The sequence below is a fragment of the Mugil cephalus genome, chromosome 1 (genome assembly GCF_022458985.1).
Source record: "Mugil cephalus isolate CIBA_MC_2020 chromosome 1, CIBA_Mcephalus_1.1, whole genome shotgun sequence".
Taxonomy (NCBI): domain Eukaryota; kingdom Metazoa; phylum Chordata; class Actinopteri; order Mugiliformes; family Mugilidae; genus Mugil; species Mugil cephalus.
The window spans coordinates 4738035-4810123 of NC_061770.1; the positions used below are offsets into that span (position 1 = coordinate 4738035).

At 40.5% G+C, this 72089-nt stretch overlaps 3 protein-coding genes across 4 annotated transcripts; 1 reads left to right on the forward strand and 2 right to left on the reverse strand.

Annotated features, from left to right (window-relative positions):
• Nucleotides 1-8006: 8006 nt before the first annotated feature.
• Nucleotides 8007-37987, reverse strand: LOC125023153 (cryptochrome-1-like). Of its 2 annotated transcripts, XM_047610218.1 has the most exons (16): nucleotides 37809-37987; nucleotides 36595-36676; nucleotides 34078-34241; nucleotides 24564-24672; nucleotides 24207-24349; nucleotides 22926-23110; nucleotides 20805-20893; nucleotides 20276-20416; nucleotides 18369-18680; nucleotides 18062-18213; nucleotides 14535-14737; nucleotides 14178-14285; nucleotides 13874-14044; nucleotides 12913-12993; nucleotides 12443-12567; nucleotides 8007-11445 (listed from the first exon to the last, which is right to left on the reverse strand). In XM_047610218.1, the coding sequence occupies exons 3-16, from the start codon at nucleotides 34233-34235 to the stop codon at nucleotides 11437-11439; spliced, it is 1986 nt and encodes a 661-aa protein (XP_047466174.1). In that variant the 5' UTR covers nucleotides 34236-34241; nucleotides 36595-36676; nucleotides 37809-37987; the 3' UTR covers nucleotides 8007-11436. The 2 variants fall into 2 exon arrangements, with proteins under 2 accessions (XP_047466174.1, XP_047466165.1); XM_047610209.1 differs by lacking the exon at nucleotides 36595-36676.
• Nucleotides 37988-45948: 7961 nt separating this feature from the next.
• LOC125018762 (ras-related protein Rab-7L1-like) lies at nucleotides 45949-50410 on the reverse strand. The gene is made up of 5 exons (XM_047603030.1): nucleotides 50285-50410; nucleotides 49900-49971; nucleotides 49626-49807; nucleotides 49194-49315; nucleotides 45949-47175 (listed from the first exon to the last, which is right to left on the reverse strand). Exons 1-5 carry the CDS (start codon nucleotides 50400-50402, stop codon nucleotides 47055-47057), a joined length of 615 nt encoding a protein of 204 aa, XP_047458986.1. The 5' UTR covers nucleotides 50403-50410; the 3' UTR covers nucleotides 45949-47054.
• Nucleotides 50411-52429: 2019 nt separating this feature from the next.
• On the forward strand, nucleotides 52430-56961 carry tmem81 (transmembrane protein 81). The gene is made up of 6 exons (XM_047603015.1): nucleotides 52430-52503; nucleotides 52799-53040; nucleotides 53145-53290; nucleotides 55963-56078; nucleotides 56408-56592; nucleotides 56775-56961. Exons 2-6 carry the CDS (start codon nucleotides 52819-52821, stop codon nucleotides 56862-56864), a joined length of 759 nt encoding a protein of 252 aa, XP_047458971.1. The 5' UTR covers nucleotides 52430-52503; nucleotides 52799-52818; the 3' UTR covers nucleotides 56865-56961.
• The last annotated feature ends 15128 nt before the right edge of the window (nucleotides 56962-72089 follow it).

Sequence of the window (72089 nt, forward strand, 5' to 3'; positions counted from 1 at the left end):
AATAACCTGATCGTTCAGTATGTTCAGGTAGTCAGCTTGGGCATAACGTGTCTGAACTGCACCAACCCCAGATCATAGCACTGCCCACAGCACAGGCTGGTACAGTAGGATCATGATGGGTGCATTACTTCATCGGCCTCTCTTCTTACCCTGATGCCCCACCACTCTGGACCGGGGTAAATCTGGACTCATCAGACCACATGACCTTCTTCCTTTGCTCCAGAGTCCAATCTTTATGCTCCCTAGTAAATTGAAGCCTTTTTTCCCCGGTTAGCCTAACTGATTAGTGGTTTTCTTAATGCTACACAGCTGTTCAGTTCCAATCCCTTGACTTCCTTCCACACTGCAGATGTGGAACTGTTCTTACTTTCATTATTAAACATAGCCCTAAGGTTCTTTGTTTTGATTTTGTTTAACTGTTCGCAAATCACGCTCAGTCAGGAAACTTTAAGTACTCTCTTTTCAGACAATGCTAAAGATCTGTTCTCAAAGTGAATTTGTGATTTGAATTATAATTTAACATAACCATTCATGGCAAATGTTCACAAAAAATGTGTTAGCTTAAAATATATTGTTTAAGGTGCAGAAATTAGACTGAAAGTTGCAAACTGTCAAAATGGTTGAAACATTGAAAAATATCATTGCATTTATCTAACTGCTTTTGCACTTACATTTCAGTGAGGCACTTGGGCTTTTACATCACAATCTTTGTCAACCTTGGTGGCAGGGAGGCAATGCTGTGATCAACATCTTCTCCAGGGACAGTCTGGTTCTTTAGTTGATTTTGATCACAGTCATTGCAGAGAAGGAGGCCTCACGTAAATATGTGGATGCAAAGGGTAGTAGCTGCTCCAAAGCATTCTGGCCCAGGTCAGGGTGCTGCTGCCTCAATCACAAGAAACTGTGTGAAAGTAGAGGTAGCAAACGTCATCTGAAGGCCATTGTCATGGCTGTGTGTGTAATGTGAGTTACAGTTCAAAGCTTTGTTTAGTCAACACCAGCATGGCAGGACAGTGCACAGGTGATTTTATTACATCGATACCTGTGCACTGAGAGAACTTCTCATTCTAAATCATCCGACCATAAACTGGTAAGAACTGAAAATTACTCAATAAGGGTGCGATCAGATAACAATACATATAAATAAAGTACAGGAGTGGGTAAAGAAATATTTGTGAAATAAACTTAATCCTTAAAAGTCCTAAAAATAACATTGAGCTATATACGCAACAGAAATTATTATGATAAAAATATATCCTTAAAAGAATCCAAAGCTAATGTGTGCAATAACTAAGGTTGTACTCTTCCTTTGCTACAAGTAGATATGTCCTCATTTCAAGAAACCATTAGAGCAAATAGTACAACACATATCACCCATTCAGTAAGGACAACACAAACAATTACTGAAGCACAATATTGTGCAGAAATGATGCATCAGTAACACAAGGAGAAGTCCTAATGGCAAAGATTACCTCAATACATATAGGAAAGCATATAAACACTATAAGAGAAACTCACAAGAAAGAAACACAAGATATGAGAGGCCGTTAAAGTCCTACAATCACAGTCCATCATGACCACTGCAAAAAGGAGAAGACCCAACAGAAGAGGGTAAAGACTGTCTTCTGAATCTAACATGCACATGTGGAGGAGCGGGAGGCCAAAAAGGCAAGGCTCCCGACAAGGGGCTGGTGAAATTGAGGTGCCTCCTGCAGGCAACACTGAGGTTGCTTGGGTGTCCCCAGGGACATCTGGCAAAGTCCTTTGAATGCTGTTGCCTATTATGGTATACAGTCCATGTGCATCCTTTCCGTGGAGCGTTCATCTCATAGGTGATGCCAGCGTGGTTGCCACTGCTAATTATTTGCAGGACCACAAAAGGCCCTTACACTTAGTAGCTATCTTATTCTACCTCTGCACAGGGTAATCCAGGGGAACAAGGTCTCATGCATGATGAGGGTGGAACACAACTTTCTTATCATACTGAGCCTTTTGGTGGTGTTTGTTTGCAGCCAAATTATGGGCTATGTCCCTAAAAGCATGTGACAGGTGTGTAGTAAGGTGACTAGCATAAGCTGCTGGTGTACCTGGGACAGGACTACAGTTCAACATGACATCAAGTGGAAACTCTGGTTCCCTGCCATGTACAAGGAAGAAAGGGGAAAATCTTGTTTAAATTAACACTAGATTTGTAGGCAAGCTCAGCTTGTGGCAAGTACTGGTCCCATTTGCCACTACTTTGTGCGATGTACTTGGCAAGTTGATCCTTTATTCTTGGATTGAATCTTTCTGGTGACATGCGATGACGTGTGTTTTGTTGATGCCAAGTTAGCTGAAAAGATGCTAGATGAGTATGTCTGTGAAGGTTCTCAGTCATCCAGGTCATGGTAATCCACAAAAGCGTTGAATAAGGTCAGTTGGACTTGTAGAATTTCTTGAAGACGTTTCGCCACTCATCCGAGTAGCTTCTCATCAGAACTGAAGAAGCTACTCGGATGAGTGGCGAAACGTCTTCAAGAAATTCTACAAGTCCAACTGACCTTATTCAACGCTTTTTTGGATGCTAGATGAGGTCTCTCAGGGAAACAGGTTGACATAGCATGTGAAATAGTCCATTATCACCAGAACATACCTGTTGCCTCAAGTAGCCACAGGTAGCTCAGTGATGTCTATAGCAATCTTCTGTGTGGATTGGTTGTAGTGGGACTCTTTCATGTGGAGTCGGGGAGCCTTGTTTTGACAAGGCAAGCATTCAGCACAAAACTTGCAAATGTCAAGAGTCAAATATGGCCAATAACAGATGCGTCTGGCTCTTTGGGGTGTACGCTGTGTACTTGGGTGAACACTTAACTGATTCCTATACAAGAGCAAGGGTGTGTACTACTACCAAGCCTTGAAAACTAGATGGACCTGGCTCCCAAGATACCTGTGTAGTCAGCTTCAAGATCCGGCATGCCATTAGTGGGCTGAACTTTAGGGTTGAACCTTATCTGGCAAAGTCTTCTGTGACATGGAACTCTACGCTGTGACAAGACCCAACCTAAGATCACTAGTTGAGTAATGCTTCTATGGTTCTACGATAATAGGAGGTGTTCCTAGGTTGTCAAAATAGTCACCAGTCGTTGACCTGACAGGGAAAAGCTGAGGACATTGCATGGGTTTAAGTTTTAGAGATGGTATAGACTTTCTGAAGGCCTCACTAGTCATTAATATGTCTTACTCTGTGTTGAGGTAGACTGTGGGAGTAATGTTCTCAATAACAGCAACTACATTACATGCAGGAGTTTTACATGAAGGTGATAGCACCTGTTGGTGGGCCTCATCAGTAGCAGCAGACTGCCTGTCAGCTGTATTTCCTATAGATATCCGGACTGTAGGCAGAAGTATGGTCAAGGCGGTGATGTGGAGATGATGGAGGAGTAGGTGAGTATGTGTGCAATAACTAAGGTTTCGATCCAATTGAAACATATTCCTTTGGCTTTGTCGTCTTTAGCACTTGTGCCTGTGTGTTTTCAACAGCATTGCTGCTATGCTTTAACCATGACTCCACTGTTTTCTTTCTCGAGGCAGAGGTGATGGCAGGTGATGACCATTGGCCATGTAGCACATAGCACAAACCACCATATGTATTAATAGTGGATAGAGGACAGAGGCTGGCTAGAGAAAGGCCTCCTGTTCTATAGAGGCTCAAAGATCCACATTTTTGCAGATCACAGTGCCGAGGTGGCTAGGACACCAGTCAAGATCCAGCTGAGAGCAGCGGGTTACCAGTTCGATCTGTATTGTCCTGCTAAACTGAGTTCAGCACCCCAGGTGAAGCTGTTTCTTTTTTGCAGCAAGGGTTAAAGAAGAAAAATTTTATTTTTACATGTGCCCAGTGATTCAATTTGAACGTTTTTGGGACCACACTTTAATTTGCGTGTTCCCTATTGCTCTAGTTAATTTTTTTGGGCTAAATTTGTAAAAAATTTTATTTTGTTCAAATAATAATAATCTTGTACCCTGGATCGATCGTCTGTCAACCTTCAAACTCTTTAAAGTTAGACTAGAATTCTGAGCGATTTTATGTATCAATGTGGCATTTCAGTTGCTTGGATGTTCCAGCTCCCCCATGGTAAATGTTACTCATTTTTCTCAAGAGTGCACCATACCTACACCTGCACAGATTGCTTTTTACTGCAGGTTAAGTTAAGTTTTTTTAAGTTAAGTTTTTACTGCAGGTTAAGCTTTTTTTTTTTACTAAGGTTAAGTCCCGCTTGTATGTCACTATTGTCATAGTGAACTACAGTGCCATCCTTTTTGGACTTGAACCTTCCAAATCGCCCCCCTCCAAACAGAATCTGGAAACTCAACCCTCTTTTATTATCAGATGAGAAATTTGTAAAATTTATTTCATCCCAAATTGATATTTCTTAGAAACAAACGTCCTGAGACGTTTGATTCTTTTCAAATGGAAACATCTTCCTCCTTCCTTTTGTCATTTGGTGAAAAATTTTATGTATTTCTTGAAGCTAGAAAAGATCAAATAAACTCTCAAGGCATCCTCCAATTCCCTTTTCAAGATATTTTGATTTCTATGAGTCCTCAGAGGAACCCCTTGGTAATAAATGAGATTGAAAAGGATACAAGAACCGGGCTAAAAGCCTGATAGCGTAATATGCACATAATGTGGCCTGGCTTGCCTAGGGCAGCAGATTCAGGCTGCTACATGCTTTGTATTTGGTGACTCATTTGTGGTGTGTATTAGATTTAGGAATGGGAGAGTGATGGTTATGGTGTAAGTAAAGATTCTCAGTAGTCAATAGGCAAAAAGTTTCTGTGCTTCTCAGTTTTACGTTGCGAAAGTGAGTTTTGCTTGAATGAGACATGCGTCACATCACTTGTGGTGGGCTGAAATATGAGGGTGACAAAAGAGACAGAACAAGTGCTGTGGTTACCAAATCTTTGCTGATCAAAACAGTCCCACTGATAAATAATAAATATGAAACTACTGAATTTTTGTATTTTCATTTATGGTTGTGTTAACATACATTCACTACACGTACACTAGGCTTATGGGAATCATGGTCAGGTGTATCTTGTTTGGTTTAATAACCATTGAGATGTAGGCTACCTAATGGCTGAGTGAGCGCCTGCCACATGGGTGCTTATGCATATGCCACATTTCTTCCCTTCCTGTCTTTCTCTATGTCTCAGTCAAAGAAATGCCAAAATGCTGCTAGCAAACATTAATAAGAAGCCACTGAGTCCCAGAAACTTTTTGTACACCTCAGTGATAAAACTGCATCAAGGCACAGATTAAAACAAGTATAAAATCACATCTAAAGTTCTGAGGCCTCAATAATTTGATCTGGGAGAGTCTAAAAGCACCAGAGCTCTTCATAGTGCTGATAATCTTGCAAAACTGAGTAACCAAGGAAGCAGGGGTAGAAACCCTACAATCAATCTTAGAAACAAACACCTCCCCAGATAATGTCCAAGCCACATTATGGGAAATTCTTAAAGTATATATTTGACGACATATTATAGCTTACAACTCTCCGTTAAAAAAAGAAAAGCATCTGAAGTTACATAAGATCTCTCAACAAATATGGCTATGCGCCAAGAGAGTGTGATTTCAGTTTCACCTGATCATACAGGATTTTTTTTAGGGCCAACACTCCTACTGAAATCTAAGAAAGCTACCTAACATTGTCCCCTCCAAGACCTCCAAGTAATAACACCTGTTGAACAGAAGTCACTAATATGATTATACTGTATATGTACCTTCAGTAAAGCATGCTGGTGGCAGCATCATGCAATGGAGCTGAATACAGAGAGGCCTTTGAGGGAAAAAAAATCACTTCAGACACCTGTGACAATAGTGTTTTCACCCCACAATGGCCAAACAGCCAACAGGACAAGTCTCTGGCGGTCCTCGAATAGCACAACAGTGTAGACTTAAATTTGAGAGAACACATGAAGATGGAAGTTTATAGAAACTTCTGTTTAATCCGACAGATCCTGTTACAATCTGTACAACCTGCAGAGAGACTGAGATAACACACTGAAATCCATTTGTGCTTAGCCTGTAGAGATTTGCTCAGCATGCTCACGTAACCATTTTCCAGGGCATGTTATGTCTAAAAAACAGCTAAAACATAGGCAAAACAGGCTCATTTTAGACACATCACTCATTCCACTGAAGTAGCTTATTCAGTTCTAAGTCAATTAGTTGTTCTTAAGTTTAAATGATTTTTCATAACTCACCCCTAAAAACAAAACAAAACAAAAAACATCAACAACTAAGTATAGACTGAAGGGCAAATATTTAAACTATGTCAATGTAAAATACTATCTACACCCCAAACACCAAACGTAGTTTCTAAAGTAACTCCTTCCACCCACGCTTAATCTGACAGATCCTGTTACAATCTGTACAACCTGCAGAGAGACTGAGATAACACACTGAAATCCATTTGTGCATAGCCTGTAGAGATTTGCTCAGCATGCTCACGTAACCATTTTCCAGGGCATGTTATGTCTAAAAAACAGCTAAAACATAGGCAAAACAGGCTCATTTTAGACACATCACTCATTCCACTGAAGTAGCTTATTCAGTTCTAAGTCAATTAGTTGTTCTTAAGTTTAAATGATTTTTCATAACTCACCCCTAAAAACAAAACAAAACAAAAAACATCGACAACTAAGTATAGACTGAAGGGCAAATATTTAAACTATGTCAATGTAAAATACTATCTACGCCCCAAACACCAAACGTAGTTTCTAAAGTAACTCCTTCCACCCACGCTTAATAGGAGAGAACCCTGTGTGTAGGCTGCGCTCTGGGTTTCACCCAGGTTTCCCTACAAGTTGAAACATGTAAAAAAAAAAAAAAAAAAAAAAGAACAATAACAAACAAACAAGTTTTGCTTACTTGAAACTGCACGTCAGAACATTTCACTGCTATCTAAATTGGAGAGTGAAACTAGAATGCGTATTTCTCTACTCTCTACGCATCTCGTTGGTGTTATCATATTTGGTTGATCAGTTTTGCCCTCAAAGATATTTCAGGGTAAGGAGGCCAACTTCCCTGTCCATATGTGTTTGTGGCAGGAGAAACTGATCTTGTAGAAAGGTCAACTCTAGCAAAAATTAACTTTAGACTGACAGGTTTTGGCCTGTGGCCTTGCTCAGGGTCACCAAGAAACGCACTGCAAAAAAACAGATCTTGACCCGCTCTGTAGTGAAGTGACCATCTTTGCTTTGGCAAAGATCTGCTGGGCTACTGAAGTTGTTTGGGTGGGCTTTATGCACTGATGGACAGAGGAGTAACACCGACATCCACATCATCTGAGGGTCATGGAGTTGAATAACGTGGCTCTGATTGGTTGGAGGACTATCCAGTTGTGGTATGAACTACTTTCTTCCCCCCATGTAAGCCTCATAATGAAACTGTATCCCAAATGAGCATTGTTTAATATATCACAAAGTTCTTGGAAGGGCTGGGTGATACTGGGAGTTGCGGTATCAATTCGATACCAGTTAAATGCTGGGCTAGTATTGCCGAGGATCCTTCATGCTTCGTAGTTTTGCCTTTAGTTAGTTGATTATAATTATGATAAAATACAGGACAAACATTTAGGCAAATAAACCGGGTTTTCTTAACTAATTACAGTATAAAACAATTTAACAGTATAAAATTTAAATAATCCTCTTTTACTACATACCACATACCATTGTTTTAGGAAAGAAGTCATTAGTGCAAAATAAGAAAAGAAAAAAACAATGTAACAAAATATTAATATGACAATGTCAACACAGCAATGGAAAATACAATTTTCGAGAAAGAAAGAAAAGCAACAATGTAATAATAATCGGATCGATATAATCAACATTTAGATTGATATGCCCAGCCCTAGGTTCTTAGGTCTTAAACATCCATAATGTGTGTGGGGAGTGTGGCATAAAGGAGTTGATTGTCACATTTCTGGGGTCAGTTCTACTGAAGGAGGACCAATGAAAGATTTGAAGTTGTAACAATTTTAATTTCCTGTCATGAACTTGATCAAGCACAAGAAAAGCCTTTCACAACACAAGGAGAGACAGAGAAAGAGCATAATATTACAGAGATGACAGATGGCATCTGTTTTCACCTTCGTGTCACAGAAGGGAGAACAAAACAAAAAAAAGCAAGAATAAAAACTTGGTTCAACTTGTTTTTCCATAGTGAATAAAAGCAACAAAAGAAACTAAGAACGTTCGAATCCTCTTGAGAACATACAGAAGTATAATACAGAAACACTACAATACTTTTTAATGTAATCTCCCACTCCCTCCCCTTTACATACGCCCTCCCCCCCCTTCTACATTACTCCTGAACCCGGGGCCAGCACGATCACTGATGAACAAATATCAGGTACTGTACACACACACACACACACACACACACACACTTGAATCATCACACCTCCACTGAAACCAAAGCCTTCTCAGGAGAGCACAGGCAAACCGCCCTCTAGCATTTATAGCCCCAACCTGCATGACGTTTTTAACATGTTGAGCACATATAGGACTAGAAGTTATTTAAGCGTCAGTTGTTAATAACTATTGGTTTGTCAGTCAAGTCTGTGAATAGAAAGATAACTCATTTCATGATTGTTAGTTTGCCAGAGTGGATGACAGCCAACCAATAGTATAGTTTAGAGATATTCCAATCTGGCTGCGCCAATAATAGATGGCAGACTGGGGCTTTAAACAGGCTACACTCAACTCTCTCCTGTCCAACCATTACAAAGGACATGCTTGTGTTTCAGTTATTAATCATCTCATGTGAGCCGGTATCTGCATTTAAGCGATTTAAGTGAAGTGAGTGTGCATTTCGGTATGCATGTCTCTGTGTGGAAAAGGCGTGCTTATTCATGATGTGTGTTTGTATATCCATGTCACTGACATAACTTGCACAAACTCACCTCCTCCTCTGACCAGGTTTCACATGAAGAGTTTTAATTGTGAAACAGCCAGCACGGGGAGTTTAATGCCGCTTGTTGCAACAACTAAATGTGTCATTATTAACACACTAAATGTGTCAGAATTTACAGGTACTACATGTGTCAGAATTTACAGGTGCTAATTTGTATGAGTGTGTAGTGTGTGTGTAGGACTTTTAGTGTAAGGGCGTATTACGATGAGCAAGAGAGGCTGCTGGGCATATCTTAGAGGGGCAATCATACATTCTCTGGTTCAATTCGACTGCATTCTTCTCAACAGGAGTAACGGTGATAGTGGAGGGTGGACGGACCCTAAATGAGACGCCAGCTTCATCTCCTCCAATGCTGTTACACAGTCCTCCCATAGACACTTTGGGCCATTTTGCGACCCTTATCGGTTGTTTCATATCAATATCATAACTGTTGTGGCAGTTATTTTATTTATTTGCCATTTTGCGTCTCTGTTTCTTTAAATTTCAAAACCATCCGGGTCGCGAAATGTCACAAGTAAGCAGCATACATATATATAGATATATATATATATATATAGTTGAACTCCTTGCACAGTAGTAGAAATCCTTCATCAGGAGGGTATATGTATTTCTGAGGAATGTTGGTTTCTGTTTTGCTGACAGATTTAGTCTCATTTGGATCAGATGCCGTCGTCTGTCTTTTAGTGTGTCTCAACCTAATGGTTTTCTTCTTTTCCTTTTTGTTTTGTTTGAGTTTTTGTTTGTTTTTTTTTATAAGAAATCTTAGAAAAATGTGACACCTTTGAGAGGAGATCGCAACCAACTGCCTGTGTTCTCTGCCTTCAGGTTACCTCTAACCACATCTTGTCGCGTTCCTTTTTTCTTTACCTTTGGTTGTTGAACTTGTTGCACAGCAAAAAAATTTTCCAACACCACAGAATGCCTCAGAGATACTCAGAGGCCATTTTTCGACAGGCATGATAGATGGAGATCGGAGGGGGCGGAAACAGAGAGGTGAAAACGTGATCGACTCTGGAAGGGTGAAGTCAAACCAAAAACACAGCAGTCCACCAGCCGACAGTTTAAAAAATATATATATATCCTACAACAAATAGCCGTGAAACCATAGACACAATCTACATGTGATCAATAACATGGGGTAACAATGCCAGGATAGCAGGAAAATAAAAATAAATTAAATTAAATACGAAGACGGTCATATGAGAATAACGAGGAGGAAATCCTCTGTTCATGTTTAAAACCACGTGTATTAAAAGATCAAATGACGAGAAAATTTTTTACCCGGTTACATTTGCACCTCTAATGAGCTCACAGATGTCACGCCATGACACAAAGAATTACAAAGAAAGCTACAAGAACTCTTATACCCATAATGCCACGGTCGTTTTTTAGTTTGTTAGTTAGTTTTTAAATCTAAAGTGACCCCAGAAAAGGCCTCCTAACTAATCTACAGTAACACACTGTAAACATGTTTCCAAGACCAAGAGATGAAACCGGTCTGATGGTTTGCTAATCACATTTAAATACAACCCCAAAACAAACCAACTGTGCATCGCTGTTTTTAGCTGCCTATACAAATCAAGTGATGGCAGGCACATGTTCCCGTGAAATCAAGTGTGAGTAATTGCATTTAATGTTTGGAGGGAGGTCACCGAGACCTGAGGAGCTGGACTTTTACACGCAAATGAGACCCTGAAGTGACCTGCCAGGCTGTGACTGTGAGCATGTATGTAAGTTTAGTTATTTTACAGCAGCTACACCAGCGTAAAGATTCTCGGATAATTAAGCCTATTTACAAGCGTTTCATTTTGAAAACACAATAAAAAAAAAAATTAACATATAATATCACTATGAACAGTTGTATTTGTGTGAGTGACACTGACTGGTCGGCTTGAGCGGTCAGCTGTATGGGATGCAGCACATGGGGACAAACACGCTACAAGGCTGTAGTAAAGGTAGAAAAGAATCCTCTGTAAACCCTGACCTGATTAACTTGGTTTTACTTTGGGGTATTTCAAGGGCAGTTTTCTGGAGCTTCACTTGGAGGTTTTAAAAACGCTAAAATATTCCATCATTTACACTTATAGCTGCGTCAGAGATCGTACTGGCTGGTGGCAGCACTTTTAAGACAATACATGTTTTGGGTTCTTTTTTTTTCTTTTTTTTTTCTTTTTGAGGCATTTTGTTTGTTTGCACAATCGTCTTGAGGTTGTCACACATGTCTGTACACACCTGAAAGAGGCCTTTGGACTCTGATAAGAAACCCCTCCTAGAGTCAAAAATCACATTTTCACCTTTGTGTTTACACCCTGAGGGATCAGTTAGTAAAGAGACAGACAGCCGGTTTAGATGCACTATGTCCGGAGAGGAGGACAGGTGAGGTTGGAGGGCAGGTGATGATGCTGGGGTATCCTCTCTCTGCTGGCCAGGTGGTGACTCTGATGAGGATTCAGACAGTCTGGTCTCCGCCTGCTCTAGGTAGTCTGCAAGGAAGTTGGCAAAAGACAGGGGATGTTGAGACTCAGTAACACGGCACTGAAATACACCTTGCTTTCTAAATCTGCAGGAGCGTCACAGCTTTGGAACTTTAAAGTAGCGCTTCCCTTCACAAATTCCATGCTTTTGTGAACAACCGTTTTGCATAGTTGCTCTCCTGGACACAAACATGTTTATTCAGAGCAATATGATGACAGGCGGAAATTTACATAGGTGAGTCCCTCTGTTGGTAACAACGATGAAAATATTTACTTTGTAGCGGCAGAGTTATGATGACCCACAAAGCTTCCATCTATTGCCTCAAAGGCCATGAGAAGGGCAGACAAATGTTGTTAACTATCAACATCTTTGGCGAGCTTGTTTACTCCCACTGTGACATTTATAATTCATTAAGCCTATGTGTAGCGTATGCCAGTGGCAGCAAAGCATTCATGGGCGGATGGTTTTCTATGTGCACATAGAGGCACACAGGCATTAATCCATGTCATGGTAAAATGCGACGCTGTCATACATATTGATATGCTCCATGATAGTTTATATTCCCACATCATCACAGTACGGATGTAGAACACTATATACAGTATAGTGATGGACAACAATGCATGCGTATATGCGTAACACACGGTCTGGTATGCTTTATTCCTTAGTGGAAACATAGAACAACTCAAAATATATATATTTTTTTTATTTGTATGTGAATAGTTAAATATTGAAAATTCTTTTTAATTAAACAGTTACGGGACTAAATTCGGCATCCTGCCCGTACGAAAAAGGGCAGTACACTCATTAGCAAACAATAAATTAAACTGAAGAATGAATGTGTGTGTACAACAGCAGTCCATCAAATCTGAGCCATAACAGTCACTGTTTAGGCTTTTTTTTTTTTTTTTTATAGTTCCACAATTTCTGAAATGCTCATCCCACAGGTCATTCAGGGATTTTTAATGCCAACAGTATTTTAGAAGAAGATGAGAAGACTCTGACCTCGGCACTCTGCCTCTGCATCTTGTGCACGGAGCAGGACGCCTGGTCTTCTTCCCCCGACCCCTCACGTTCCGACTCGTGTTCCCGCTTCCCTGTGATGCTGCCTCTGGTGTGCACGAGGAGTCCTGAGCATCCCAGTATGCAAGGAGAAGGATTTAGTCATTACCAGAAACAATTTAAGGCTGGGTTCTGACAGGAGTGAGCTAACGTCTGGTTTCATGACTATTGGCCAGTTTCACTCTGTCAACTGAAATGAATCTGACACAGTGTAACATTATCGCCCTCTTGTGGCAGTACAGAAAACTAGTTCTCAATCAGATGCTGCATAATTAGGAGTGAGACTTATACGCAGTTCCCAAATCTGTGCAGCTCATTTTAGAGGTATCTGAAAACATCTGCTTTACAGACAAGTTTTTGGGAGAACCAAGACTAGCGACACATGCCTGCCTCAGATCCTTCCTGCTCCTTACCTGGGTGTTGAGGCACAGCAAACTCATGGTAGAGTCGGCTGCTGGTGATGGTCTGGCTGGCGTCTGGCACTGAGTGGTATCCTGGAGAAAACGCACCAAACAGACGATTTGAATGTTAACCTTTGCAAGAGGGTTCCATAGTTAATGATCAAAATAATAGTTAACAATAATAGTAATAATAATTTTCCCCATGGCAATTTAAGATAATGCACTTTGTGGAGTTGGTTGTTTACCTGTACATCAGTGTGTTCATATTGTTCCAGTCACACACACAGTATATATTACAAAAGTAAAACTATGAGCCAAAGTCATGTTGACTACTACTAGTACTTGCTCAAAAATCGTATAGGCCTGACTTTCAGAGATCAATGGCAAATGTTACAATGTTTAAAAACGCACATTCCACTTGTGGAACAATGATGTTGTACTGAGGGTAGTAGCAACATATGTGACTCCTACACATGAGGTAGTAGAACCTTTAGCTCTACGCTGTCCACAGGTTTTGAAAAATGTTTGCACGCAACTACAGCAACATGCCCACGTCAGACTGAATCATGAAAAACCTTGGAACGGGAATCACTATTTTTAGACGACTAAAACAACAGAAACCATGGAGGATGTTCAAGCCGTGTCATTATTCAGTGTGGTTTTAGAGTTTTGCAAATGGACGAAGTGAGTCAATGCTGGAACAGAGGCGTGCATAGGTGGGAAAGCAGATTCAAAACACCTGATAAGCCAAACTTCAGTTAATTTTAAACACAGCTACGGAGTTTTCAAACTAGTGACTGACCAGCTCCACCAATCAGAAATTTCTTAACTGCCAACTATGGAAGGATATTTTGTGGGAAATTTAATTCCATGGAACTTAGTTTTGTCACTGTTAAATGTGAATCTAAGCACAGAACACACACTAAATGGAAAACCTGAGGATATTTAATATCCATGTCAGGTGTTGTTTTACCATGCTGCTGCTGCTGTTGTTGTTGTTGTTGTTGTTGTTGTGGCAGTGGTTGCAGTCGTTGGTGCTTTTGCCCAACACTGCTTGGCCCAGTCTCTTCTTCACTGTCAAAGTTAAGTAGGATGCTCCCGCTGCCATTACCAGTCGCAACGGAGCTCCCCGACACTCCAGGCACTGAAAGAAGAAGACGAAGAAGAAGAAAAACACAGATGGTGTGATTGACTGAAGGGCATAACGCAAAGTTTTATTTGATGGTACCAACTGTACCTGTGAAAATATGTGTTTAATTGGTTCAAGGGTGACTTACTGTGCGAGTTGTTGTTGTTGTTGGTCCCTGGCTGCTGCTCTCCAGGAGAGTAGGCCATCATTCCTCCGTTCCCATTCCCATTAGTGGACGGCACTGATGCCAGCAGGCCTGAAAGACGCAAACACAGATTGCAGATTGAACCGTTTCAATCTCAAAATAAAAAAATAAAAATAAATGAATTGAAAAAAAGGAGTTACGAGTCAACTGTAAAGCTGTGTAAAGGTCAGATGTCCCAAAGTTAAATGAAAATACTCTTTTTTGTCTTTTTTAGAAACAACTTTTCTTTGTGATGATGGAACTATAACCTGAATTGGGAACTTAAATTCTCCAAAGTCGTGTAATAAACCGATCTCCTACCCAGTCCCCTGTATCGGCTCAGCTGCTGGTAGATCTGCTTCATCCTCTCGATGTTGAGCCGGCTCGCCTCCGCGTGGTGCACCATGGGCTTCGGGTAATGGACGCCGATAATGCACTTGGCGGCCGCCTGCACGGACTCCGGAGCGTTCCACGGGTCGTAGATGTACTTAGCAGGAAAACCTCGGAGGACAGGTAAGTATCGTCTGGAAGCACAGGGAGACATTAGATATGCTGGCTTGTGTCAACAGCACATGGAAGGTTAGAAAGTGAATTGGGGGAAGGAGTGATGCAGGGTCGCAAACGGTTAATAGGAATGAAATTCTCAAATATCTTGCAGTACTGAAAACTGAAAAAACATCTAAAAAAAAAAAGAAAAAAGAAGAAGAAAAATCCATAATAGCTACAATTACATTTCAACTACTTCAACTACTAGTGTGAAAATGGGTTTGTGATGCATTTGAAAATCAGTATTTCTTTCGTAATCTCTTCAAATCATACTACTTTTCAGGTTTCTTCCTGAGAAATTTTGAATTACATTTGAATTTTTCAGCCCATGTATGTAACTGTAACTGATGAGAGCATGCTGGTCTTCAGCACTTCATGCTTACAAGTATCATGAAAAATACCTGCTACAAAATGAAAGCTACAAACAACCACAACACTGCACAGTATGGCTACAGTACATGAGAGTATGAGTACAAGATCGCTGCTCTTCAAGCCTGAAAGTCTTGATTGAACTTTTGGAGATTCTGGCACTGAAGTGAGTTACCACGGCAGTGCGCAGTGAGGACTATGGTTCCAAACGTGGTAGAAAACGAAGGGCTGTGGTCCCGAACAACAGTTACTGTAAGTTGGTGTGATAGCAGCCACACCGCAGACAAAAAGTGTGATCCTCCGAGAGATGAAGCCAATAAAAGCCTGACTGCAACAAGGTAGAGAATTCAGCGTCTCACAGTACAATTCCAACCTGGTGAAGTTTGTTCTGTTTGGTTTCTTTTTTCCTTTGGGCTGTCGTGGATTTGCTCCATGTGACAAAGAGAGGCCACCTACCTACTGCACTTGGTCCGACCTTACCGAGTCCGAGGAGGGGAGACAGACAGGACAGAGGAGGGGGGCGAGTGGAACTGTGGGAAGCGTCACAGTGCATCGCTGAGAGGCAGAGAGACAGAGGGGTGGGGGTGGGTGTGGTGCGGCCTTGTGGACCGACGCGCACACACGCGACGGACGGCGCTCCGGTTGCTACGGAGATCGCCCCATCGCCCCCATGATGATGCTAGGAGACGTCTACTGTAACACGCGGTTAGAAAGCAGAGTGTGTTGACCCCTACCTACCCGCAGCCCTCCCGCCTTCCCTCCCCACCCCACCCCTCCCTGACCAGAGCAGGCGTATGGTGGAAAAGTTCTGCCATCGAGAAATCTGTTCTGTTTCCTTCACGCTGCTAGAGCAAAAAAAAAAAGAAAAGAAAAGAAAAGAAAAGAAAGATTTACTTTAAAACTTTCTCGCCTGAGGTCAGCTGTGGCTAAAAACAATAATATCTCTGTATCTAAATGTAGGCAAGTTAAATATTTCTTAAAGCTCAGCATGTCCTCAATACAGTCGGGAGAAAAAAATTAAACGTGTGCAGAAAATGATTATGAAAGTCCCTTGTCGATGACAGAAGTCTTCCATTATACCTCACAGCTCCAGCCCCACCCCACCCCACCCCCCCTCCCTCCCCACGATCAGACAGCGGTGGACTGAGAAAAGAGCTCATGCCTGCTCCCCCTGTCCCTCAGACTGTGGTGGTTGTCTTTTAAGTTGTCAGCGGGCCCAAAACCCCCCTACTGACTGTCTCCTCCCACAACCACAGCGCCACACTCTGGGCTGGCCCACTAGGGAGCCCCCTCATTTCACCAAAAGGGACCACAACCCTTTTGCCAGGAAGTTCCGCGACCTGCCAGTAGCAAGAAGTCCCACAGAGGACAGCGGGTGGTGTGTCGGGTCTATGGTGAGTGTATGTCATGAGGAGAAGGTGAAACCAGAGTTGGTCTCAGTCATCTTGTGATACAATGACAAGCTAATTTTTTTATGTAGCCCTCTTTTTGCTACTACTGTCTTGTCTGTGTATACACACATTTTACTCATTCTAACAAAATATATTTGGACAAATGGCCTTATATATGGTGACTGTGTGTGAACACTACTTGGTGCTGGACAAATAAAATGTATGGGGTGTTATATGCATGTGTGTGGCTACACAAGCCAGCCACTGCTCCAGGTCCACCTGGACCGGCAGGGCTGCATTCACATAAGCAGAGCACCACTGAACATTTCACAAAGGGCTGGATGAGGGGCTTTGCCCAGCGGCTGGACAGTGGACCGGCTCGCGTGGCACAGCACAGGTAACAAGTACCGGCGCCAACCGTGCATCACTGCGATGGCAGAGCTAGAGCTGGTCCAACGCCTCTCCTCACTACCCTCCGAGGAATGCTTCATAGTCCTCTACCTAACGAATGCAGTCAAGGCGTTTGCATTTCCCTACCAAGCGGTCAAAATCCCTTTTGACGAAATGAGACGCTACCGAGTTACAAACCTGCCCAGAAGGTGCTGCTGGGGCGCGAGCCAAGTAGTGTCCCTCAGGGTTGCACAGATAAATAAAAACAAACGGCCACCGGTTTCTAAACTCGATGCCTGACTTCCATCCAAGGCAGCCCTGGCTGGAAGCCCGGCTGCACCTGGGTGGAGGGGCTTGAGAGCGGCCAATCATCTTAAAAGAAATCAGCTACAATCTACAAAGGGGAGAGGGATAGCTGAACTTTTCCCCCAATCCCCCCAAAAAACAAATGAGCCAAAACACAAACACAGAGTCACATCTAGAGAGAGAAGAATTAATCGACGCCTCTGCAGTAAAAAAAGAAAAAAAAAAAGAAGGGATCATCTACCGGCAACAGTTATATGTATCTAATGAATCGCACGTGTACACAATCACCAGACATTCACAAACAATAAAAAAAGGAACGCAAAGAAGTACACTGTGAACACTGAAGTTAGAACAAAACGCATGCCTGATTTCGAGAACTAAAGTGCTGAAGTTTTAACAGAAAAGAAAAAAAGAAAGGACTGCTGGGCAAAAAAAAAAAGTTAAAAATAGAGAGGAGGGAAGGATGTTTGTTGTGTTTCATTCACTTACCCAGGGATCTGGAGGTCCCCCTTTATCCCTCCATCTCTCACTCTCTCCCTGCTCTTGCCTGTCAACTAGAGCTGTTTCTGAGTGTGTGTATTGTCTATTTGAGGCTCTTTTATGGGAGTTATAACTTCCAACTCTTAAACCTACTCAGATGTGTCCCCTTAAGTTAGTATTGGACATTTCTAAATCTCCGTTGACAAGCTGACCCTGCATACATGTATGCGTCTCTGGTCCTGTGTCTGCCCTCCTGCTGTCTTTGTGTGTACGTGTAGCCTAGAGAGACAGAGGGAAGAAGGGTCCCATCCAGGTGAGGGGGGTCAGCTGTTGGCACCAAGGGCCGATGCCAGGAAAGGTACCCACCTGATGAAGTCCCCGTTGGGGTCGGTGCGCCGGCCGAAGCCCACGGGGCAGTAGCAGTGGAAAAACTGCTGGAAAAATGAACTGCAGGACAGCCACATCCAGCTGCCTGCGTTCACGCTCCAGTCGGCGTCAAGGAGCAACTCCTCAAAGACCTGCAGCAGCACACACGACATTATTGACGAAGATTAGGATGCTGAGGTTCACCTCTTTCACAAAAACTGACTGGCCAAGAAACGTAGATGCAATTGTCATAATGGCTTTAATAGAATGGTTTGCGTGAGAGTTTGTAGCTTTCTAAATCCCTCACCTTCATTCCTTCCTCCCAGCTAATCCACAAGTCCCCTCTGGTGAGGAAGCAGGCCACTGCATGCCTGGCTAGGTGATGGATCCAGCCCTCCTGTCTCAGCTGAGTCATGATGGCATCTATCCAGGGAAAGCCCGTCTTGGCTTCGGCCCACTTTGCAAGTGCTTCAGGATTTTTGTCCCAGGGGATGCGGACGCAGATGGGGTTCCCTTCCATCTTATCGAAGCGCGGGTTGTTGGTCGCTGCAGTGTAGAAGAACTCGCGCCACAGTAACTGGCCGTACAAGGAAAGGGGAGGAGAGCTGTTCTTTTTCACCTGGATGTAAAAAGACATCGGTTTTAGAGGAAATCAAAGGATAATGAATGAATAACAATCTGGTCATTTTTTACTGTATAGCTTCTTCATTGAGCCACTCTACAAATCTATGTTAACTGCAGACTTGTCTCCCACTTTTTAAGGGACCAAACGTAATGGGACAATTGGCTGCTCAGCTGTTCCATGGCCAGGTGTGTGTTATTCCCTTATTATCCCATTTACAAGGAGCAGATAAAAGGTCTACAGTTCATTTCAAGTGTGCTATTTGGAATCTGTCAACTGTCAATATGCGATCCAAAGAGCGGTCGCTATCAGTGAAGCAAGCCATCATTAGGCTGAGAAATCAAAACAAACCCATCAGAGAGATAGCAAAAACATTAGGTGCGGCCAAATCAACTGTTTGGAACATTCTTAAAAAGAAAGAGTGCACTGGTGAGCTCAGCAACACCAAAAGACCCAGAAGACCAAGGAAAACAACTGTGGTGGTTGACAGAAGAATTCTTTCCCTGGTAAAAAAAAAAAAAAAAAAAAACTTCACAACAGTTGGCCAGATCAAGAACATTCTCCAGGAGTTTGTCAAAGTCAACAATCAAGAGAAGACTTCACCAGAGTGAATACAGAGGGTTAACTACAAGATGTAAACCATTGGTGAGCCTCAAAGACAGGAAGGCCAGATTAGAGTTTCCTAAAAAACATCTAAAAAAGCCTTCACAGTTCTGGAACAACATCCTATGGACAGATGAGACAAAGATCAACTTGTACCAGAGTAATGGGAAGAGAAGAGTGTGGAGAAGGAAAGGAACTGCTCATGATACAAAGGATACCACCTCATCAGTGAAGCATGGTGGTGGTAGTGTCATGGCGTGGGCATGTATGGCTGCCAGTGGAACTGGTTCCCTTGTATTTATTGATGATATGACTGCTGACAAAAGCAGCAGGATGAATTCTGAAGTGTTTCAGGCAATATTATCTGCTCATATTCAGTCAAATGTTTCAGAACTCATTAGACGGTGCTTCACAGTGCAGATGGACAATGACCCGAAGCATACTGTGAAAGCAACCAAAGAGTTTTTTAAGGCAAAGAAGTGGAATGTCATGCAATGGCCAAGTCAATCACCTGACCTGAATCAGATTCAGCATGCAATTTATTTGCTTAAGACAAAACTGAAGGGAAAATGCCCCAAGAATAAGCAGGAACTGAAGACATTTGCAGTAGAGGCCTGGCAGAGCATCACCAGGGATGAAACCCAGCATCTGGTGATGTCTATGTGTTCCAGACTTCAGGCTGTAACTGACTGCAAAGGATTTACAACCAACTATTAAAAAGGGAAAGTTTGATTTATGATATTTTAAATTGTCCCATTACTTTTGGTCCCTTAAAAAGTGGGAGGCACATATACAAACTGTTGTAATTCCTACACCGCTCACCTGATTTGAATGTAAATACCCTCAAATTAAAGCTGAAAGTGTAGTGCAGTTAAAGCACATCTTGTTTGTTTCATTTCAAATCCAGTGTGGTAGTGTATAGAGCCAAAAAGATTAGAATTGTGTCGATATCCCAATATTTATGGACCTGACTGTAACTACAAGCTTACCTTGCGGTAGAGGTCAGTGAGCTTGAAGTAGAAAAGACGGCAGGAGAGGCACCCGAAGCGCAGGTAAGGGCTGAGTCCTGTTGGGCTGGCCAGCAGTGAGTTGGCATTCATCCTCGGACGTTCAAAATTAGCCACCCATGCCTGGAAAAACAGAGAGATGGAGAGACCCACAGGAAAAGAGGGAGGTATCATTGGAGAACAAAAGTTGAGGTGAAGTCACTACAAAAACCTGCAGTTCCCTTTCTAATTAAAGTGATTAAGTATTGACATAATGTCACAGTAGAGATGGGACATCACCCAATGAAATGCGTGCATTTGCTTGTAAAAGCAATTGTGGCATTACTTTAAGTTGAGTCTATAACAAACTAGAAGCTCATGTCACTCACAAAAGGTTGGTTTGGTTGGTTCATACCACAGTATAGATTTTCGTGTAAAGTGTCTAAGTTGTCCGTCTGAGTATTTTACACCACAAGACAGCTTAAAGCAGGCTACAGACAGGGACTTTAAAAACAGCAGGTGCAGTACGGACCTTTCTCTCCAGATGGCGCTCTATCCGGGTCAGAGCCTCGGTCTCTCCTCCAGGCCACACAGCCGTTGGCAGGCCCTCTATGTCAAAGCCTGGAAACATTCATTTGAGTCACTCAGCTGTTTTATATGCCTATTCTCTATAATCAATCAATCAATCATTCAACTTTATTTATACAGCACATTTAAAAACCACAGGGGAAGCCAAAGTGCTTTATACTGGGACATAAAATAGGTTTAAGATTAACATGTACACTGGACGTCTACAGTCACAAACAATACACTCAGATATCCTCACCTGCTTTTAAATCCTCTACTACTAATTGGCTGCTTTGTTAACTGTATTGGTAACTAAGGTAACTTAAACTAAACAGTTGGCTTGCTGCTTTCACTTTACTTGCATGAACTTTCAAAGCAATGTTTTTTTTTTGTACTTTATTTTTACAGTGACAGTGACTGAGTACTTGAAGCTATTCAAGCTCCCCTCTGGCACAAAGACACATCTCAGCTCCCCAGTGTGTGGTTTTTAGTGCTATATAAACCTGCTTTCTTGTTTTAAATGAAAAATGATTAAAGACTACGATAGATGGTGGGCTGTAACTGCTCCAGCCTGGAAGGGCATTTTTTATGTTTTGCTACAAAATCCAAATCCAAAATCACAAGACATCAGTGAGAAAAAGGTAATAGTAATACTTAATTAATTAGCATCTTGACAGGTCATTTAGGGAGTTGTTTTAACTAAGGTGACCTAAATAGTCCATGAGGACAGTAAAGACAGGTGTGAGTAGCAGATTGTGACTGCACTTTCAACACTGAATGAGCAGTGGCCTTCTGTGAATGGAAACAAGACATCTGGCCTGAGTGAGGATAAGATGGTTACCATGTTGCCCCATTTATTTAGGGAACAAGCAACAGCTTGTGTGGACTTAACGTGTAAAGAAAGAACCAAGACATCTGCAATGACTCAATGACTTAAATATCTTTGTATTAGTGAAAGAGGTGCTCAGGTGGAATTGGCAGATGGCTACAGTGCAGGTGTGAATAGTCTATAACCGTCCATAAATGGAAACTGGACGACTGGACGGAAACCAGTCATCTGATTAATCCAATAGTGAGGGATTAGAGCATGGTGTCAAATTCCTTTTAGTTCAGAGGCCGCATACAGACACGGGCAGGCCAGATCAGTAACAAAATAGCATAAATAACCTATAAATAACAAGAACTTTGCTTATGTGCAAAGAAGTAAAGGTACATTATGTAAATGTTCACATTTTATGAATCACCTGAAATTTCCCAAGGAAAAAAAGGTGTAATTTCAGCAGATTGTTTAGCTCTGAGTCAGTCTCAGTATATTTCTGTCCACGAGAGTGTGACACCTTTACATGTTGATGCCGTGGACGATTGGACCAGATTGGACTAGATTGGACCAGATTGGACTTTCTGGTGGGCTGGTTTGGGCCGTGTGTTTGACACTTCTGGTTTAAAGAGAGTTAATCCATATGGCCTCAATAATGTTAAGGATTAATTTTATTTTCATTCTTAAACAATCTTTTTATTTAGCCAGGTAATCACACAAGTCATCACACAATTACTTGTAGTCGCTTGCAGCCTTTACTGTTGCTGGGTTAAGGGTGTCTTCTTCTTTTTTAGAGCTTGTGAAGCCTACAAGTGTATTGTTTATGAAATCCAGCTTAACCTATTGAGGCCTGTGGCGGTTGGCCCTAAAGGAAGGTAGGGTGCTGCCAAGAAGGACTCCAACTTCCAGATACAATGTAATCCAAAGTGCCTCCTGATGTCTGCCATGGAGAGACAGTCTGAGTACCTAATTATCTGTTTGCTTTTCAAAAAGTTGACCTTTTTCAACTTGATAAATTTACAGTTCACAACAAACACACCAACAAATAAACAGAGTATATGTGTGGATGAACCATGTTGCGCTTTATTGGAAGTGATTAATTTTCCCACTGTGTGTCGAGGGTTTCTATTCATATATTTGTTGTTACTGGGTTTGTTTGAAGCCACAACTGTTCTGCTTCTGCTTAAACAGCAGTGTTCTTTTCACTAAATGCTTGTACCATCTCCCTGAGCGTACACTCAGTGAGATGTTGTGAATTCGTTTTCTCACCCAGCTCCTCCAGGGATGGGACCCCGTACTTGTCTCCGTGGTCCTCAGAAATGGGGGTGACACAGCGTCCCATCAGTGTGTCCGACAGTATCTCCACGGGCATCTCAGGAGGATCCAGTCGACTGATGAGAGTCTGGAAACGTTTGTAGGTGAGAGGAGGCTGACCGCCATTCAGCTCTATGATCCTAGAGAGGAGGAGAGGTAGGGACCGGTCACACTTGAATTTATAGTCAGACTTCCTATCTGTAAATTATCTGACGGTGATGAAGCAGCAGGAACACAAGCAAACACAGTATCACTTCATCTGTCTCTCTTCTTTCCCTGATGCCCCATCACTGTGGAACAGAGTCAATCTGGACTCAACAGACCACATGACCTTCTTCCTTTGCTACAGAGTCCAATCCTTATGCTCCTTAGCAAATTAAAGCCTTTTTACTGGTTAGTCTCACTGATTAGTGATTTTCTTAAGGCTACACAGCCGTTCATTTCCAGTCCCTTGAGTTCCCTCCACATTGTATGTGTGGAAATACTCTTATTTTCTCTATTAAACATGGTTCTACTGTTGTTTTTCTTCAATTTGATTTCATCAAACGTTTAAGTGATCGCCAATCACTTGTAATGTTTGACCACATTTCTTCCTCAAAGTCGATTGTTCCCCACTATCCTTGCAAGTTTTAATAATGTGTTGGACACTTCTTAACTCAATTTTAGTAGTTTCTGCTTCAATGTCCTTTGATGTTTTCTCTGCTTGGTGCATGTCAATGATTTGACCCGTCTCAAACAGACTAATATCTTTTCCACGGCCACAGGATGTGTCTTTCCACATGGTTGTTTAAGAAATGAGAAGCTCCTCATTGAATCAGTTGGGCTTAAATAACTTACTGCCAGCTGAAAGATAATCACCCATGCAGTTATTATCCAATAGGAGGCTTGTATCTATTTGCTTTGTTAAATCCAAGTGGCAACGACTTTTTTTTTTTAAACACTTGACACTTGATCAGATCTCTTCTCTCTGGTGGGAATAAATACTATTTTCTGGGCATGTTTAACCCCAGTGGAAGTTGGTGATATTTGGATATGCAAAATAGAATTAAAATCTTCTGATAAAAATATTTGTTTTGGTATTGGTTGATGACATGTACAGAAAACAACACTCATTCGTAGAGATAAAATCAACCGTCACATGGCTACATGACAATTTACTCATTAAAACAATCCCTAATTGGAGGTTGTTTAACAGCTGTGTTCTTGTGCATCTGTGTGTGTTGTGTGGTTTCTTACTTGTCCAGGTCATAGAGGGTGTGTGATATTTTGACAATGACCTCCACGCCTGCCTCCATGGCCAGCTTCTTGATGGCAGCATCTCTCTCCTTCCCAAATGGCTCTGAGTCATACTCAAAGGTCAGTCGAGAGATCTTCCACTCCTGAGACAAAGCATGAGAGACATAAAAAAATGTCAGACCTGTAGTGACGACTTCAAATGTTTACTTGACCGTCAGGCCAAATCTATTCAATTCAAAACACTGAAGAATGGCAAAAATCAGCTAATAATAAAGATTTATGGCACGTAAAGAGCAATAATTTGGGATTTGTGTCTTTAAATAAGGCCATCAGAATTATTATTAATTCTCTGCTGACCTTAAAGAGCCGGGGGAACACGTTGGCTGGTTGGCCCCTGATGACAAAAAGGCGTGAGTTCAGCTTCCGAAGGCTGGCGTCCAGATCCTCCAAACACTGGAGGAGAAACCTGAGATGCAGCAACAACAGAAAAAAAAAAGTATTATTGACCATCTGATTAAACATTTAGGTTGCCACTTTTACTCTGAACTCTTTCCAATTGGAGCCTGTTGCATATGTTAAGTTTCGTTTCTGGGAAGGAACCAGCATGAAATTACTTTACATTATCTGCCCCTTAACTGGCGGTCACATTCTTTTCTGTCATAAAAGCTGGTGAGAGTGCGTCACTCATATTGCACACTAACTATGTGCTGAGGGTGTGACACAAAGCTGGCAGGCAAATCAACCACCTACACATAGGTGGGGAAGCGTATATTGTTGTAGTAGTTGAAGCTCTCATGTTTGGGCAGAACAGTTTTATTTGTAGAAATTAATCTCTCAACTGACAAGATACCATCAACAGCCATTGAGTAACCACAGAAAAAAGTGACAAATTTCAGATCAGGAGGGTTTGTGTCAGCTTGGTCCTAATTTCTGACACTGTCTGAATTTTGTGTTTGTGTGCTAAAACTTCAACATTAAGGATGTACCACACGAAGTTTCCCACTACGTTGCCAATTTGTTGCCAACTGATTTTCTTTAGTTTTCCCCCCTTTGTATGAACTACCAGTGACTGCTTCCCTGAAGCAAGTAACCTCTGCTGACAGCTGGGTGAGTGCTCCCACTCCCTCAGCAAAACACAAAACACAAAGAAAAACAAAACACCTACTCATGATCTTTTCTGCACTGTATGCAATGCAAATACAGCGTGCCATATTGTCCTACACCTAAGCTGCCTGTCACTATGGATTCTGTCAATGACTCATCATCGAGATTAGATCATTCTGCATTCTGAAGTTCCGGCCATACACTAATAATTTCATTTCCTGTTAAGCAATATTTAATATAACTACGGCTAGTGGGAAACACTCCTCAGACGTCTGACTGCCTGACATTACACTGAAGTGTCACGCTCAGTCCATTGGGTGTGTGAGCAACTGTTTTTGTGGAAACTTCACACTCCTGGAATAAGTATTAAAGGGCAATAAAAATAACCATAAAAATATAGTACATGAAGTACACATGCTGTAAGATATACCACAAAATCACATAAGAGAGGCCAGAGAATGCCTTTATTGTCCATGCATGGGGTACAACGAGTGCTTTATCAAACAAGCCTAAAATCAGCAAACAAATAATGAAAAGTGTTCAAGTGACTGATTCTAAAATGTTCGATTCCAAACCCTGAGAGTCTGCAGCAGGTGTGAAAGAATCTTTATCTGAGGACTGATCCACTGATCTCGTCACGCAGAGTACATGAAGTACACACGCTACAACAGCGTATATGTGGGTATATGTGGGTATATGTGGGTGGGGCAAACGTCACACTGTACAGCCACACTACATTACATAAAAACTAATCGCACGCAACATGACTGCATTGGCTTCCTGTTTTTGCCTTCACAATCTCATCAGTTGTTTCTGAATACTTTTCTTTATGCAATTGCAATGACACGGAGAGAAACTAGAAGCAATGTGTGGACTAGAGACGGAAGTTTAATCCAGCGTCAATTGGAGAACATTTGACGACGTGAAGTGGATGGGCATCAAGCTGAACTAATGGCAATGAGCGACAGGTTACTTCACTTCCGCTTTATTAGCAGAGGTCTAAACTGTTCAGACTGTGCTTCAGTTGTCGTGTCTGACCTGCAGTGCTTGTCATGAGTAAAATTAGGTTGGGATCACACACAATCAGAGAGTTGTCGATGCGAGCAGGCGACCAGACTGCCACTTAACGTTCTGCTCAGTCCTGCCCCCTACTGTCTGACCCCGTTGGCCTGATCATAAAACCAGGGGAGGGCTCGTTCACAGGCAAAGCTCCATTTGCTCCCAATCCGCACACAGACAGGCAGAGCTGGGCGGCAAAGTCGCACACACTCGAGGCACGTGCCTGCCCGTGCATAAGCTAGACACAGTTAGGAATCCTATTCAGGAGCTTTCATAACTGACCGTCTGGGTCGCTCTTTCTGTTGATCAGTCCAGGCTGCAGCTCCACTCAGGATTTCCTTGAACATTTGCGCATCAAATTTAAATGTAGGCCTCTGAGATCCACAAAATTAGAAGGATATCAATGGAATTATGGTCAGGATTATTAAGATCTTTTGTTTCAAGAGAGGCCAGATGACAAACATGAACGTTGCCTTTACTGGCCTTGCACGAGGTATGAGTATATAATCCAACACGCACAAAATCAGCCAACAAAACAACATGAAGGGGGCCAAAACAAAAACAAAACAGTAAAATAAATAAAAAGTGTTAAAAGACTCATGTACTCAAATGTCTTTATCTTTATCTGAGGACTGATCTACTGATCTCACACCAACACACTGAAGAGTTCATTTGCCGACACAGGTTCAAATGTGAATGGCTGACCTTGTTTCCTGCTTGTTTCCTGCTGAATTAAATGGTTGAGAAAAATACACAGAAAATCTCCTGAAGCTTTTTAGGACAGGATGTCTCTAATTCGTGTCACGTCATCCACAGAGACGTCCATCTCTTACAGTGTGATGAAATGAGTTTTGTTTTTGCGCATGCCCAACACAAAATGCCAATAAGTACTTTGACTAGAGGCTTCGACAGATGAGGCTTCCCAATATTTTAGCTGCTGTTTCAAAGCCTTTAATGCATTTCTAGGGCATTTTTAGCACATAATACAATAATATATAATGCACTCTTCTTCTCTTTGCAATCCCCAAATTAACTATATTTATTATATATTTCATTAGGGGGTGATCTCTGTTTCACTAATGGACCTATGCAACACCAAGAAAGGATTTTGCATTAATGTGGAAGGAAGACTCTTCCTAAACAACATGGGAACAGTATTTCTCAAACGTAGTAGTATTGTGTGTTTTTTTGGATTTAGTTATCATCTGTTTGCCCTGAACCCTGTTTTTCTCATGCTCTTTTAACTGCCCTCCTTCTGTCTCAGTGGACAAAACCTGTCAAAATAAAATCAGCTCAGATTGCTGTGGTTCACACTATCAGCTGTTTTCCACTCGTGTGTGAGCGCGTGCGAGCGTGCACATGAGCTTACACGTGCACATTCACGTTCCCGCGTGCACTCATCTAAGTCTTTATGTGAGAGTGCATGTGTGTCTGTGCGCACAAGGTTATACACAAGCACGCATGTGCATGCAGTGCACACCGGTTATACATGCGCAAGTGTTTGTGTGCATGCACGTATATAAGCATCAGTGCGTGCTTCCCTATCTGAGAGACTGTGTTTCTGTCTTTGCGCTCCTAACCACTTCCTCCTGATGTTCCTGGCCATATTACTGTTTATATATGTGAGTATGTGTATGTGCGCAGTTTGCTTTGTCATACACCAGTCCTTATATAACTGTACTGGCCTACATCTGTCAGTGCAGACACACTCAGCTCTGAACGCACAACAACACAATCCCTTAGCCTAGAAACCTCATTCCTGGCCACATGCACACGCACACGCACACACACACACACACACACACACACACACACACAAATGCGCGCGCACACACACACAAAAGACTGAGAAGGACACTCTCCTGTGCTCTCCATCTTGCGGTTGGAGGAGACTGGAAAAAATGTTCAAATGGCCGAGGCACTGAGTGTGAATGCCAATTTGTAAACTCTTGGAAAAGCAAAATATGCTCTCTGACGTCAATGTGTGAGAACCCACTAAAGTCATCTTTGTTGTTGCTTCTCATTTTTCAATGGAAACGTTTGACTATACTTAAGTCCAACACTGCGTCAAGGATTTATGTATGATTCATGTTTTGCTAAGTTTGTGTGACAGCTTAAACAACGCTCACATCCTCTGACTACTACTTCAAAAGTGAGTAACATAAAACAGGAAAGGTCGGATCCTTAGCAACTGTTGTTGTCAAGAAGCCAAGGCTTTAGCAAGTTAATGGCTGGCTAACTCAATGTAGGACATGCAGAGGACTGATGAAAGAAGAGGGCATTGGGAATACCAACATGGAAGAAAACTCAGTATGATTACATTAGTATATATTAACTTGCCATCTTCGTCCACAGGTTCTGAAAAGATCTGCAAACGCATCACAACTACTGAATATGGAGCTTGTAAAAACTGTATTTAAGAGATCATAAATAGCCTACAAGAGTTTATATGGGCCTTAGCTGATGGCAGCAAAATGATTTACGTCATACTTAACTGGAACACCTGTTCAGACCTCGCATTAATATCCACCCTGGGTGATCTATTAAGATAAAAGACAGGTGTGAACAACTCCAGAACGCTTTGAGATTGTATTTTAAAGATCTCTGACCACATTTAGGAGCGGTCTGTGTGGCGTGTGTCCGCATTGCATCCTGAGTCACATTAAAGACCTCCTATACTCGACAGGGGCGCTCCTGAGTTTTGTTATGACACACACATTAAACAGCGCTGTTTGTGTTTCTGTTACAGCTGTAGAGATCCATTTGAGACAGTAGCGATTACGATATTCTACTACCCAGATAATGTTGGGGTTTATTTACATACAAAGCACGAAACTGAGATCGGATCTGGAGATGCATTTAGAAAAACGTGTTCATTTCAGGTCTGAACAACACGTACCTAAAGCTGGTCACCTGTGATCGGATCGTCCAGATCGGGTCTCAATGCAAGGTCTGAAGGAGCCTTTTGATTGCATTATTGACTTAATAAAAGCAATTTGGGAGACTACAGGAATGGGTGATAACTTATCGTACATGATTTATCGCTGAAAACAATTGCGATAAATGTGATGAACGGAAGTTGATGATGTAGGCACTACGGCGTACTCAGCGTACTTGCAGACGCAGCTCACCGTTGGCTAAACAAGGCTGAATAACATGGAACTGGTCCGGATATCATGAGTCGTATGTGGAGCAAACTTGCAAACTCTGCAACCTGAAATACTGAACCACAAGCCAAGGTTTAATTCTTTCTCCTTCTTTTTTTAATCTCCAAGATGTCAATGTGTCTGGTCACCAAAAACTGCAGATGCATTCAGTCCATTCATTCCATATGAGGAGCTCAGCAAACCAAGGAAACATAGAACCAAAGGGATTGCAATTTGCCTGGAAGAAGACATGTTGCTCTTTTCACATTTCAGACTTGTTTGATTAGTCACTACAGTTTTCTGCACAACTTACTACTTAAACCTGTAGTTAAACACCTTATTTGACTGTTGAATGTAGTGACAGACAAAGTCACAACCATGGATTGGAATTACAACATATTTTTAGCAGGATTTTTATTGTCATGGGCAGAACGGCAATTTTCTAGCCCAGTTCGCCCTTCACTAGAGGACTATGAAAATTACCCCATTACTTTAACATGGCAAGCTGTGGAATGGAAAGTGGCAAAGTTTCTGCATGATTACAAAGGCAAAGAAGGCAAAAAAGTCAACAAAAAAGTGTCAGCAATCATTGCTCTACACTTGTCACAATTCAAATGGAACAACTTCCATGATACAATATATTAATTATACATTTTTTTTTTAGGAATTACAACGTCATTATCTTATAAGATGATGCAAAATACTTATAATGCACAACAGAGTCACCGAAGAGCTCTAGTTGTATGATTCTCACTGCAAAGTAATTATAATAACCAAGTGGACAAAAGATGAGATGTTCTGTTAACAAGGAAAGGATGACACAGATCTGTTTGCCTGTAATCTTGTGTATTTTATCAGATAATGAATGTGGCTTGTTTTGCTTTAAAGCTTACAAACTGTATTGTATTGTATTCATCTATCTTCGTCTGCATCTCCCAGTGTCTTGTGGCGGTGTGTATCCATTGGCTAAAAGGCCATGTGGGAGAGCATCCTCAGAAGTAGGTCATGATCATATAACTGCTCACAAGTTTCACGCACTGGCACACTAACCTACATCTCCAGCAGAGAGTATGCTCACATTTTCCTCTTAAATGGAAAAACAATTGATTATTCTCACTTGTTGCTCTGACTCCTCGTCTCCCAGTCTCTATACCAAGCACTTACTTGTGATTTTTCACCAGGGTGAGAAGACTTCCATCTGTTGCCTGCTGACAGTCTTGACTGTGCCTCTTTAGTCATTTAAGCTATCCAAGACCAGAAAATTATTTCTCACTGTGTCACTACGTCACTGTTGAACTGGGACTTGTTTGTGGAGCACATCGGTGTGGGTTATCAATAAAGAGTAGCCCTAGTTATCCAGTCATCTTGGAGAACAGTCTCTAATTTCCGAATATGGTTGTGTACAAAACAGAGATGCAAAGAATAAATGAGTACCACGACTTATTACAAAGGACTAGCTGCAGTTTCCTGTCCACCTGCTAAAGCTTGCTCTGTCAAAACACCGAAGCCCAAGTTGCCCCTGATCACAGACGGCTTTCATTGCACCTCTGCTGCCATTGTTGTGAGAATGTGTGAGCGACAGCAATTTTATGAACTACATAAATCCAGTCCATTTAGCTTGTCTAAGTGAATGATTACAGACAACCAACATCTGCACCAATTGTGGCAGTAGCTCAGGAGGTAGAGCGGTCCCTCGTCTATCCGTTGTGTCCTTGGGCAACCTTGCTCCCAGTGTGAACTGTACGATTGTGAGTGAGTGATGTTCTGTGGCGGTTGGAGAGGCCGTAGTTGCAGATTGGCAGCTGTGACTGCTGAGGTAGTTTACCACCACTGGGGAATGACTGTGTGAGCAGATGAATAATGTATCCAATGTAAAGTGTCTCTGATAAAGTGCTATATAAAACGGATGCATTATTATTAAATTAAAGAACAGCAATACAGAGGCTTGTCAAGTGTTTATAATGTTTAGTGTATTGCATTAAATGTGTCACTGAATGTGTCTAGTCATTATGTGTGCCAGCAGATGGCGCTGCAAGTGCTCCAGTGGTGGCTTTGGTGTTGAGCTGGCCATTCAGCTGTATTGCTTTCTGATTTGCAAAAACAAACGTTGGCCCGAGATTCATATCACAACATGTGTGTCATTAAGGAGGCATCAAAACATAGCTCGATATGCCAGTTAGTTTTGTGTTTTGTGTTTCTTGGGGTTCCTTTGGATCTTCTGGATGCCAAAAGGACACGGAGGGTCATCTCACTGACTTTACTCGCTTACTTCCCCATTCATAAGTCGCAGCATTTAATCTTTGCGCAACAGACCTACAAGACAATGTAATTCCCAGTTTAAGGTAAAAATAACAGTGCTAATGGGATCATGGTCTGTTATACACAGACCAGCAGGTGTCACGGCAGCTGTGCAGGTTTTTTTAGCGCTGCTGCCTGAGCCTTTGATTGGTACAAATGCTGAAGAAATCTGTTTGGTCTAATTCAAATGATCTGTGTGATTCAAATGTGAACAATTTATACGAACTATATAAACATTTATTTGATAAATGCTTCGGTCTAGAACAGTCAACGTAACAAGAGATACATACAAAAATTCTAAGCACAACCTTGTTATTCTTGAAGTTAGTTGGGACAGACTTCCACCTTACAATGTTCAGCTCACGTACACTAAATAATCCTGTGAGTTAAAACAGGAATTATTTGGGGTAATTCAGATCTATTTTATTTTTTCTTTTCTTTTCTTTTTTTTTGTGTTAGAACAGAATGATACGGGTCATCGCAGAAAATATGGGCCTAAAATATTGTGTTATGAAGCCTTCTATATGTGCACATCCTGTTCGATAGTTACAATCTTTCCCATCAAACCTAACATTGTCAGCTCCAGGAGGTCTTCATGTCATGGTGATAAAAATAAAAAAACGTGCTTCACCGGTGACCTACAAATTATGTTTTGGAATCTGAGAGTGGTTTTGCGTCGTTAATGGTTACGTCCGGCTTGGACGCGGCCACCGCTGTCGACCTGTTTACATTTTTAGTATCACAGTCAGCAGGATATCACTGGGTCACTGCCTTCTGTATTGATTGTTTCTGTGCGGGGACCACAAATAGTGCTTTAAAGCCAAATCAGGCCAGAGAGCAATGAATTTTGGAGTACTCTACTCTCCCCTGCAGAGTTTGGTTTGGTTTACTAACAGACTCACGTGAACTCACATGCAGTCCTTCAACACGGCACCAGGCTTTATCCAACAAGACACACGCCTCCAGCCCACAGTCACACGCACATTCAGCCTATTTACACATCATTTATGCCGGTTCGGACACCTATGCTACTGACCTAGTTTTAAGGCCCCCACCCGCTCACCCAAATGCTGCTTCGTTTAAGGAAGACAGTCTGCTGTAACTTATTCATCCAGCCGCTCAGCCTTAAGTCTACCTTCCTACCTGGGGATTACAAGACAGGAGGCTAAAACAAAAGCACCCTGCGGCTGTGAAGCCAGCTGAGAAGGTGATAGATGTTAATCCCTATTCACCTCATGTGTTAAATAACACTTTTTTTTTCTCATATGTGGACCATCTGAATGAGCACCAAAAACAAATGTCCTGCCAAGTGTTAACTATGGGGCAAAACACGAGACTGAAAAGCACCCAGAAGTTTGTCATACAATGGAGGCATAACATAGAGTGCCCCTCCCATAACACCACTGGAAATCTCAACACTTTGCAGACAGAACAAATAGAGCTATAAAAATAAGGAAATGCTGACATCATGTTGTATGCTGAAGCATTGCAGCTCAGTGGCTACGGGCCCACCTTCTTCTCTCAGCGCCTCCTTATTATATATGACTCACAGCTTCCAGCTGCAGTTTGACCGACTGTCATCATTGCCGAACACATAAAATAATGTATCAGCAGTTAGCAGTTCCTACTTTTATTTCAGCCCTATGAATGACCCAAGACATTACGAAATACTGAGATGGTGTGGTAACATGTGCTAACATTTGGGTAATAATCCAAATAAACTCCCTCAGTATCACCATCCCCAAGATTGATTCAACAAGGTATTTTTGAAAATTTTGCGCAACAGAAACGTTATTATACTATTACTAATTTGTAATTTAACTAAATTTCACAAGACCGTTTTTTTTTTTTTTTTTTTTTTTTTTTTTTTACAGTATATGGCCAATAGAATAAGATTATGAGTTTTGTATCAGTTCATCTTTAAATGAACTGAATACAAAACTAAATGTTGTAGATGCATAGCATTCTATGGACTGTTGACTTTCAATCTAACTTCATCACGTTTAGCTAGTTCACGTTATGTCTGGAGCAGTTTCCTTTGGGTTTTGGCCAACTTTATTTAAATAACTCTAAATCTCCATGGTCTAAAAATCAACATCACAGACATCAGGTTTTAAAAACTGTCAGTAATGCTGATCACAAACAATTTGGTAATCACAGGTTTAAAGATGAGATGAATGCTGCATACTATACTCAAACTCCCATGATACAATACCACTTTAACATACCACTATTAATTATTCCACAATAAACAGTCGCCTTACCTCCACCTGTTGACCCCAACATTGGAGGAGCCTGCAAACCATGGATCCAGGAAGTAAACACAGCGCACCGTGCCGGCCCCCCGGACCGCCTCCCGTAGTGCTGGATTGTCATGGAGACGGAGGCCCTTCCGGAACCAGTGGATGGAATTCGGGGCCATCTTATTCTGACGGGAGAAAATGACGAACGGTGAGAAGGACAAGACACGCTGCCAACAGGCGTGCTTCATAAGACTGAATGGTGCCGAAACCCTTCATTTACGAAGTGGAGTGAAGAAACAGTTTTGTGTGCGCGACACAGAATGTCCTGTCAGCTTTTTATACTCTTCACGCATGGCGAGAACAAACTGCTCGTCTCCCAGCCGGAGATAAAACTGATGCACTCAGGTTGTAACTGTTGCCAGCAGTGTGGGACACACCAAGAATAGAACAGGAGTTTGTGACTATTATCGGCGGAAACATTTTTAGCCTTAGTGAGAAGACGGCAACGGCCGTGAGACTTAATTCCCCATCTCTTGCGTCTACTGCCCTTTAAACTGTATGTCAAATGTCTATGTCTTATGTCTAAATAATAAGCAAGTATAGTACGCAAGTGGTGTGGAAGCTCAATTGGCTGAGGCATAGAAAATGATCCTGTTTCGTTGCACATCACCCACCTCATATCTGTCCTTCCCAGTGCTTCCTGTCTTTCAACTCTAATCTCTGAAGCCCAAAAGCCATAAAATCATACAAACGAAGAAAACCAGACGTGGCTATGTATAAACCACAAACATATTGTGACTGCAGAGGTGTTACTACATTTGGCCAAGCAACAAGTTGTGAAATATCTTTACATACTTGAGCTTAAATGCACGATGATTCACACGTAGAGCAGTAATATTAGGAATACAGCGCTTACATGTGTGCACAAGAATCCTTTTCAGAAACTGCCCTTTGTGCTAACGTGACGGATAGTTTGTTACACAGGAACATATGGGAATTATTGCTTCTTGGAAATGGTTTGAGAAGGGCAAGCACTTCCAAAAAAGCAAACAAAAAAACTTGGCAGGTGAATGTACGACGAGGAAGCTGAACTTGGTCGTACTTATAATTTAAGTGTCACTGCTCCAGCACTCAGTTGGACAGTTCAACATCTGGTGCCATACAAGTATTTATTCTGGATGGATTTCTGAAAATGCTTCCTTTCTGCCAATCCAGATAAACTCGTGTCCGACCAATTCTCTGCTTCGTTTCACCTGAAAAAGCCACTCACCGCACACTCACTGATGTGCATGGAGAGAACAACGACGAAGTGCGACACCAATGTGGATTTCAAGAGCCAGTAGCTAAACAGAACGGCTGACGGCAGTGGAAGAAAAACAGTGTGCCCCTGACACACGGGCTGGTGCTGACCAATTTAAGTGGCTCATTCAGGGGTGGCCAGCCGGCATCTGCCGTGTCTGTAGGTTCTTTCAGCGCATCTACTACACACCAATGTCAGAGTTTGACATTGCTCACTAGCATGCTTCATTAAAAATCGGAAAAAATAAATGAAAAAAATAAATAAAACCCTATTCACACAATTCGAAGTCAAATGAGTACACAAGCAGCGAGAGCACATGCTGTGATGCGTCATACAGTCACACTTTTTGCTCTGACCTCGGAGAAATACAATACAGCCACTTGTATTTTATTGTGCGTGTACTTTTGTGTCTTTATTTATTTATTTATTTTAAATATTCTAATTTAAGCTGAGTAACTGATCTGGCATGAAAAGCAACCAGTGAGTTCAGCAACATAATATGAGACCCCAAAACTCCATTGTACAAACAAATTCTGCTGCCATTGAGTAAAGTCATTGACATTTCATTCACAGGTCATCTTGACACAATGAAACCTCACACACAAAACTGAATTTTAAAGGGAGATAGCCCTCCCCCGAATCATTTTACACACCACAGACCCACATCCTTGGTATCTTTGGAAGCCAACATTTTAAATACAGAGTTTGGACGATGTTTTACTTTTGACTTTCCCAAACTTACTCAACACCAGTGAGAATGGAGAGCGTAATCAACCATATGTGTGTGAGTTAATGTTCACTTTATTCACTTAAACACTAAAGTTATAATGGCGGTTGATGGTTTTTGTCACAGTGAATCTGGGTCACACTTGGACTCAGCACTGGCAGGCAACTTGGAGGAGGCTAGAAAAATTGAGCATTACATGTGCATCTTCTGCCAATTTGGGCTTCAGTTCTAAACAGTAGGTTCTCAGTGATCAGTCATTAACATAGCATACGACACTGTATATACGATGGGATTAGTAACCCCTCACCTCAAAAGGCTGCTCAACCAACAATCCTGGTTTAAACAGAAAATGAAAGGGACTACAGTACTGCCTGTTAACATGATCATCATGTTACCATGTTAGCAGATGTGTAAAACAGGGTCGGTTTTAATAAAGATGCATTGTTAGCACAGATTAAGGGCCTATGAACTGATCTGGCTCCAAACCATCAACAGCTACATGTTGCATTACCTTTAATCAGCCCGGCTTATTGCAGGACATACAATCTGGGAACATACACTCACACTTGATGTGAACAATGGCAGGGGCTGAGCTGCAAAAAAAGAGCATAAATAAAAAAGCAAGGTCTCTAACTTTCACTTACAATATTTGCAGTGCAGCCTTTTCCGCAGCAGAAAGACATAATCGTTTGCGGGAATTGGAAACAGAATACATCACGTTTTCTGCCACACTGCTGATTTTTCTAAATTTGAGCTGTCAGGTTCAAGCACCCAACAGTCGGTGCCCAGATTATAGGGGAGCCTCTGTGACGTAAAAAGCATTTTTCAACAGTGTGTGGAGAATACACATTTTGTATCTGCAATTCACAAAGAAACAAGGCTGGTTAAAATGAAAATAATAATTATAATACAAAAACAAACAAACAAAAAAAAGAAGTGCACTTTAAATAGAATTTTATTTAGAGGATGCCAGTTGAGTGGGTGAAGATGGGGAATCAACCATAAATCTGCTACAAAACAATCAACTATAAAACAGTGAATGTATGTGTTTTTATATTTCAGTGTGTATTTTTTACAATTTATTTTATTTAATTTTGTTTTATTTTATGGTTTTTATGCAACAAACACAAAGGCAAATTCCTACGTATGTACAAATATACTTGGCAATAAAGTATTTTCTGATTCTCATGACAATTAAATAAATAAATAAAAACAATAAAGCATTTTCATTTCACAGTCAGTTATGTTATTGTTATATAAAAACGAAGGGAATTAGGGAATTATTTTTCTTGCGGGAAAAACAAAAATATTATAAAACAATATTAAAAAACGAAACTCTACTTATTATAGTTTTTTTTTATTAATGTTTTATATTAAACATTTATACCGGTCATTCAGTTCGCAATAACATTTAAAATGTGGAATGTCACTGTAATAGGACCTATGACTTCACCTGGAAATTAGGTCACACTGTCTATTCTGAATGGGAGACTGAGATCCCCGCATATGAACTTCGATCAAAATTAATAAGAAATCCTCGACCTGACAGAGTCCAAACTGTTCCGAAAATTATAACACACTTAATAAAGTTCAAATCTACGGCATGGAAACAGTGTCCACTTAAACCAAAACGGGGTCACCGGAGCGGTCCTTATGTAACTAGTGGCGCTGTTTATGTAGGTAACGCTCTTTTACTTTAACATAAACCCTCAGGTGCCCTCTTACCTTGTGCTGGCTCCCCGGAGGTGAATGTTTTTATGTCAAGCCCATAGAAAGAAGCATTTCTTCCCTCGGTTTGGATGCGCGAGGAAGTGCTGTATGCCTGGTAAATGTCTGTAACCACAGTCTAAGAATCCCTCTTGTCTCCCGGTAGCCGTTCGCTGTACCACTTTGTTTCATAAGAGTTTGGCACACTGCGCATGTTCACCCTTCTTATCCCAAACGCTTGCTGCATTCGCGGCGCACGGGTAAAATAAACCACAAACAGTGGTTAGTTGAAAGCGTCGGCGCTAATGACCAATAACTGCGATTATTGGTGAGCAGATACCAGTAAGAAGTTTGACATTTGTTACAGATTATGGCAGAAGACATTAATTCTATTTTCAACCATTATGTTTTACTTAAAGAAATGACGCATTCATTTTGAGTGGACATATTTTCCTGCATAAATAGTTATAGTATCATCTATCTATAAAGATTTATACTGAAGCGCTGTTGGCTGCAGTATTCTTAGCGAAAATACATAGTAATAAAATATAGACAAACATGGAAATCTGCCGTTTCCCACTATACCTGAATGTAACGGTAGACCTTGAACGTGAACAGCGACGTGGTTCCATTTGAGCATGTCCATTGGTCGGTTTACTGTCACGTGATCAACATAAGGTCACGTTTAGGAGGCATGGAAATGCGGAAGTCCATTCATACAGTCACGGTTGTCGAAAAGGGTGATAAAATAAAGTGATTAAAAGGCGACTCTTCCCTGGGCATTTTGTACTTTAATTAAATTAAATACCTTACCTTTTACAAACGATTATGTAATGTTTTGAACCCTCAGCAACTGAAATTAGCCGAAAAAACATTTGCGCTCAATGTACAGTATACGCAGACTAAAACTATATCAAGTGTAAAATAGAATAAATTGGTTTTCAGTCCTTCACACAATAATCCCCAGTTTGGCAAAGCCAAAAGAGCCACTTTGAAACGATTAACAAATGTATTACAGCTCATCAAATGAAATGTTTTCAGTATTAGTGCTTATAACTTTTTAGTGGCCATACAGTTTAATGTCTTATGCTTTGTTTTCCTCAGTTAATACTGTGTTACATGATGTAGCAGCATAGAGACTCATGGTGTTGTAATGTGCATAGCTATATGTTTGTCCTATACTCAGAGCTGTCAAAATAAAATGTTGTGAATTACATTTTGTAGCAGGTGTGTGGCAGTTTGATGCCACGGGTTGCCATTTGGCTCATGAGCAGATGAGCACATCATCGTATATACATTAGTTAACCTCTAAATGACATTTAGAGAAGACTTAGATGTATCAGAACAACAAGCGCTGCAACGAAAACATGAGATGTATGCACTATTAAAGTGTAGATGCATAAGTCCAAGTAAGACAACACCATCGTCCTTTTTGGGCAGCGCTGGTTTATTTGATTTCAGTTTATTTTCTCTCTGCTTATTGTATCCATTGTCTCAAATGCTCTAATGCATCTTAAACAGAATAGATGTATTCATGTCACTGCATTTTTAGTTCATAATATGGGTTAGCCCAGCAAGGCTACTTGGCCTCAACAATGTTTATTTCTGTCTCTTGTTCTCATTCCTCTTGTTTTTTTCTGTTTCCACATTCTGTCTGGCCCTCTGTTTCTCGCTCTCTGTGAGCAGATGGTTGAGGATCTGTTGGTTGAAGAGCCCTTACATGAACAATCGCTGAATCGAGTCTCCCTGCGTCTGCCATGCTCATTGGAGCGTCATCTAACATGACACCCAACCTGCTCATTCACGTCAAACACTGAATAATAGTCTGACTTTCTCTCATCAAAAGAGGTGTCATATATTCTTTGCCCTCAAAAACATAGATTTTTAACACTTTTTAAAATTAAAATGATTTTTAATGGAGAAAATATAGGAAATGGAATAAAACAGACAAAGCAATAAAGCACAAAGGTCTGTCTCTGGAAACTAAACAGAGCAACAGGTCACTGCAATGTTTCACTTTCAATGGGAAGATAAGCTTTAAGCCATGCAACCTTCATCAGAGTATCTGTACAATTCAGATAATGTGAATTTTCTGTCATCATTCATGTAATCCGTGATGTAAAGGTTTGTTTTGCTTGCGGGGTTTTCATTAAAGGGCAGAAAGGACACCCTCTTACCTTGAGTGACTCCTTAAAGTTGCTGCTGGTGTGCTGACGTCTCATCTCAAGGCCCCATGAAGTTCTGCTGTTACTCTTTAATTACGTATTACAATATCCTTGAATAGAAGTTCATGAACTATACTTTGTTACAAGTAGTCTAAACTGTTCTTTAACTTTTAAAACAATGCCTTGAGTGAGTTTTTCCTTGAAGTAAAACTACATGGATAGATGGATTTTCTTTCTTTTTCACTATTTCACATATTTCAGTAATTTATGTAGTATAGACTACGGAAGAGTATTAGGGCCACCCATGAGAACAAAAATAGAGGAGATCGATTTTTTTTTTCATCATGCAAAAAAATTTTGAGAAAAAAAAGTCAAAATACATTGTCATTAAGTAGACCTTTAAACCAGCAGTACTGTATGTGCATGGTACTGCCAATACTCCGCGGTAAAGTATTGGGACTTAATTAATAATTAATATCAACACTTTAAAATGAAACTCCAAGGCTCAGGAGCGTGTCCCTATCTGACCACAGAGTCTCAGAACTGGGCACAGACACACCTCAAATTTGATTAAACATCTGATGACACATAGCATAAAAAAAACAAATAAAACACGAGAAATGAACCATGGCCCCACCCGAATTTGTATTGGTTGTATTTATATTTATATTTTTATTATAAAGGTTGGTTGTATTTATATTATTAAATTAATATTCTGTTCAACTTGCATGTCACAAAATAAAAAGGCACAGTTTTTGGACAAAGTTTCTATGTTTTCCATTCTTTGGGCACCGGTTTAGGCACCTTTTAAGTTTTTTCTCCCCTCTTCTCTGTTCCCAGCCCAGTAAAAACACCTTCTTATGGCATCAGCAATAGTCAGATCAGTTATGGCCACACAGACGGGATTACATATTATAGCATCTGAAAATGACATAAATAAAAAAAAGAAATTCATCAGAAAAACTTAATCCCGTACAAGTAGCATGGCAAACAGCTTGTCATATTTATAAACTGCAATCGTGATCACTATACAGAGGTCATGAGCGTTGCCAAAAGGGCATGTGGAAGATTCAGTTCTGTTTCTGTTAATGAATGACTCCACTCAGTGACTGGAGGTCTCATAATGGCCCGGTACAGTGTGACACCCGTCATCAATTCATAATCGTTCCATAAAGTTAAATTAATAAATCATGACATACAACATGAAAATTAGCTAACATTAACCCTTTCATTAAAAAAATGCTTTACAGCCCTTCTACTGTACTTAAAACCTTTTGGGAGACAGATCTGGGAGAGGTGATTCTGGATGATATTTGGGAAGAGATTTTGCGGAGAGTACATAAGTCTTCAATATGTGCTGGTCACAGCTTTATGCAATGTCAAATCCTACATCGAGCTCACTACACTAAAGCCCGGCTTGCAAAAATCTTCGATACAGTGTCTCCACTATGTGAATGGTGCCAACAAGCCACAGCAAATTACTCTCACATGTTCTGGACCTGCTCGTCACTGACTGGATCTTGGTCTGAAATCTTTAGTACTTTATCCAAGGTGATTGAAAGGGATTTAACTCTTAATGCCTTAACTGCCCTGTTGGGTGTATGGTCTTTCCCTCTTACTCTTTCCCCAACTAAAAAGGAGTTAATAGCATTCACAACTCTGCTGGCCAGGAGGGTGATACTGCTAAAATGGGAATCCCCAGTCCCACCTACCTATACAAACAGGGTTAAGGAGGTAGGTGGTAGGTATCTGTTCTGGGGTATGTTGAATTTAGATCTGTAATTAGAACAGTTAGTTTTTCTAATATATAAAATTCAATAAACAGACAGTTAAAAAAAAGGCTTTACAGTAACGTCACTTTGTGTGCTCTGTCGTTGCCTGCTGTCATTTCAGTTCAGCATCAGCATTCACTACTTTGACTTTTTGACATGATTTTGAATTTCTAACATTGTAACTAACAACTCTGACGACTGACATTACCTAACGTTAGCATCATCATGATTAAGTGTCTGCCGGACACAAACATCACTGACTATCAGGGTCACACGGCTTTCCACCTTTGTCCACCCGTTTTATGGCCTGAAGCCATACATTCATTCGGTTCATTCGGTTCATTCGGTTTTTGTCCCTCAGATAATCTGAGAGTTTTATCTTTTAAGTTGTTTGGAGAACAATACACAACACCCCGACATGTCATTTGTTTTCACTCATAAAAATGCTAACTCTGAACTGGAACCTGGACAAAATTTGGACCCAAATGCAGCCACAGTGTTAGTTACCATTGATTTGGATCTACTTTCAGCGGCGATGCAGTGACATCGACTACATTGTGCTTGGCTTGTGGTGAAAAGCTGTGCTACGGTACTAAGCAAGCATGCCATCTCCAAATGACACACTCTTCGCTTCAGAACAAGAATGCAGACTATTTTGTTCACCTGCGTGAACACACAGAGAAACAGGCAACTTTTATGAGAAAAAAAACACAAAGGTAACTGAGAGAGCCCTTAAAGCTAGCTAGCAACTTTTCATATTTCTCAGTGTGGAACACACACAAATATTATTGCTTCTGTCAGAATAAGCACTCTGTTTCTGTATTCCTGCTAACAGAATGCTTTTGGACAGAATTAGAGTTTACAAAATAGTTTTCAGTTTTCTAGTGACTCACACAGTCACACCCTGGCGGTGGTAAACTACCTCAGTAGTCACAGCTGCCCTGGGGCAGGCTGACAGAAACGTGGCTGCCAATGTGTGCCTACGGCCTCTCCAACCACCACCAACAGCAATCATACACCAGGGGGCATACACCTGGTAGCTAGGAGGGTTAAGTGTCTTGCCCAAGGACAAGACTAACCCTAACGGACAGACTAGAGATAGGGCGGAATCGAACCGCCAACCTTTCGGTTACCGGACAACCACTCTACCTCCTGAGTGTCGCCCGACCGTAGTTACGGTCAACAGCAACTATTTCAGTTCTAACAATGAAGTCGTGTATATTAATTAACAAGAAAAAAATAATAAAAATAGCAAAATGATTCAGTCAGGACAGAGAACATACATTAAATGCATCCAGCACAGCAGGAGCTATTGCTCAGAATATTAGACTAGTGGAAAAGAAGCCAAAATGTGAGTTGTGGAGTTCCGGTGGATTGGACCAGTGTCGGTGATCACGAAACAGGAGAAAAATAGCTCTTTCTATCTCTGGTTTTTCTCACTAAAATCAAGAGAGGGCACTCAGCCTGCCCACATAACCTGGTGGGAGGCCTCCCACGCTTATGTCTCCGAGCGTCACAGTTCCTGAGGCAGGGAATAGAGATGTGCTGATGTCAGACCGCATTGTCATCATCCATTCTGTTGAAGAACTGAAGCTCGAAATAGATCTGAAATGCAGGGGAGTAATGCTAACCCCCATACAAAGTTAGTTTTGTTTCCGTGAGTGCATTTTTTGTCTTGGCAAAGTGAAAGGAATCCAGTGTTGAAGTGACTTGTTTCAGATGGAATAAAAGCAGAAACGCATTAGAGTCTCCAACACAAACCGGGGCTCGCACGCTATACACGTTGGCACCCGTAGAGAAAGAGGACAGGGACAAACAGCAACATCAACATCAACCGAGACATTTAAGACAAAGAATAAAGATGTATTGAAAGTGGAGCCATCTATGTCAAATTAGAAAAACCCTCTGATCTGGGGCACAATTTACCCTTGAATTACAATACAGTCGGGACATTAGTCCTAAGTGATGCCTTATTTGAGCTTCTTTGTGTCTATTCTACTATATTCATGGGACTTCAGAGGGGCAAGGTGACCTGAGTAATAAATCATCTGTATGGCCACCTAATTTGTGGAAAAGCACAAAAATAATTTAGCAAGTAGCAGTAAAGTGCCATTGTACCCGATGAGTGAGGCTCAAAATGACTGACTGCGAGGAATTCAACACACTGACGTTTGGTCACTGACAAAAACTCCATCTGTCCAACGTTTAGTCATTTCACTGAGGGTTTTCCACAATCACGGACATCTGAGTCACCACGCAGAGCTCCTGGCTTCCTCAACTCAATGATGAGATGCGAACATAAAATACAGAAAAATACAGCGACAGGAAAATCTGCACGGAAGTGCAAACTTAAACTTAAATTTGTCAAACTCACTGTTTGCTATTAGTCTTGACAAACAGACTCCTGGCAGAGCACTAGTCTGGCTCACCGGAGATTCACTTATAGACTAGGCTACAGCTGCTCTAAAGAATCAGTTGAACTAGTAATTGATTGAAAGGGGCCAAATCAAGGTGTCTTAATGAACCACCTGTTAATCACAGGCTTAACAAATGCAATTCCCCCAATGACCACGTGGGACTGGCTCAATCAAAACAGACCGTCAAAACAGTTCACATTTTTGAATTAGCTGATTCACTTCAGCAATGGTTCGAAGCACCTATGTGTTGAAACAAAGCTTATGGGTGACATCATAGGTGAATATAGGCTAACCACAACAATCCTTACGCTTAGAAACCTAGCGAGCAATCAGTGCACTGTATGTAGTTACGTAGGTAGCACATCAGTAGACAATTGTTTCTGTCTTGGTAAAGAATATTTGAATTTGAAATCAGCCAAGCGTGACCGGCGACATAGCTGCAGAGTAGCTAGTGAAGTGTTGCTCCAGCTCTCATTGAAGTAGTTATGTTACATACCTGGCAATCCAGCAACCACCCTCCAATCATTTAGTTAACCTTTTGAAGCCTTGTTGTAGCTATACAGTTAGAAAAGCAATCATGAATTTATCCTGTATATTCTTGTTTTAATCACATTGCCAGCCCAAATTATTTTACATGACATTTAACAATGTGTATCTATTGTGTATCTATTTATACATTCTGGTGCATATTTGATGTTTCTGAAAGAGTGACTACTTGCGGCATAGAATTTAACCAATTTCTTGCAGGATTGCCCTACATTTTGCCACAAAGCCTGCTGTTCTATATAAATTGATTTTTTTTTCTATGTAGCATTAAATATCAGTGGGAGTTGTCTAATAACAAGGATATGTTTAACTTGTCTTTATCAGACTGAACTGGACAATTGACCACATGCCATATGGGGTGATAGATATATATTGAGAGAGAAAAAACAGAACTGGTGAAAAAGGAAAACACTGATTGACCTGGTCATAAACTCTTGAAAAGAGTTTAAGCTTTTTAGATAAGCTTGCCTCTTCCAACCCCATTTCAGACCGAGGCGGTTGTCTTGTTAGGTGTTTTTGTCGTAATGTTTTAATGTTGTAATGTCCATGTTATGTCGTTGTCTGTGTGGTCTGAAATAGACTACTTGAATGAGCTACTTTCTCAACCTTTTATTTGTTGTGCATCACACCCATCATGCAACAACAAGGGTCAAGCAGTTTATATCTTTATATAACTTCCACTGAAAATGAAGCACAACTTCAGGAATGACCTAAAGTGAACCCATAGCTGCCACTAGTTCCTTACAGGAGTCCTAATTAGTCTGCTCCTCTGTGGATGAAACACAACATTGAAGCCCAGCAAGATGGATTGTTGTGTCTCATCAGGTAAATGAACTTCTCCACTCGGTTAACAGCCTTGTAGCCGAGGTTGATCTAATTGATCACTTTGGTAAAGTCTTTGTTTAATTGCTGATTAAATCATTGTCAGGAAGATAAAGTAAAGCTTCTATAACGCATCTTGTTTAGCTGGGGAAGAATACAATATAGGAGGATTTTTGGAAAAATTAGTAGTATCAATTCCAAGGATAATCCACCAAGTAAATTTTCAAATGACCACATCTGGCTCATACAGTTTCTGTTTTACATAAAGACATAAATAAATCTAATCAGTGATGCCAGTCACAATCTTCTGAGGATCTGACAAACTGACACTAATGGCATCTGGTTAAGGACTAAAGAACAGGACATTTAATCAGTATAAAAATGAACATAGGTATTACAAGACACATTCACAGAATGGGGTCAACAAAATGTGAGAAACGCTTTAATAAGGTTACAACATTTGTACATATTTACATTTTTTTTTTGTCCATTCAGGCACAAAATTTTGTATCTCCCAAGAAACAGACTCGGTTCCACTCTCCTTTCAGAGCAGCTTGACAACGTAAAAGGCTGTGATGTTTAGTTCAAATGGACAGGTGGCAGTGATGACCAAGACGTCCGGTTGTTTTCTGAAGTTCTACTCAAATTAGTTGTTTACCAGTCAAATGTGTGACAACATCCGAGCATTTACAAAAAGAAAAGAAAAAGAAAAAAACTGACAGAAAAAGTCAAATCAAAAGCAGAATCTCGGACAGCATGTGTGTGAGCCTTTGACGTCTTTAACAGTAAATTAAAAGCCACTCATGTCTGAAGCTGTCACTTTAACAGCTCCATGTCTGAAAAGAACTGGAGACACATGCATATCCACGTGCCTCCATCTAATAGACACACACATGCGAACACACGCGTGCACACATTCAACAGTACTCACCATTTGCCTTACTGGCATACACACACCCCTCGCTGCTTGCATGGGGACACCATGTGTGGGACTGACTCAGTGTGTTGGAGGAGATGACTTGGCAGCTCTACTGAGCACACTCCACACCTCGTTCTCTCACCAAGAAGCCTTCCCTTCAATAACCATACACACACCTTCCCTATGCTCCTTCTGCTTCTCTTCAAGCCTCTTTCTCCTCCTGGTTCTCACTGTCTGTCCCTCATTTTAGACATTTAATTGAAAGCTTTATACCCTTAGTCACTGATGTCTGTAACTTTCCCGAATTTCGCTAATTGTGGTTAATAGAAGTTTGAGAACTGAAACGGGGGTTACACACTGGAAAAAAAGGGATTTGGCTTTGAGGCTTCTCTGCTAACTTGTCAAAGTGTATGACTTCAGTCTTTTACTGTTAGTGTATTTTCTTCCTCAGATCCTCACAAACAAACACATGGGACACATGTGCTGGGGCAAAGAGTGTCCCAGCACAAGCAATCAGTTGTGTTGGTGGCATGGGGTGTCCTGGATGTCGTCATTTACCCAGAATTTTGAGACATTTTGTTACCCAGGGAAGACCATTTAAATAGAGTCTTTGTGATTGTGTTTCAGCAGCAGCTTGACTGTGGGGCCTTGTTGATTTCTGAGTCCAGATGAACAATGTCCTCAGGTTTGCATTGCGGCAGTTCCAGGCTGGACTGAACCGACAGAATCTCCTTTACCAACCTCCTGAAACACAACACATTTGGCATCTTCACAGGCAAATTTTTATCTTCTTGTCTCAGTGGTTTTAGGAAGCTCTGGCAAACATCTCAAGATGCACCAATACTTTACTAACTCTAACACTTACTAGGATGGAAACAGGATGCATAAATACAAAGCAGCCTTTTAGCAACCTTGGGGGGTTTCAGGTGAAATGTAATGGATATTTCCTCAATGAATAAAGTAAACATATTTCAGGTAAAACAGGATATTGTGGCTAAACAAACATTTGAAATAAACCAATGAAATGGTTTCTAATGGTTAAAAAACCCACTACCATCCATAAAGGATTGGCTTGAATTCGATTAGTGGTCAGCCTCCCCAGCAGCCTGGTTCCATCCTGTGTTTCACACTGTCGGCCCAATCAAATCACTTTGGATTCAACTGAATTTACCCATAGCCTGTCTGTGCCTGCAAGGTGTCACCTGTTAGTTAGTTCTTGAAAAAATAAATCTGTCTTGACTTTTATTGAACATCTTCTATCTGTTAAGACTTCAGACTGAGTTACAAAAAAATAAATAAATAAATAAAATAAAATAAAATAAAATAAAATAAAACACCTTTAAAAGTATCTGTTACAAACATTAAATTTAAATGTTAATTACACTGGTCGACTAGTCTGTACCACCCCTAGCCCAGTGGACCAGTTCTCAGTTCTAAGACCTAAACATTTATATTTGCAACCCAAAAAATAATTTTGCACCTATGCTCATTGTGTGAAAAATGGAATTTATTAATAACATATTAGTTTGGTAACCACAAAAGCTTAATATAAACCATAATGTGAGTGATTGCTTGAAAAGACCCGAGACAAGAGGAGGAGAAGAAGAATAGATAAAGAAGAATCTACGGTGGCCCTGAAGGTCAAAACACAATGACATTTCAGAAAACACAGTGACATTTCAGAAAACTCAACAACATTTCAGGGGAGGGACAACACTTCTTGTTTCTGATTGGACAGAATCCGTGCTAAAATATGACCTGATGTGTTCGGTTGTTTCGCTGCTGTGAATGGGTGTAGACACTGTGATGTGTGATGTATATGTATGTCCTCTTCAGTGATGCCGGTAACGTTACTCTAATCTGACCACTTTTTTCAATGACGAGTAATCCAACGGGTTATTATTTCCAAACCAGTCCTTTTGTTTGTCAGGGAGTGACGTTGTGTATGCAACAAATCACGTGTAATACCACGCAGTGGCACACACGTCAACAACAATGGAGGGAGGAGAGAGAAGTGCGTGTTCTAGCTGGAAATAATGCCACTATTTTGAGTGTGTGTCAGTTAAAGACTACAATTTCAAGGTTTGCTGTACACTCTGTGAGGGCGATAAAGTCTTATCTAGTTTTCTAGTTTCAAAAACACAACATCGAATTTAAAGAAACATTTATACATAAACTGATTGATTTATTTGGAGTCTTAGCACGGCACGGTCACGCTAACACATTGTTTTTCTAAAAAGTAGTTAAGTGAATTCACGAAAGACTGTATTTATTTTATTTTAATAAAAACATGTCTTTTTTCAGGAAAACGATTTTAAGTTAAAACTGTTAAAAAGCACTTCCAATAAAGTGAGTATTGGCAAAACTGGTTTTCACTGTTGTTTTGAGGCGGCAGGGGGAGTTGTCGGCAGCTTCTGAATGTAACTAATAAAGTAACAACAAATTACAGCAGCTTATATTTTAGCATGGGTTCTGTCCAGTCAGAAAGAAGAAGTGTTGTCCATAATCTGAAATGTTGTTGTGTTTTCTGTAATGTCATTGTGTTTTGACCTACAGGGCCACCGTATTATACAGACAAACGCACGTATGTATGGCCACAAAGAGCAGTTAGTAACTTTGTTAGTAACCACCTGAGAAGCACCTTGTCTGGTTGCCTTGCTCAAAGATATTTTAGCTGTACATCCATCCATCCACACATATGTGGCGAATATGTTAGGCAAAGAAATAAAAAAGCATCATGCACCTGGTTTTTGATCTCTTACCTCATAGCTTCTCTGATGTTCTTATTCTCTTTGACTGAAATCTCCATCCATGCGATGAAGCCGTTGTCCTTACTGAATCTGTCTATGCTGTCTGCTGTCACAATGCGCTGACTGAGGTCACACTGTACAGAGGCAGAGCGTTTCAGGGTTAGAAAGACATTTGGTTGTATTGAGTGAGTCACTGCGATCTTCTGCTCCAAACCTGTTTAATATGAATTCAAAGGTCCTTGTTTATAGTCAGTGAATTCACTGTCCCAGCATTTTGAGAAACCTTCAGTGAAGATTTCTCAAAATGCTGGGAAGCTAACCCAACATGTTCATCAAGCACTCATAAAACAAATGGTTTGCTGTCCTTTTATTACCACTGAGTAATACAAGGCGGAGGAAGGTTTTCATGGGCACTCATTCATTTAGGTAAATGCACCAATTCACCTTGTTGGCCAGCAGGATGCAGGGGATGGGGTGTCCATTGGGCAGCATAGCCTTTTTGTCAAGGTCCTGTTTCCACTGGCGACAGTTGAGGAAGCTGGACGAGCTGGTGACGTCAAACATCACAACACAGCCCAGTGCCCCTTTACAATAGAGTCTGGTCATGGATATGAAACGCTCATGGCCTGAAGGGAGGACAAAAAGGCCACTGTGACATACATTCATACATTCATTCATCCATTTGTATATGAATCCGCCTAGTAGAATTATTTTGTACCTGCAAGATCCCACAACTGCAGTTTAACCTTTTCTGTATCTGACCAGTGCAGAAGCTTCACAGAAAAATCCACTAGAGAAATATGTAAGAGACCCAGGAAGAGAAGAAGGGAAATAATTGAGACATGAAACCAAATCTCCTTTCATTTACTTCCTTTAAAGGAAAGAGCCGTGTTTCACAAACAACAGTAAAGTACCTCACCCCTACCATAACGTATTTGTAATGTTAAATGTTAAAAAATTTAAAAAAAAGTATTTTCCCCCTCAAAAAGTTGAAGCTAAGAAAAATGAAACCAAAAGGATAAAAATGGCCTTGCTCCCATTACTTCCTAGTCCCAATATCAGGATTCTGTAACGCCAATTTCTTTAAACTGAAGTAGCCATACCTCCTATTGTCATCTTGTAGATCTTGTTGAACTGTCCGCTGACATAGCGATGCAGGAATGAAGACTTCCCAACATTTCCATCACCAATAATCAGTATTTTCATCAGGTGCTCGGTCATTGCTCTCCTCTGTCTGACGCATATGAGAAGCATGAGCACGAAAACCATCCACTGGCTCAAAGTTCAAACCTCATGCCAAGGCAATTTAAAAGGCTGAGCAAAGCTCTCTGTAACACAACGAACGCTGTGCCATGCCACACCTTCATGATTACTTTTATATCAGTAATAAACTGCAAGGTGAACAGAAAAAACAGAACCTCTGCACCTAATAAATCATCTACGAGTTTTGCTTTCTAGAAGGAGCCTGCCACAGAACATAAATAGCTCAGAAACCACGGCTCCATGCAACATGAAACTGTTACTGAATCTCTGCAGACTCAAAAACACTGACAGGCCCTAGAAAGGGGTCGCCCCATGACTTATATGATAGATGAAATGTATATGATACATTTGATCCCTCCTTTCTGTAAAAATCAGATGGAGAAACATTCATTTGTTTGTTCAGTTCATTAAACCACATCCTAGGTCAACTCGTGCACTAGCACTATTTTGCACCTTTTAATTGGAATTATCAAAGGAGTTTGAAATGAAAACATTTCAAGTCATTTGACTGGGATATCAAGAGGTTGTGTGTCAGTAGGTAGAGCTGGTAGTCCATGAACCAGAAGGTTAAGGGTTTGATTCCCTCCGCATGGACAAACCACTTTACTGTATTTGTGGACTCAGGTATAAACGTGTTCAATGCATCACAATGTCAACCTTTACCTTCCACTGACCATCACATTTGTCCTTGTTATATTCCACAATGAGGGAAATGGATTTCTCCCCTTTCTCTTCCAGTTATTATGCTTCCTTTCCATCACCTCCACTCCTCCAACACTTTTTCTTATTCCCCTCCACCTCACTCCTTCTCAACTTCTGTCACATCCCACCTCCTTCCTCATCCTCCTCTACATTTCTCTTTTCATGTTACAGTTTTTGCTCAGCCTTATTCACACAGACAGTGAAGCAGGTGGTGTTGACTACACACCAGTTCCACTGGTCTGCCAATTAGGCCACTGATATTGGCTTCAGAAGATGTTTCAGTTCCCCACCGACACTGAGTCATTTTGTGTGACTCTGTTTCTGAGCGTTTTTCCTCTGCGTACTTTTGTGTTTTGGTGATTTTCCCAGAACCTGTTTCTGTCAAGATTTAAAAATAACTCTTCTTGACCAAACCATTTATTTATTTATTTTTCACTGCTAAACTGTACCATCTTCTCCAGCCCTGAAAATCAAAGGATGTCTGCTTTCCATATTATAGAAGCGAATTCAAGCAGCAAACCATCCAAAGATGGCAGAGAAAAATCAGATCAATCCAAACACACACAATCATCATAAAGTTTGTTTTGGGACTGGCAAAATTGTGGGATCTGAATGTGATCCTGACCTGACAGATATAAAAATGACTTATTTATCTCAACATGAGATGATTTATCAATGTTGGATGATTTGCAATTCAGTGTATTGCCCTTAAGCGAATAGAATGACCTAACGATTAACCTGTTTTATTCATATTATGTTCATGTCAACATCTTTGTTTCATCAAAAGAAAAGAAAAGAAGTTAGAAGCCACTACTGCCAAATTAGGAACAACTTACTTTGTTCAGTGTTTAGGCACTGAAGCCAATTGCTCATTATTATTTCTAAAGGTAGAAATGCTACTACCAATTTACGCATTTTTTCTTCGCATTTTGTGTGTTTATTTATTTATTTTTTCAGGTGACTGTATTTGAGTGATCTTCTACTCAAATGTGTATACATCGTGATTTCAAACCCGTGGATCTTCACTTCACAGCACAACAGTAAAATACAGTGTTTTTCTGACCTCTGGTGGTCACGTTATGAACTGCAGCGTCACCCACATGTATGATGAACCTGAATAAACCGCTTTATTCATCTAGTTCTGACTTTGAAACTGTAATGTAGAAAGCTAAAAGCACAGAAAAAAATAACAACAATGAAACACTGCTGGGTAATGGAATGCTTTTGTAGTTTTTTTGTCATTTTGACCATTTTTGTTGGAGGGATGTTCATTCTGGAATTCCGGTTGTCAAAACAAAATAAACTGCACAATATTAAATCTCTTCAGCCTCCAATTTAATTCAGCATTTTAAAGAGGGTGAGTACACTTTAACTTTCTTAGTAAGTCTTTGAACACTTTAAACACATTTTGTGTTACTTTAGTAGCTTCATACTATGAAGTTATATGATGTATTAGTTTGGTTCACACAAAGAAGAAAAAGCAAGTTGCAATCATGTTCTTGCTTTTCCTGGCTGTTGCATTTGTATTAGTCCATTAGTCCAGTGTGTCCGTCTCAGCCACCGTGCTCCTGATAAGTTATCGATTTAAAAACTGCCATAACATCTTGATAGTTTTGATATAAAGTTATAAACACATTGCTTCTTTTCTGCAGATTTATCATCAGACACCAGAATGAAACACGCCTCTGTTGGGCTGCACCTCCTTCTCCTCATCTTCCATCCTGTGACCTCAGCCGACCTGCAGGAGGTGGATAAAGTTCCAGTGGAGGTCATCACTGACAGCTCCCCCTGCAGCACCACCTGTGGGCTGGGGATCAAAACTCAAACCCTGTGTTTCCTAAGAGACGGTGAGACGGCAATGGAAGAAAATGTGGGACGTGAACACGAAACGAAGGTGCCAGCATCCAACACACTGAGTAATTCAAAGAAGAGAAAATGTCATCATTTTAAAATTACAATAACCACTATCATTTTTACTTGAAAATGGCTGAACCAAAGGTGTCAGAGCAGTGTCGTATTCGTAAGGTGAAGTGTCTGGAGTCCTGGCAGTGCGGACTAAGGACGATGACCGTGACCTCAGGACAGAGAGTGGAGATAGACTGTCTGGGTGAAGTGATGCAGGCCATGGGGAGGTTCTCTTGGAGGTGAGGAATAAGAGTTTGAGATTGTAGGAATAATTCATGTCATGTAGAGGGGAAAACAATGGGTAAAAAATGAAAATATATAGGCTACATATTAGAGTCTGTGGATTCATATTCCACCTCTGTAAAATTCATCTTCACTGTTCATCTTGTTTTATTTCAGTTAGTCATCACAACATCAACAACTGGTTACACACTTTGCCTTCTCGTTAATCCAGAAATCGTATTTGAAATCATTTCAGTTTTCACTTTTTTAATTTTTTTTTTAACATACAAGTGAACCCTCAGGTCATTAGTGAAAGCAGAATATGACAAACAGTAGTTGCTTATCAGTGTGACAGCACCCTCTAGTGGCGATATTAGTTAAAGAGGAAAACTTGTCCTTTTGAAAACTAGACTTAGACTAACTTTATTGTCATTTTGTATGCACAGGGTGTATACAGAACAAAATTTTGTTGCATTCAGCTCAGGACAATGCAATACAATTACAGATAAATAAGATTAAAAAAAAGTCAACAACTCTTTGGAAATGAATCTTTCATAGCCTTAACATCTGTTGGTGTTTTGAATAATTTTATGTAGAAATGTAGAAAATATTTAAAGGACACTAAATCTTTTAAGCAGCTCTGTTTATATTAATATACTCATGGAACACACTGAAGCAACCATTCCAGAATTAAACAGCTTCAGACGCTCCCTCTAAGATTAAAGCTTTGGACTGAAACACTCCTCAGAATAACAGGTCAAAGTTGAGTCTTGGTGCTCCACCCCCTCACCTGATTTACCAGAGACAAACCAGGAACCAGTTTATTAATGTGTGCGACTAAAGACAGACACAGACGATCAGATTCACCTTCAGACCAAACTAACACCTTCCAGGGTCCCATGGTATTATTTTTGTGCCACAATTCTGAGCAATTAATGGGAAGTGTTGAGCACAAGAATTATTTTTTTTTCAAGGACTGAAATTACATTTTGTGATGCTCCCTCAAAATGTTATTTCTCAGAGAGCCGGTTGACGCCTTGCGCTCACTCAATCCCTCTCTGTCTCTCGCTCAGTTTCGCACTCTCTGTATGCTTAACTCTGCCTCTTCATTCGCTCGACTTGGCACAGCGTTACAAATGTGCCACAAAGTCAACTAATCAGGAGTCGGACAGGGCAAATTCTGATTGGCTGTTCACTATCCAATAGATCGTTATGCACAATCACTTCCGCATTCCGAGTAAGCCAGCTCGTTTACTTCCACCTAGTTATTTGCCTTACTAAGTAGCAGACTCGTCGTCGTGCCATACATGTTTAGTTTAGTTTATACTGATAATAAGAAACACATACACACCTTCACACACACTTTTACTGAGAGGATGGTTCCCCCAAACAGTCGTTACTATGTAAATAAGGTCTGTCAAGCTGCCAACTTCCGATAAGCAAAATGGTGCATCGCTGTGCCTATGGCATAAGTAAATCAGACACTAGTTACCCCAAGAGTTTGCTTGGGGGAGGCGAGTTCTTCCCGAAGCTAAAAACACAACAGGAGCGGTGCCTTAAGTGGATCAAACACTGTGAAAGGCACCTCTCCCAGCTAAATCTCTTTTTGCTTTTCTGCCTGCCGGCATTGAGAATACTTGAGCTTTGTTAGTTTGTTTCGAGATGGAAGAACCAACTGAAGGGACATACTTGATCTTTTTTTGTTTACCAAGAGTTAAGTCCAGTGTTTTAAGGTGCTCTAATCACTTGTTTTGCTTTTAAGTAAGAAACACTTGGTTGTGGCCTTTTACAGCTTTTACATTCCTGTCCTTGTACTGCAGCTACAGCCGAAGGAATTGTTAGCGTCCTTTGGGCTTAACGCTTGAAATAATATAAACAATACTATTCAAACTTTTGACTGCTTTCTTTAGTAACTACATAACACAATACTTGTAGTTTTACTTTGAAAAATGTTGAATACTTTAGTACTTCTACTTAAGTGTGGTGCTTAAAGAACAGCTTCTACTCAAGTCAGTTTTTTTAAAAGAGTAGGTTACTTGCTTACTTTATACATGTCTGTTTAAGATTATGTTTGCAATGAAACCATGACAACAAAACCTAATCTCTCACTGAACTAGACCAAGTAGGTTTTGTGCCAAGTATATCTACAAACAAAGATAAAACCAAGCCTACATTTACTTCCTCAAAGGAAATTCAGCCATGGATGTGGAAGGAATTTGAACTAGTGACCTTACAGTCCCAAGGCCACTTACTTACTCTACATGTGAGTAAAATTCTAGTCACCCTAGGCAGAAACCTAATATCCATTACTGAGAGACTGACTCTGTTGCCTGTCTTAATATTCTGTGTGGGGAGCTGTGGGCTAATGTTGAGGATCAACGTTTCAAATGCTTATTTTTTTTCATCCATGGATTAAGCACACGAAACTGGTCAGACTGTGCTCGCTACTGTCTGTGCGTGCAAATGGATGGGTTAAATGCACAGGACACAGTTCCTGTGTGTTGCATATTTTGATTTGAACAAGTAAGCAAATTGTAACCCCCATCTGAGCTAATTTTTTAAGCAAGGTCCACCTCTGAAATCTACAGATTCAGTGTTAATGGCGACTCATTACAGTCACTTTTTAGGGGATTCAGAATGAAACTAGCAGAGTCCAGTGTTGATGATGAGGTTTTGTTTCATGGCTCAGGGTCTCCTGGCGTCACGCTCGAGGAATAATCAGCTCAGACGACTCTCTCTTTGCTCGCTGGGAAGCCCCCGAGTTGGGCCGAGTGATATTGGACCCAGTCAGAGAAGAGGACGCAGGTGAACACAGACTCACAGTGTTACTTCACTTTAAGATTCAAAACCCTGTATGCATGTTTGGGGCAGGAGATAGTGTTTAGCAGATAGCAATACTTCAAGAGGACCTAGTGATGATGTGATACTCCTTTTATGAGTAAGAGGCATGCAAATTAAAATGTTCCTGACGCATAATATGAAATAATCTGATGATCTTTAGTTTATAAGCTTTTAGGACACAAATAATGGATATTTCTGCAAAACAAATACACACAAATCTATATACACAAAGACTCAAAGAGTCTGTTCAAATTGCAAACTTTCACCAAACTTACTAATGAAGTGATTTTCAGGTACTTATCGCTGTGAGGTGCAGGATGCAACCTTCCACAGGGTGAAGAGGGTTTACTGGGGCATCCGAGTTTTGCCCGTCGGCATTCTCAATCTGGACTATGAGAGCTCTTTGGCCCAGTGGGACCTGGCTGGAAAGCAGCAGAACCAGACTGTGTCCGGCGACAGGACTTTTCTTCCTTACATAGTACGGTTTGGTTCAGGAAGTGAATACAGTTAATGCTTTGTCTTATAGAACAGTGAAATGTTATTGCGTAAATGCGGGCCACTGCAAATCAGTATTGAAATGCTTCCAGAGTTTATCTTGATTCAGTAGTGAAATAACGGTCCTACTTATCAGCAGTGCATTTGTTGTGTCTGAACACACAGATGGTGGTCAGTTTGACCTTTGCAGGAGGCTGTGTTGGACTGCTGGGCCTCTACAGGAGAGCGAAGAGGAGGAAGAGAGAGGAGAGTTGATGAGTGAAGTCATTTTTCCATGACTGCCGTCACAGTTTCATTTCTGCTCCACCTCAAAACCAAAGAGCACATGAATGATATCCGCAGCTATAAAGAAATGCAAAAGAAGCAAAGATGAGTTTCCTTTTTCATTGGCTACTTGAATGAGTTTTTAAAAACTGATTTATGAAAGAGAAGAATGTGCCACAAAGACTCAGATCAGGGATATTGGGATTCTTGGCTCTTGAATCCTTCAGGTCACAACTAGGAAAAACATATAAAAGTTTGACTTAAGTTAATTTGCTTGCTGGAAAGAAAAAAAAATAGGTATAGAAATCAGAGTTGGGAAGCAGATTTATTCTTATTGTCAGAACAATGGTAAGTATTTCAAATCAATCTGCTGGATTTTAGAGAAATTGCTAGTAAATTTTACTGAAAGTTAGTTGTTCTCCTGGACATCAGCTCATTAAAAAAACAATCAAACAAGTGTACGTGTACGGGGTAAAGGTGCAGCATCAGCTCACAGGCTACAAAGCTAATCAGCTTATGAACTGCAGCAGATGAAACGACAGATGGCAAGAATGCAAATGAAACTTCTGTCCAGTCGGATGCTTAACACAGATCAAGTTTGTTTAGTTTGCATGCCTGTGGTTACTCAGTAATTTACATATTCTGCAGACATTAGAAGTACAATAGTTAATTGCCTACTGTATATACTGTACCAGTCAATGAGAAGGTGACTGATAGCATACAGTGTTCTGAAAACAAAACATATTGTCTTTGCAAAAATATACCATTTAACATTATTCTTAATGCACTGAAAATATATTTAAATATGGAAAGATATTATGGTATACAGTATGGTAATGTATGGTATGCATTTATATAATGATTATAAGCATACACTTGTGTATTAAATCATATATTTAAATATATTAAATATTTCTTTAAAACTACTTTAGACTGCATGCAATAGGTACATTATAGAAATAGTATTAGTATATAGTATTATGCAATCTTTACTTTTTTATTTACTTTTAATGGTTTTTTTGGATCAACAGCTTGTTTATGTGGTCAATTTTATAAGGAAGTGAGAACTGAATATTAGTATAAACCCTTTCAACTACAATTGTCTAAGCACATGTTAGTGCTGTATTTTGGTGTGGAGAGAGGAACATTTTGAAAATAGCAGATCACTCAGCTGGGGCAAAGGGACACATAATGTGACTTCTTCAATATGTCAAGTTTGAAAAAGCCCAGGTGTGAATAATAAAACTGATAATGGCTGATTCAGGTTCTGGTTCTGTTCATGCTGTCAGTCATGACTTACTGGGAGAATTAAACAGAACAGATCCTTTCCTAATACTATTAGCAGCGCCTGTACATTTTTCCCTGTCGCAAGTGACAGTGTCTGTGAAAAAAGACCAACAAAGACAGAGGTGAGGTAGGTCAGAAGCACAGACACTTATAACATGAAGTTGTCTTAAGAGATTGTATGTGCTGCAATGTGAAGAATGCAAAACCACTAGAAGAAAGATCAGAATGAGAAACGCCACATCTGTTTAGTAATAAGCTGACAAAATGGACTCATTTATTAAGGTGCTGTCCAACTGTGTAGCAGCAGAGAGCAGTGTTGCTTCATGTAAAGGCACTGCAGCACAGTATATGGGCTGGGTTATGGTCGTATTGTAAACTTGTGATATCCGCTTTCACCACCACACTGCATGACGGGACTCAGCTGCCACAGTGGAACTAACCTGATTAAGAGGAGGAAACACAAAAGAACCGTCTCAAATACAAGATGTTACCACTCATCAACAGGAACCAGAAAACAAACCGGCTGGATGAATGAAACATGCAGATAGCTACGTTTTTATTCAGTTCTTCCTAAACATTTATTCATTCTTTTTAGATTAGATTATAGACATTATATGTTTTGATTTGGTTTGATAAAACCGGTCACAAATGGTATATTTATAAAGAGAAAAAAAAATAGAAAACTTTCTTTGTATCCCTACATGCATTATGGAACAGCACTTTAGCTAGTTTTTAAAAGTGAACGTGAATTTTTTGAAAATGCTGTGGTTGGTTCGAGGACAGAAAATGATTTAGTGAAGTTTGTTATTGACCATGTTATTGAAAACTAATTCAGCGCCCCGGTGCTCAGATGAGGTGCTGGACTATCTTGTTGTTACTCATCTGCCCGCTGAAATGATCTGATTGACCTGGCAGATCTTTGCAGGATTATTCTCAAGGCGCTCATTAATACCAAGTAAGTGGACTTCTGGTTTATGTACATGGTAGCCTGGACATTACAAGTTCAATTCTGGAGGACGGGAGAAAGGTGAGCTGTCATTCTGGAATAGAAACAGCAGTATACTTGATGAGACCCGTGAAATGCATTCTGGGAAGCCTTGCTTCACCAAGTCCACACAAGTTACTTCCTGTTGTACACTCGATAACATGGGCAAGGCAAGCATACATCCGGGAACTGGACTGAAATTGGTAAGGTGCATACTTTGAACTAGATCTGTACTTGGGCAGCACCTGATGACCTTTCACAAGTCTACAAGAACACAACTAAGGCACGAACGCATTTTGATAAAACACCTTTGATTCCCAGTAGAATGGGTCTAGACCAACTTTGCGTCACAGAAAGTATGCGGGTGGGGAAGTTGCTCTGACTTTCAGGCTAAAGGTTTAGGGAACATAACTAAGCATTGTGTCCTTTATTTCAGCATCATTAAGGTAACTTGTGTTGTCCGGGTTGACATAACAAGTTGTACAACCATTGAAGTGACAACAGAAAGAAAAATGAAAATGTGGAATTGACCCTCCACTAACACTGACCTCCTCCTTGTGTTGACATTGTTGGATCTGCAATAACCCGATTGCCTCACCACATGACAGAAGGCTTGGTAATGATATATTTCTTGCAAGACTATTTGTCACTCATCTTATCCACTTACCGTCTACAGTGCTCTACACAACAGTGGGGTCAAGGTTGACTTTGCGCAACTTTAGAGTCTTAAGGAAAACAACTGCCAGTTTCACATTGCAGAGGTCAGTGAGTGCCAGGAGAGACTTGATTATGATCTTAACAATAGTTGGGAACATATTCAGAAATTGTGAAATTGGTCAAACTTTAATTGAAAATATTTTCTCTCAGCAATGACTGCTACTATTAGAACTGAAACAAGCACCTCTCATGGTCCTTGTCTTTGTGGTGCTGAAAGATTCAGACAACACTGGCCATTTCTTATTACTGTTATCACTGATATTCATAGTACTGTCAGTAATGATCTATCCATTTTTAATACAAATGGCATAATACTTTATGAATATTTTATCAGCTGTGAAATAGCAGTTTGTTGGAAAATGATAAACTTTGGCTGAGCTTTCCAAAACTCCACCAACTGAAGACCTGAGAAGCATTTTTGAAGCTCAGTGTGATGACTTTGGATATCACCATGTTGGAACTGTCACACCGTGGTGAGGGTGTCTTGTCTTGGGGTTGTTTTGTCCTGTCATTTTCTGTTTTATTTTGAAAAGTAACTCTCCTCTTGTTTCAGGTCACTTGCCCTTCCTCATGTGTCACCAGTCTGATTGTCTTCCCTGATTCCTGATTGTGTCCACCTGTCCCCTATTTCCCTCCATGTGTTTAAGTAGTCTGTGTTCCCCTTATCTCGTGCCAGAGTGTTATCGTCGTCAACCTGTTCTCGTGCTTTGCTTCATGTCTTCAACCAAAGTAGTTTCAAGTAAGCCTGTGAATCCTCTCGAAGAGAAAGTTTTGTTTGTTTAGTCTTTCTTAGTTAAATCCTTAGTCCTGAGGTTTTCCTCCATTCGGAGTGTTTTGTGTTAATTTTTGATTTGTTTCTTTGATTTGAGTTTCCTCCTTCTGGAGAGTTTTTTGTTTTCACTGATCAGATTAGCGTCTAGGTTTTTTTGTGGCCATTTGTTTGTCCCTCTGTGAGGGATCTCTGAGGAATCCAATTAAAGCCTTTTTGTCATCTCTGCATTCTGAGTCCTGAGTCCTGCTTTGAGTCTCAGCCTGACGGGTACTTCATGACTCCACCTAAGCCCTGGCCCATTCTAAACCGGTCTAAGGGATGCAGCTGAAGCAGGTGACCTGTGAGCGTCAACCTGTAATGCAATTTAATTTGACAAGCTACATAAAGGTTTACTGTTGGTGGTCTGTGAGGATTGTATTCATTTTCATGGACATTTAAGGAGATAAGTTTTGGCATATTGTGTTATAATGATGGATCAACAATGATATCCCAAAACCCAATTTATTTATTTTTACACTCAATTACAATTGACTAAACAAAAATTTACACTAATTTCATTCTCAGTGATTTCAGATGTCGTCATAGTGAGACAGTCAGTGATGACAGAGTCTTCTCTTGTGCTTATGTGTGGATTTTGGAGGGAGCCGAGGCAAACAAGGGTCTCTGGGGAAATAACAGGAATGTAATTATGGTGATATGCTTACTGTAATTCTTTCATTTCCTCACGGAACTTTCCCTGTTAAGCCCCAAAGAACGTCATTTCCCTACATGTGCTTATTTACAGCATCAGTGTGACAGATGTAACTGTTTTCCCAGCACTCAGTGCACAGACAATTTAATTACTGCTCCGCTGTGTCACCGTAGCGTACACGGCAACGTTGCCTTTGAATCAATATGTGGTTGAAACATCCAGTAGGAGCCCCTCCAAATTAAAAGAAAACACAAAAAAACACAATTATAATGAATAGCGCAGATAATAGCAATGCTGTGGAGAGATGAGCTCAACACTGTTCCTAGCAATGAAGACTCAAAGTACATTTTAGTAGAGGGTTATCTATAATTTATTGCTCCAAAAAAAAAAAAAATAAAAAATAACAATCATTTTAGGTGCTGTGCACTTTTCTGATGCACTGATCTTTTTAGTGCTCCTGCCTCAGTCCCTCCCCAAGAGCCATCAGTCTGAAATAAATGAGTCAATAAATCTGATAGCAGAACACACAAAGCATGCTCAGGGTGTATTTATTTTATTTTATTTTTTTTTAGGAGAAGAGGTTTAAAGCCTCAAACAGTTGCATCAGTAAATGTTTTTCGTGTTTCTTGGAGAGTCTGCGCTTTCTCAGCTGCATTCTTTGAAGCCTCTCTGAACTAGAGAGAAAACAAAAAGCACCCTACACGGCACCACACCAGCATTTGCCGCAGGGGAATTTCATTTTGCTGAATATGTTCCGCATGTTTGGACGATAGATTTTTGCGTGGCTCACTGACACAAGACCACAGGGCGCCACTCTATATATCCCTCACCAGCTTGGTAGTAAGTGTGCCCGGCTGAATGTCCACGTCTTTGCCCCGAACACAGCAAACCGACACTGAACTACCAGCAACAAAGGCTGATTGTGACTCTGCATCACACTTTACTGACTCTTCCCAGGTGTGGCTGGTTAAGGTGATTAAGCACGGGCCGAACACACCTGTACAGCCAGTGGAAATGCAGAGGGGCGTAACAGTCACAAATTCAAAACAGTGTATGGGGGGGGGGGGGTTCCGGCATGCTCCAATTGCTCGCTTGGGCAGTCTGGAGGCTCGCCATCGACACGGCCCTCCACACAAGGGAGAGGAGAAGCACCGAGCCCAACACCCAGACCAGCCCCCAGGGACAAAAAGCCTAACCAAGAGGACACTGAAGGACCCAGGTATCTGCCTGAACCATCCGCCGTAGGGCCACAGACCACCCATGACACACCAGAGAACCACAGAGGACCAGGCCCCCCCAACCATGCCAACATATTATGAAAAATGACAAGAAGCGAACCTCGGCATGTGGAATCAATACAGTATAAACTATCGATTAAATCACCAACAATTGTGTGACCAGTACCAACCGTGTAAGGCACACTGCAGAAACCAGGCACAGCAGCTGCATTTTCATTACAGTTTTTTGCACAATAAAAGGGATATTACTGAAATTATGATCAATTTCAGAAATTGAAATTACCATTTCTTTATTGTGACATTTGTGTTTTGTGTCTAATGAGAGCCCAACAGTGGTCAACAACATGGTCCAGAATTTGGTGTTTTAAACTGGACCTAAGCTGGAAAGTAATTCATGATGGATTTAGTAAACCACTCTACACATCCAAATCTCATCCAGAGTGAGGAGGTTGGATTGAAGTGGTATGATAAGAATATTTTCCCTCAAAGATTATTAATAGAAGCTGCACTTTGAGGGCACAACACAACAGACAGCAATCCTTTGTGAATATGACCTCAGGGCAACTCAACTTAGTTTGCTGACTTTCTTTTCTCCTTTGATTTCATATTTGAGGGCGCACACACACACACACACACACACACACACACACACACACGCACGCACACACACACAGTGCTCTCTCTGTCACAGTTCCCATATCTTTTGTAATTCACACTCAGTCCTTCTCACTCAGTTTATCATCACCCTGTCATTCACTGTCACTGAACCGATTTGAACTCTCACAAACTCTTTCTGGCAGATTCTCCATCACTTTGAAATTACCGTAACTCACATTTCCAGCTTGCTCTGCCGTTCGCACTCGGTAGGAGTTACTGCATAAACCATCAAAATACAAAATACCAAAATACATATTTTTTTCACTTTCATACATTGTATGTTTTCTGCATCATCTCTGCAGAAAATGAAAAAGCGTAGCATGGTTGCATAGTTGCAGCCTCACTCTGCAATACTGATCCAGGCTATTAAAAGAAAAAATCTAATTTTCTCTCCTGTGAAAATAAATGTTGAAATTATGGCTTAATGTCATGTGCAGGAGAAAGAGCTTGAACATGTCATTGAAATGCCTTAAATCATCATTACCAAAGCCGCTAGCAAGTTTTAAAACACAGACTCCTGCTGTTTAATGTAATGTCACTAAAGGACATTACATTGTTCCCAAGTTGTGAGATGGAGAGGAAAGAGAAAATTCTGCAGAGGGCTTTCATTTAGTACACCTTGTTAAATGATCATTTATTCAAGCCCCATGCATTAAGACTTTTTTCTAATTTTTCTTATCCAGTCAAACGGTTCCAGACAGAATGTTATGCTCCAACACTGCCCGTCAAGTCAAGCCACTTAATCAAGAATCAAGAGTCTGTATTGTACAGTCATTATGAGAGGATAACGACATTTTGCAGAGACCCTCGGTTAATTGTACTCAGATCATTTATTTCATTTATGTTACTCAATTGGTTTGATTTCCATCAAAGGACTATTTCCTGTTCCCTATATGTTATCCTTTTGTTCTTTATACAGAAAAAAGTATTTCCACCTGAACAGTGTTCCTTCCTTTTGCATCTCTGAAATGAACCTAGATCCCACAGTGTTATCCGTAGGCAAATTGTTATAAATTCTCCCAAAACCCCTAAATAAGTTGTGGGGTTCTCCAAGGATCACCTTTAGGGCCACTTTTGTAATTTTAATAGGAGACACGACATCTCTTTCTACATATATACTGGTGACAGGTAAACTCACTTGTTTGTGGTTTTTGGGTGACAAAGATAAAAAAAAAAAAAAAAACAAAGTTGTCATGTGTTTCAAATCTCCCTAGACCTACAATAAAGTCAACAAGGAAGTATTTATATGGTCCTGGGCTTAGATCTGAACCTTGTGACACTTGTAGATGATGTCTCCAAACACATAACTAAAGCAAAACAACCAACACTAAATCATAGACACTACGTATTTAATTCAATTGACCAATTTGATTGTCTGATCTGACCTTTTGCCAATTGTACACTAATGATGTGAAATAAATAAAAACACCTCTCAAGATCTTTTCAAGTCACCAGTGCTAAAATGTAGGTTTTGATAGAAGTGTAATAGTGTATTAACATATTTCTAAAAGGTCGACATAACCAGTCCCTTCTTTTATACTGTGCATGTGTCTACACATTATCTTAATGGGAGTAAACATAAATTCATTTTTAAGCTAGCTAAGCCATGAGCACACATCAAATATAAAATCAATCAAATATCTAAATCAGAATCTGTTATTCCACATATATCCACAGAATACTAATGTGACATGAAATGCTACTTGAATCTGAATTTGAACACAGAATGAATATATGTTGATACACTCTTAAAACTTTCTTGCTTCAACATTTCTGGCAGACATCCGTTAGTTATTTGTTTTTTGCTGGCTTCTTCTCTCTCATTCTCTCTGCTAAAGCATATCTGACCTTTATTTAAAATGGCTCCTGCTACTTTTTTTTTTTTATTCATCAGAAAAGGAAAGCCCTGAGAATGTGTCATCTGTGCCCCAGCTCTTATTTCAAAACATACACTGACATTTGTATGCTGACCAGTGTCAGGGGAAAATTTTAATAATGTGTGTCTATAGAGAAAATGAGAAAAGAAACTGACTGAGTGATTCCATGGCACATCTCTACGTCTGTTAGCTTGCTGCTTGCACTTGGCTTCCAAATTGACTGGTAATGTCTACATTAGCAGTTAGATTTTAACTACTTTAATAACATTGCACCATTCATTTCACAGAATGAATTTTCAAAAGGAAGCAGTGATACTGTAACTGATGGAGAGTCCAGAGTATGAAATGAATGCAAAAACCTAATAACGGAAAAAGAAAAAAAAAGTATGGTACAAGAAGAACTGTCTGCAACACAGGAGCGGTACACAAATACTGACAAAGTCACAGTGCGAAGCGCTGGAAATAAATACACTAATGGGGAGCAAGACACTGGAAAAACTAATGAGGGAGGAGGAGGCAATCACAAAGACAGGAAGCAAAACTAAAAATGGAAATCAACTACAAACTAAACCATCATAAATGGATTTGTCAATTAAATTCGGGGAACAACTGATTATATTGAGAATAGTTTTTTGAAAGTAGCACCCATTAGATGGCCGTACTTCATATGTTTGAGTTTGCTTCATGTGAATTAAAGGTGAGATTAATACCTCTTCTTTTAGGTTGTGCGTAATTACACTGTTTATGTTTTGACATGTGAATTATCTATTTCATAAGAAATTCTCAATCTCAGTCTCGTGGGAAAATTCTTCATTTCCATCATTATAATTTATGTTGTTGATGTGTAGACATGGAATGGAATGGAATACAATTTATGTGCACAACACATTATCCCCTGGCTCCTAGCCAGACATTTCACTGAACCATCTGGCAATGATTGGAGCCTGGTTAGTTGTGGTTGCGGCCCATCTGGCTGTGGTTGTATACCATCTAGCTGTGGTAATAGGCTAGTTAGCTGTGGATGTAGGCCAGTTTGCTGTTGTTGTATTTCTGTAAGCCGTGGTTACAGCTCAGCAAGCTGTGGTTGTGTCCCCTTTAGCAATGGATGTAGCCTAGCCGGCTGCAGTGGTAGCCCAGTTAGCAGTGGTTGTGGCCCAGTCAGAAGTTGCTGTATATCATCCAGATCATTCCAGGGTTGAGGTCCGGGATTTAATTAAACATCACCGGCTAGGAGCAGTATCACCAGGAAGTACCTACGGTGGCTGACAAGGGAAGGCCATCCGTTTGGCCCTTGTCGGCCAACGTAAGTACCACTCTCAGAAACAGTTTAAATTTGTCTGACTGTTCATGTTTACCCGGGGGTGGTCCAGCGTGGCCAAAGTCCAATAATCTCATGAGAAGGCACGGACTCTTCTAGGCTGGGTAGAGGACTTGGTCACAGTTTTCATCCATATTCTGTGGACATGTTAAGCACAGCAGTAAATATAGAGATATAAGAGCAACAGGTAGACATATTGATAATGAAAGCTGGGGTCTTCCATTGCACACACAGAATCTGCCAGGCTATGAGATTGCACCACAGAAGCCATTTTGGTCTTCTACATGTGAATAAAGCATATTTTAATTTTAAACTGCAAAAAATGTCTTGTATTGTGTTCAAGTGTCTTCCTTCCAAAATATTCACTGGTTTTAGTTTGGCTGAGGAGTTTTTGGTTCTTTCATGGCCAAGCCCATTTTGCGGACACCATACAATATCGCTTTTGTTCTGTTTCAATTTTCCTGATACATTTTTCACTCTCCTTTTTCTGTGACTGTCAATGCAGCCGCCTGTCTCTGGTCCTTGAAGATGACTACATGAGGTATTGCACTTTATTCAAGTTAGAGCAAAGATATGTTGAAACACCTTGCAAGTTTGTTTTTCAGGCGTTCAAAAACAGATAAATATCATCTCACACATCTTTCTCAGTGTGAACAAAACAAGTTGTGTTATCTGTCTTAGAAAAACTGATGTGCTGTGTGAGAGATATTATTCATATTATTGGCTTGAGTGAGATCCCGACTATCCTCGTTGATTAACAGGTGATCAGAGTGCAAAGATAGTAGAAATGTACAATATATATATATCATGACCAGTACACAGTTCATAGACAACCATGTGCAGTCATTTTAGAAAACCCATTGACTGCTGGCATTCACAGTGAAATAATGAACTGTCCAACTCCCACACTCAGGAGTTTGTCAGTTGTCAACTGGATGATGCAATTTATGCAGTTTGTGTGTAATACTCCACCTTCGCCAACTGTCTTCAGCGGACCAATATTGTAAAGCACGAAAGGACAGCTTGACCTTCTGAGGTGTGCTCAGAATTGTCAGACCCAGCTCACCGTGCACTCTATGGACATGGGTCAGTATCATCCTACGTTAATGATGTTCTACCATTAACAAGCAAATATGCTATAACAGAATTGGCAGAAATCCCAAGATGTTTATGATGTTATGTTATGTTTAGACTGCTGAGCCAAAACCATTTTTATGTAAAATAACAGGGAAAAAGTATTGAACACACACAGAAAGGGAGGTGGAAAAAGGCATGGAAAGCGAAGACACCAGCTGAAACAGTGATCAGAAAGCCATCCTGCCCCTTGACAGAGCAAATGAATATCAGCTGGTTCTGTCCAAACTGATGGCCTATACAAAGGTGTGTCATTACCAAGGTGTCACACAAGGAACATGATGGGTAAAAGCAAAGAACTTCCTCAAGACCTTTGCAACCTTCTTGCTGCAAAACATTCTGATGGCATTGGTTACAGAAGGATTTCTAAACTTGTGAATGTTCCAGTGAGCACCGTTGGGGCCATAATCCAGAAGTGGAAAGAACATCATTCAACCATAAACCGACCACAACCAGGTGCTCCTCAAGATTTCTGACAGAGGAGTGAAAAGAACTATCAGAAAAGTTGTACAAGAGCCAATGACCACTTGTGGAGAGCTTCATAAAGACCTGGAATTAGCAGGTACAATTGTTTCAAAGAAAACAATAAGCAATGCACTCAACAGCCATGGCCTGTATGCACGCTCACCATGCAAGTCTCCATTTCTGAAGAAAAAGCACGTTGAAGTTCATTTTAAAATTTGCTGTACAACATTTGGACAAGTCTGTAAAATACTGGGAGAACATTGTCTGGTCAGATGAGAGCAAAATTGAACTCTTTGGATGCCATAACACACACCATGTGTGGAGTACAAAATGCACTGCACATGACCCAAAAAACACCATACCGACAGTTGGACAGGGGCTTTTTTTCTTCATATGGTACTGGCAAACTTCATATAATTGAAGGGATGGTGGCATGGAATGGAAAAATATACTGAGACATTCTTGAGGAAAAATCTGCTGCCATCTACCAGAATGATGAAGATGAAACAAGGGTGGACATTTCAGCAAGACAATGACCCCAAACACAGAGCCAAGGAAACTCTCAACTGGCTTCAGAGAAAGAAAATAAAGCTGCTAGAATGGCCCAGCCAATCACCTGACTTGAATCCAATAGAAAATCTATGGTAAGAACTAAAAATCAGAGTTCACAGAAGAGACCCATGGAACCTTCAAGATTTAAAGACTGTTTGTGTGGAAGGATGGGCCAAAATCACACCTGAGCATTAACTAGTTTCTCCATACAGGAGGCATCTTGAAGCTGTCATTACCAACAAAGGCTTTTGTACAAAGTATTAAATATCAGTAAGTGTATTCAGCACTTTTTCCCTGTGACATTTCACATTATTAGACATAACTTAATTTCTGAACTTATTTGGTTTCTTTCTATGTATGGATTACTTGGGTTGTTACCAACACCTGGTGAAAATGTCATGTCAATAGCACCTTTAGAAACATGTTTACCATGAAAAATTGTACTTATTTTACCTGCTGTGTGTGTATATAATGCATCACACAGTGCTAATTTGCAGCAAAGATTACAGATTCCCCCTGTGTATGTTTTCAAATAGACAAGTGACTAGTGGTAACTTAGAATTTGCCTTATTTTCATATATATATATATATATAAACACGTTACAAAATAGGTGCTGAAATTGAGTGCATGGTGGGTACACAACACACACAGACATACGACATACTGGATGACCTTTTCTGAAAGACCTGCTCAGGTGCACTTGCTCAGTAATTGGAGTCAGTCACAGGGGGGTGTATGTGTGTATGTCCTGCAGTGACGACAGAGCGCATTAAACTAATTTAGTTTGAGGTCTGACATTTATATACTGGAGCCACCGGTGAGAGCTGACCACTTGACAAAAGACAGAGAAAATGCGAGCTTGTGTGAAGAACAAACACGACAACGGGTTACCATCACCTTCGAGGATAAGTTGCCTTTAGGGCACCTTTTAATGTAAATTTTGATGCCTTTTCAAAGGATTTCAGCCAGCAGTGTGTTTACAATGTCATTTCTTTTTATTTGGCTGGTAGGTTAATTTTTCACAAAAATATATTGCTTAATATCTGATTACAAGAAATATGATAATCAGAAATTCCTCTTTGTATTCATATTTTATATGGTTGTTATTATTATTGTCAGATTTGATTGAAAACTCACATCTGACCTTCACCAACACAGTGGTTATACCAGACCGTAGAGTTATTTTATACGCAGATGCCATCCTTCTATACATGACTTAAGTCTTTATTTTTGATTTATTTCTTAAAAAAAATAAATAATTTACCTATCCATTTACCTATCTTTTATGTGTACCTTCAGTTGTGACTTTCACAATTGTTATAAGTGTACGATAACAATTAAATCTCATCAAAAATCAAAAATTAATCTCATCTACACATTCCCTCACTTTCGCTTAGCTATTTTGTTGAATGTTATGATTCTAATATAATAAGGACCGTTTTATTATTGTTGGCACTGAGGTTTTACAACAACTTGCTTTAAATTAGCATCACTTAGAATACACTCAATTCATACTACTAGTTATAAGGAATGTTCTCCTGACTCAGCTGCTTGGTAAAGCATTCGATGACCATTGCAGATTCTGTTAAAGGAAGGTGGAATAGGTCACCCTAAATAAATCAGAAATACAATGCCTCCTTAGGGATTTTGGACTCCTCTGAATGGGTGTGGAGCTGCACGATATTTATTTTTACCACCATGAGTTACACAGCCTGACCTTTGCTCAGATGTGCGTATATCCTTGTTACTTGTCGTTGTTGTTCGTGTGTCGTACCAGTGTGTTGTAATCACATCTGTGTAGGAAACTGATTTGTGGATTACTACGCTTGCTTTTCTCTGCTGTATTGCACAATACCCTACATCATTGACTTCAGAGATTTAACGTGGAATACATTCATTTGTACATTAAATTTTTATGTGAGTCGCAGAATAGGGCTGTAGTGGTAATCTGTGTCTGCCATGTTGTTATTCAGAAACGAAGAAATAAAGGCATTAACCTGGACAGAAAGCCATTGAAAAGAATGAGTAATGGAAATTCCAATCGAAATCTCAGCAATATGCTGTAATAGATCCATCCATCATCTATAACCTCTTATTGCATAGAGGATTGTGGTGATTGGAACCAATCTGACTTTTGCCCTCTAAAACCATTATGTCTGATGCAATGGCTCATACACATCAATCAGACATAACATTACGACCACCTTCCTAATATTGTGTAGGTCTCCCTTGTGCCTCCAAAACACTCATCAGAGAATGGACATAGGCACTTAATCAGATTGGGATCTAGTGAATTTGGAGGCCAGGTCAACACTTGCTGACTGACCAGAAAAAACAAAACAACAACAACAACAACAAAAACGTCTAACCGCTGCAGTTGTATAAAATGGTTCAGCTGTACGGTGGTCTCAGGAAAAAAAAAAAAAAAAAGAAAGAAAAAAAAAGACCAACCAGCAACTGCACGCAATCAGCTGCCATCCAACCACAGCCACAGCAAAAAAGGTAACTAAAAAACAAACAAAAGAACACAGCAACCCCCCAGGCAGGGAGGGAGCACAGCACCAAACAGGAAAACAACACACTCTATATCAGGTTCTGACCAATTTGGGGCCCACGACCATTTATATTTGGCCTGCGCCTTGCCCACTGTTTGTTTCCGCACCATCAGCGCTCAGAATCTGCACTTATTAAATATTATTTATTTGTGCACTTCCACTCCTGACCAGAGAATACCATTGTGATACATTGATGGTCGGGTGGCGCTGTTGAGCTCCCACCAGCTCAAATCCTGTGAGGTGAAGAAGACCGGCAGCAAGTGAGCAAATGTAGATGGAGCCTATCATACAGGTGCTGGCCAGTAAATTAGAATATCATCAAAAAGTTGAATTATTTCAGTAATTCCATTCAAAAGGTGAAACTTGTATACTGTATACTTTCCTTCCACACATAGTGATATATTTCAAGTGTTTATTCATTTTCATTTTTATTATTACAACTGACAGCTAATGAAAACACCAAATTCAGTATCTCAGAAAATTAGAATATTCTGAAAAGGCCAATGAAAAAAATGTTTTTTTTAGAAATGTTGGCCAACTGAAAAGAATGAACATGAAAAGCATGCGCATGTATAGCACTCAATACTTAGTCGGGGCTCCTTTTGCCTCAATCACTGCATTAATGCGGCGTGGCATGGACTCGATCAGTCTGTGGCACTGCTCAGGTGTTATGAGAGCCCAGGTTGCTCTGATAGTCGTCTTCAGCTCCTCTGCATTGTTGGGTCTAGCGCATTGCATCTTCCGCTTCACAATACCCCATAGATTTTCTATGGGGTTAAGGTCAGGCGAGTTTGCTGGCCAATCAAGGACAGGGATACCATGGTCCTTGAACCAGGTACTGGTGGTTTTGGCACTGTGTGCAGGTGCCAAGTCCTGTTGAAAAGTGAAATCTGCATCTCCATAAAGTTGGTCAGCAGCAGGAAGCATGAAGTGCTCTAAAACTTCCTGGTAGACAGCTGCATTGACC

Coding starts and splice junctions, on each gene's coding strand:
- tmem81 (XM_047603015.1), top strand. CDS start 52,819: ATGAAACACGCCTCTGTTGGGCTGCACCTCCTTCTCCTCATCTTCCAT. Junction 53,041..53,144: donor GACGTGAACACGAAACGAAG/GTGCCAGCATCC, acceptor GCTGAACCAAAG/GTGTCAGAGCAGTGTCGTAT. Junction 53,291..55,962: donor ATGGGGAGGTTCTCTTGGAG/GTGAGGAATAAG, acceptor TTCATGGCTCAG/GGTCTCCTGGCGTCACGCTC.
- LOC125023153 (XM_047610209.1), bottom strand. CDS start 34,235: ATGGCCCCGAATTCCATCCACTGGTTCCGGAAGGGCCTCCGTCTCCAT. Junction 20,417..20,804: donor AGCGCCATCTGGAGAGAAAG/GTCCGTACTGCA, acceptor CTGTTTTTCCAG/GCATGGGTGGCTAATTTTGA. Junction 12,568..12,912: donor TGCTGTGCCTCAACACCCAG/GTAAGGAGCAGG, acceptor TGGGATGCTCAG/GACTCCTCGTGCACACCAGA.
- LOC125018762 (XM_047603030.1), bottom strand. CDS start 50,402: ATGACCGAGCACCTGATGAAAATACTGATTATTGGTGATGGAAATGTT. Junction 49,316..49,625: donor GCATCCTGCTGGCCAACAAG/GTGAATTGGTGC, acceptor GCCTCTGTACAG/TGTGACCTCAGTCAGCGCAT. Junction 47,176..49,193: donor AACATCAGAGAAGCTATGAG/GTAAGAGATCAA, acceptor GTTGTGTTTCAG/GAGGTTGGTAAAGGAGATTC.